Source organism: Mus musculus, chromosome 3 (assembly GCF_000001635.26).
Source record: "Mus musculus strain C57BL/6J chromosome 3, GRCm38.p6 C57BL/6J".
In the NCBI taxonomy this organism is placed as follows: Eukaryota; Metazoa; Chordata; class Mammalia; order Rodentia; family Muridae; genus Mus; species Mus musculus.
This window is the reverse complement of record NC_000069.6, coordinates 145,204,577-145,276,665: the sequence shown is the minus strand read 5'-3', so window position 1 is coordinate 145,276,665 and position 72,089 is coordinate 145,204,577.

Genomic DNA, 72,089 nt, shown 5'->3' with positions numbered 1-72,089 from the left:
AGGCATATACACATGCACAAACACACACCCAGAGATATAAAAATCCCACTGCTCCCCTCCATGAGTTTGTTCCCAGTCATCTAATTTCCTTCCTTCCATGAGGCTCCACCTTCTAAAGATGCCAGCCCTTCTTCAATACTGCCTTAGGCTGCTGACTACGCCTTCAGCATATTTAAGTCCAGGGCAATACACAGCCCTAAAAATTCTTGGACTTAATAGGGAAATCTACCACATAAACTTATTGGTGCTATGAAGTTGAGTGGAAGGTTGTTGGAGGAGCAGCCACATCCTACTGATACCTCTCCTCCTCTTCTTTGTTGAAGACAGTGTTCGTGCCTCCCCAGTCCTGGACTGTAGAGAAGCAAACATAGGATGGTATGGCTCGGTCCTCCAGCGGACTGGAGTCCATCACACATCTGACCAAGCACCCCCCACCACGGTACAGGAGTGCTGCCTATAGATCAGTACATAGGAGTTTAGGACACACACACTGTACAGGAGTGGTGCCTATAGATCAGTACATAGGAGTTTAGAACACACACACACAGTACAGGAGTGGTGCCTATAGATCAGCACAGAGGTGTTTAAAACACATACAATGTAGGAGACAAAAATGGCCCTGGCCTGAGAAGGAAACAACCAGAGTATTTTGCGTTTAGAACTAATTTCATGAAAGCAGAAAGGGGATTCTTCACATCTCTTCCAAATCTGACTGCTTCCTTCAATCTAATGTCTGTCTGTTCCTGTGAAATTTTGCAAAGTTCCGAGGAAAAATGAAATGTGTGAGCTTTTAAGTATTTTCTGGGAAATGCTTTCTTTTCATTGCACTTCTGGCTCACTCCTCAGAAATTCCTTTTTTTCTTAAATTGATTTTGGAGATGAATAGTCACCTGTTCTCTTCTTAGCATCCTATTCTGGTTGCCTACCCCCAACAAGTACTTATCTGAATCTCTTGTGAAATATTTAAAAATGCATTTTATTTTCCTAAAATATAACTTAGTATGTAAGGTAAAGTTAAACAAGTTTCCAAGTTAGAATATTGTTACAATAGATAATTACATGAATATTTTACAATCACATATATGTGTTACATACATGTGTGTACATGAGTGTTGCATGTCTGTATGTGTGTGATATGTGTGTATGATGTGTGTGCATATGTGAAGTATGCATGTTTGTTTGCACATGTGATGCATGTGTGTTACATGTCTGTATGTGTGTGTCTATGTGTGTGCAGTCATATAATGTGTATGTGTGTGATGTGTGTACATGTGTGAAGTGTGTATGGGTGTGTGCACATGTGATGTCTGTGTGTGTGCATGTGGTACATGTCTGTCTGTGTGTGTCTATGCATGTGCATGTGTATATCATGTATATGTGTAATGTGTACACATGTGTGAAGTGTGCATATTTGTGTGCACATGTGATGTGTGTGCATGTGTGAGTGTGTACAATGTATGTGTGTATGTTTGTATGTATAATGTGTGTGAATACATTCATATGTATTTTAAAAATAAACATCAATGTCTACCAAGTAAAAGAATTATGAGAAAATACATTAATGCTTGATTCCCAGACATTATTATCTATATTTGGGTGAACTGGGTTATTTTCCTTCCAAATCAAATATGAAATATTTAGCTCAAAATGATTAGGAGAAAATGATGTAATACAATGTTTATGAATTTCCTAGGAATCACTAGTGTTTACTTAAGAATGGCCAAATCATTGGAAATAGTGATTATAAAACACTAAGACTAATGCGTTGAAATGATCTTATCATATTCTTAACTAATCATAAACTTCTCCATTCTCTACTTCATTTAGATAAAAGTTGTCCTGGGGGCAAGGACCTTGGTTCTCACAACCTCTCCAAGGATTTCTCTTGCTAGGCAGTAACCAGAGGATCCCAACACATGAATGTTACTTGGGAGAAAAGTGCAGGGTAGCTTTATTAACTAATATTTGTCCCCAGAAATTTACTTCTTAATGAACTAGGATAATCAATGACTGCTAAAATACAAAATTCTAAAAAATTTTGTCAACAACAACAACAAAGCAAATGGCTGTGTGCTATCAGAATGGCATTCTAGAGGTTGGACAGGATTAATGGCTTGGCAAGAAGAGAAGGCAGTCTATAGACACATCTGCAAAATGTTCCACCTTAAGAGTTATATGTAATTATTCTGATGAATGAATATGCCTGTGAATCCATCATCCTATGCAAAGCTTGGAACACTCCTAGCCACTTGGAAGGTCACGCCTGTATGCGGTCATGCCAGACTCCTCATAGACACATTCTGTCACTGCACAGGAAGTTGCTGCTCTATCTCTCGCTCTGTATACGAAGTTCTATCTTTTGGGAATTTCCTGCTAATGGAACTGTTAAACATTGTTTGTCCGTCTGGGTTCTTCTCAGTCACTTGGTGTTTTAGAAATGTCTATTGTATAAACACACCACGGTTCATTTACTCATTCACCTGATGATGGCCACGGGCTGTTTGTAGATTGAAAATATTCCTAGTGTTAGAATTGTTTTCACTATCCTGGTTTCTGTTGTTGTTGTTGTTGTTGTTATTGTTGTTATTCCATATGAAGTTGAGAATTGCTCTTTCTATCTCTGTGAAGAATTGAGTAGGAATTTTGATGGGGAATGCATTGAATCTGTAGACTGCTTTTGGTAAGATGGCCATTTTCACTATGTTAATTCTACCGATCCATGAACATGGGAGATCTTTCGATCTTCTGAGGTCTTTGATTTCTTTCTTCAGGTACTTGAAGTTCTTGTCATACAGATCTTTCATTTGCTTGGTTAGAGTTACACCAAGATATTTTATATTATTTGTGACTATTGAAAAGGGTGTTGTTTCCCTAATTTCTTCCTTAGCCCATTTATCCTTTGTATAAATGAAGACTACTAATTTGTTTGAGTTAGTTTTATATCCAGCCACTTTGCTGAAGTTGTTTATCAGCTGTAGGAGATCTCTGGTAGAATTATCGGAGTCACTTATGTATAGTATGGTATCATCAGCAAATAGTAATACCTTGACTTCTTCCTTTCTAATTTGTATCCCTTTGACCTTTTGTTTTCTAATTTCTCTAGCTAGAACTTTGAGTACTATATTGAATAGGTAGGGAGAGAGTGGGCAGCCTTGACTAGTCCCCGATTTTAGTGAAATTGCTAAATGCAGCAGCTGTTATGGCTGATCTATCATTCTGCTATTTGTCTGCTAAAACTACTTAGATTTCTGTGTCCTTTCCTGTCCTTACTTGAATTAATAAAATGTGTTATAACATTGCTCTTATATCCTTTATGAAGTGCTTTATTTTACATTTTTTTTTACTTTTGTAGTACTGGTTATGAAATCAAGGACAAGTAGTCTACCACTAATTTGTATTTATCCTATATTCATTTATTTGTTCATTTCTAAGACAAGACCTTCCTATGTTGCTCAGACTGGACTTCAACTCATGACCTTACTACCTCTGCCTCCCAAACCACTGGGATTACAGAAATAGGGATGTATCCCCACACTCAGCTGGTTCCATGTTCTGAGTACCTAAACTGGCCTCAGACTCATGGCAATTCTCCGGTTTCAGCTTCTCACATGCTCACATCTTACAGATGTGAACAACTACCTCTGGCTTCTGAGTTCTTACTTATGGTTTATTACATTTTATTGTGGGGCTGCAGCATCAGCAACATGCATAGTTATGAAGCACCAAACTCCAGTGTTGCCCCTTCACTCCTTATATGTACCCTGTGGCAGTATCTCATGTCACATACGCAGTAAGGACAAGAGCAGAGCCCCACCATTTGTCTTCCCTGCCTTTTACTTTGATGGAGCTATCATGTTCAATTGATAGTGCTGTTTATTTTATTTCTCTCTGTTTAAATATTTTAGGTATTATTTATTTTATGTGTGTGAGTGTCTTGCCTGAATGGATGTATGTGTGATATGTGTTCCTGGCACCTGTGGAGGTCAGAAGAAGGCATTAGATTTCTTGAAACAGGAGTTAAAGGGGGTTTCAAACTGCTATGTGGGTGCCAAGAACTGAACCTGCGTCTTCTGCAAGAGCAATACATGTACTTAAACTACCTCTTCAGCCCTGTAACTTTTCTATTAAATATGAGTTTTATAGCTATTCCTACTATGGATTTAAATTCCATATATCATTTCCTATTAGCCTAAAGAATATCCTTAAATATTTCTTATTATATGTCTTCACTGTAAGAATTTGTAAAAGCTATTTCCAGAAGCTATCCCTACCCCCACACTTTTTTTAAGACTTCAAAGATATTTCCATTGTCTTCTGACCTCAACTGATTCTGAGGAAAACTGGTGTCAGTACTCTTCTGCACTTAGTGTGCCTTAGTACTGTTCTGCACTTAGTGTGTCTTTCCCCTCTACGTTCAGCTGTCTTCTTAGATGGTCTCTACATTATAATGGCCTTTTACCAGTGTTGTCCCTTTAAATTAACTCTTTTGATATTTTGAATATCAGTCAGTGTTTTTAGACAGATTCAGGGAACATCTCTTCATCATATCTTCAGATTTTTATGTAAGCAAATACATGCATATTATACATTTAATATTTTAACTTTATTACTTTTGTCTTTTTCCATTTTCTCATGAGAGAGAGAGGGAGGGAGGGAGAGGGAGAGAGAGAGAAAGAGAGATGTATGTGTGTGTGTATGTTTTAATTCATGTGTGCATGTTTGCATGTGTGTGGGTGCATGTGCACCTGTGTGTAAATGCATGTATAATCATTCTTGACTACTCTGCCACCTTATTCATTGAGACAGGGTCTCTCAATCAAACCCCAAGCTCACTGATATTGTGTATCTTGCTATTCAGCTTGCTCTGGTGATCCTGGCTCTACCTTGCCTGGCTGGCATACAGGCAGGGCACTATACCTACAGGGTATTACGAAGGTCCTGGGAATTCAAATGCTGTCATCACATTTGGGTGCAAGTGCCGTAGAAACCGAGTCACATCCCCAGAGCCTTTCTTTAGCTTTAAAAACTGATACTTGTTTATTAGACTATTAGATGTCCCTCCGGACCTAAGGCCCTCTTCCTCTTTCTAAAAAATGTAGTTTTTAGACTGGAACTTTTCCTTTTTTCTATTCTTCAGATTAGAAAGCGTCTCTTTGATGCTTTCCATCTGTTCTTCAGTCTAGATCATGATGTTTTTTCTTTAAGATAATCAATTCTTTGTAACCTACAGTTTTATGTTAAACACAAATTCAATTTGAATTTTTAGTTATAAATATTTTTGGTTCTAAAATTTCCATCTGCCTTCTTGTCACAACTGATTCCATACTCAGATGTCACATCTCTTGGTTCAGTGAGATTTTATTGTCCTTTAATTACCTGAATTCATTTCCTTAATTTATTCAATAGATTATAATTTCTATTCTCTTTTAGCATATAGTTTTTGTTAAAAGTATCATGAGAAATCAGGGTTGGTGCATATTAACATTGGTGTCCAATATTCAGTTTCTTTGCAGGACTATTACTACTATTTATATGCAAAGCCTTGTGAAGACACAAGATTCTGGGATCTTTCTTTGAAAAGTATTGATTTTTTTTGTTGTTGTTGTTCAGATTAGTCCAACAACCACTTTCTCAGTTTGTTTAGTGTACAGCCTGGATCTGTGAGTAGACCAGGATGCTTTCCAAATGTGTCTGTTGATTAGATTTATCCCAAGGGCAGAAAGATCCTCTTACCTTAAACTTTTGAGTGCTGACATATCAGGTTCCAGATCCCCTTTGTAATGAGGAGCTAAACAACAGATTCTCAGTCACACTGTGAAACTATTTCATGATTTACTATATCCTCACTACAGAAGATCGGATCTAGTTCTGTACCACACAGTGTTCTGAGTGAAATACTACTCCAAATTCCAGCCACCAATAGGACAGAGCTGGGAGAACATGAGCAATAATGATGGATGGATTTGGGTGTTCCCACGGGCTAAGGAATTAAAACAAAAATCTGCCAATGTACAAATCTGCAATATGATTCAATTATAAAATTCAGTTTTATCAGTCATAGAATAAAAGACGACTGACAAATAGATTTTTCACACTGTTTGGGCAGTCGTTCAGGAGTAATCCCTGGCAGATAGAAATCATATCGTGGGAATCTCTATAGACATGAAGAGCAGCTTCTTGCTTGCATTCAGCTTACAGAATTCCCACTAGGCAGCTGGCAGCGAAGGGCACTTGAGCCCGCAATCCACAATGATTCACACTGTCTGGGATTCCTGCTATAGAAGAAAATAGATGCCTAGTAACTCGTATTAATCTGGACTAATCAAGGTTACATGAGGACAAACAGAGACGTCCTGTGTCTTGGCTTTAGGGTTAGAGGAAAGTGAGATAATTCATGACACTGTTACCTGCACATGCGACCTTATCTGGGAAGAAAGCCTTTGCAGGTGTAATCAGGCTGGGGTGAAATGATACAAGAGGGGATAGGGCACCAGAGGCGGGGTGAGTCAGATTCAGAGATACAAGAAAAGATCGTCATGAAGATGGAGGCAGAGCTTAGAGAAGGGAATCTGTGAGGGACAAGGAACACTGAAAACCACCAGAATCGAGGATAAGACAAGGAGGGATTTTTCCCATGGCTGGCACAGAGAATATGGCCCTGCCAGAAACGTGCTTTCAGATGTTTCCTCGCCAGAATTACACGGGAATGTTCTTCTGCTGTTTCAAGTGACAGAGTTTAAGCATTCCGTTAAGGCATTGCTAGGACACTAACAAAACTTATGAAGAAGGGGGCTATTTTTTTCATCTTTTTTTTTTTTTTTGAGTTCATTGCAAAAGAAGCCTTTACAAATAACCTTAGTTGGATTTGTAGCATGGTTTTAAGCAGGATTGTGACACTTCAGTTCCCACTGAAGCTTTGTTGGAGGAGGGCAATGTTTCTAAAACGTGGAAGAATGAGAGGCGTTTCTCGAGTGGGGCTCTGTCTCAGCGACATGATGATGGGGAGGGGCATGAGTTACATTTGAACACAGTGGAACTTCTGGATAATCCTCTCCAGGAGACTACGTTTTTTGAACATTGTGCATGAAACTATTGCATGGAAGAGAATAATGCTTTTATGGGTCTCTGGGTGGGACTTAGAAGTGGGAAAACACCGGAAGTAAGGGATGAAGAGGCAGCCTAGTGGAATTGACCTTGCATTGTGCTTCCAAATGTCAAATTATGAAGTGTTAAATCCACTCTTATTTCATTGTTTTTGTTCACATTTCTGGAGTTAATTTTACTTGCATTTTACAGAAACACATCTCATTTGGAAGTAAAATCGAAATATAAACACAAGCTTTTACAACAGAAAGCACACAGTGTTCTTGGGGGATTCTATTTCTACTTAGGAGGGAAAGGCACAGGAGGTGTGCCTCAAAATTATGAACACACATTAAACCTATCAAGTAGCAGGGCATCTAGGATTGGGGCACTTAGAACAGGGGAGAAGAGAGAGCTTGTAAGTTATAGAGCTCAGATAATTGTATAGTACTTTTACAAATTCAGTTACAATAATTTTACCTTTTATTTCTCTCCCTTGGATAATAGGATAGGTCTAACCTGGCTTGTTTTTAAAAACATTTTGGAAGCTAATATATACAAAGTAGACAGTAATTGTATTAATAGAAGTTCAGCAAATGTCTTTTGGCACTCCAGGTTGAATTGTTAAAACACACTTAAGATCACCTGACTGCCTTTGTTTCCTGGAACTGGGGAAGGCTGGGTGAAGTGACTGCGGTGTGCTCAGATGTGAGCTCTGGTTCAGTAACGGGGACAATCCAGGACCTGCCTCAACCGTTGTGGAATTAGTTTATTTCTTGATGGGGAGATGTCCAATGGGCCAGACAGTGCTGTGAAGGGCCTATTTGGCTAGGATCATTTTCTGCCCCAACCCTGGAAAGTTTCTGTTGACTTTGCAGTTCTGCTGTGGTGCATAGGGGAAATCACTGCATTAAGAGAAAGAATTAGGGGTCTGAAGCAAATCTGTCCAATCTACCCAGTCCTTAATTCCTCCCACTGAAAAGCCAGCAGCTGGGGAGGAAGATAAATGGACATCCAAGACTCTTTGTGGCATACTTTAGCTGATGTATGTTCTAGAGTCAGGCAGCCAAGGTTTAAAACACATCTCCATGGCCTACAGGAGTTTTGTCCTTGACAGGTCATTTAACCCCTCTGAGATTTAGTGGCCCCAGTTGTGAAACAAGGAAAACATCAAGTTGAAAGAGTTTTAATAATTCGATGAGAAAAGGTACTAGACGCAGCTGATTCAGAGCAGATACTCAGTGAACTTCGGTTCTGTCTTATTAGATCAACAGTTCCCAGGCGTGAGTCAGACATCATCTACAGGCCTTGTTTAAACAGAAACAGAGGATGCCATACCAACTGTTACGCAATACCAAATGCTCAGCGCTGAGAGCACACGTATAAGCAACATTATGAAATGAGCAGTATTTCTGTATTTAGAAACACATGCACAAGGACAGGGTATACTAAAGAGTTTGGAGAGGGGGGAAAGGAAGGGGGAAATGACAGAATTGTATTATAATCTCAAAAAAAAATGACTAAAAATGAAAACAGAAACAAGGCCAGCAGGATGATGGCTCAGAAAGTAAAGGCACTTGCTGTTGATCCAGACAACCTGAATGGACTCCTGAGATCCATATGGTGCAAAGAGAAAGGAGAGCTCCTGCAAGCTGTTCTTGGATTGCACTGTCCATGTCTGTGGTGTAGGCTCTCACATAACAAAATATTAAAACACATATGCACACACACACACATACACACCAGAAACAGCGCCCTTGTATGTGGATTCTGTTGTGGGGTGGGAATGCCAGATAAGCATTGGTAGTAAGGTCCCTAGTGAGGCTACTAGTCTATCTAGGGGTCACACTTATTAAACTTCTGCTCTAGACCAGGATTTGGCAAAGCGCTTTGTTTGAGCCAAATGCAACCCACGCACATTTTAATAAAAAGCTTTATTGGAATACAATGTCTACAAAGATTTTTGCATGATAACCACATAGCCAAGTAGTTGTGGTGGATGCTACAGAGAAGGCTGGAATATTTAGTCTGTTTCTTCACAGGAAGTGAGCCTTGCTTCCCTGAGCTACCAGCTGGAACATCTCCCAAGAACTTTTGAGGACCTGAAAATTCATGTAAAATTTTTTTCCACCAAGAAGACTAAAGGCCTTCCATATCTGTTAGCAACTGCCATTATTATGGCCTAGAAAATACACTAAAGGTGCTCTGGTTTCAGAAAAAAAAAAGTTGTTTTTTTTTCCCTTTTCTGGCATGTGGAAACTTCTTCATTATTACCTGAGGTCACTATATGTATTCATTGCGTGTGATACCAAGGCAACCAAATACTCTGGTGTAAAAAATACCAGCCACAAATCCTGCTTTATCTTTGACGACTATTAAAAACAAGAAGAGTAAGAATAGCACTTTGATGAGTGTGACTCATTAGAACTAATGACAAAACGAATAGGACCTTCCTCATACCATACAGGCGCTTCTAAAGCAGGGGGCAGACCAAAGGTTCTTGAAACCAAAACCCAGCATATCTACTTGTTTGTTGTTTGTTCTGAGTTGGGGATCTCTAGAAAAGTCCCTGGATATAGGATCCTTTTTGTTTCCATGACATTCCAGCATGTTCCTGGGAGAATTTTGCCTTATTACATCTCTTGTTCTCAGATACCAAGTATGAAAAGATAAAAGGTCCCACCATGACATGCAGAACACACAGCTGCACGCTTTCCTGAGGAATCCACACACAGGGCTACTCTACTCTCAGTCACCATTCTCTCTGTGTGTTTGTGTTTGTTTCTGTGTTTGTTTTTGCTTCTGTATGTAATGGTGATCTAGATTCTGGTCTTAGTTTTCCTCTCTAGACAGGGAAATACCTGGCCCTCCCTTTCCTTCTCTGAAGTGGAGTGAAATAATAACATAGGTATATATGATAATACCTATAACAACATAGGCATAGCAAACATCAAGCAAGCCTACGTGTGAAAAGGCAGTGAAGTCTCCACAAACATTAGAACTTTGTTCTGCACTCACCACACTCAATATTCTTTGTGCTGTGAGACTCGGTGCCAAAATACAGTTCTCATCTCAAAGGAAAGAAGAGACAGCTTACTCTGGAGCCAAAGATGAGTGACCAGAGCTGGGGACACAGGATTGGGTCACCCTAAATTTCATGTTCCAACAGTGGTGCAAGTTTCAGGAGGCTTTCATGACAACACAATGAACATTTTTTCAGGTGCTTCTCAGCCATTCAGTATTCCTCAGGTGAGAATTCTTTGTTTAGCTCTGAGCCCTATTTTTAATGGGGTTATTTGATTTTCTAGAGTCTACCTTCTTGAGTTCTTTATATATATTGGATATTAGTTCCCTATCTGATTTAGGATAGGTAAAGATCCTTTCCCAATCTGTTGGTGGCCTTTTTGTCTTATTGACAGTGTCTTTTGCCTTACAGAAGCTTTGCAATTTTATGAGGTCCCATTTGTCTATTCTCGATCTTACAGCACAAGTCATTGCTGTTCTATTCAGGAATTTTCCCCTGTGCCTATATCTTCAAGGCTTTTTCCCACTTTTTCTTATATAAGTTTCATTGTCTCTGGTTTTATGTGGAGTTCCTTGATCCACTTAGATTTGACCTTAGTACAAGGAGATAAGGATGGATCAATTCGAATTCTTCTACATGATAACCGCCAGTTGTGCCAGCACCATTTGTTGAAAATGGTGTCTTTTTTCCACTGGATGATTTTAGCTCCCTTGTCAAAGATCAAGTGACCATAGGTGTGTGGTTTCATTTTGGGGTCTTCAATTCTATTCCATTGGTCTACTTGTCTGTTGCTATACCAGTACCATGCAGTTTTTATCACAATTTCTCTGTAGTACAGCTTTAGGTCGGGCATGGTGATTCCCCCAGAGGTTCTTTTATCCTTGAGAAGAGTTTTTGCTATCCTAGGTTTTTTGTTATTCCAGATGAATTTGCAGATTTCCCTTTCTAATTCGTTGAAGAATTGAGTTGGAATTTTGATGGGGATTGCATTGAATCTGTAGATTGCTTTTGGCAAGATAGCCATTTTTACGAAGAGCATCCTAAATCAAGGAAATTTTCAAATACTTGGGTAGAAACATCAGGTAGTTGGATGTTAACCAAGTAGCCAAATCTCCACCATGGGCCTCAGTCAGTTAAGTCAATACATTCCCAAAGATCTCAGCTGTTAGTCAGAGTGTGTTAGGTCAGACACAGAGGCGAACAAGACATGGCTATCAAGGAGGTTAAAGACAGCACTAGACAGATTGGAATCAGGGCCCAGACTTCAAACTCCCCACAATTACTGATGTTCTAACCAGTCTGTCAGCTTTGCAGATGGATAAGCACAAGGTGTGGTTCTTATCAAGGGCTTCCTTCAGTCACAGACTTCATTAGTGATTTGTCCTTAGCCCTTTCAAATAAAAAACAGAACAAAACAACAATAACAACAACAACAAAATCTCTGGGTTCTTGAAGCCAACAGTAGCGCTCGCTTAGTGGGAACAAATACCCTGGTAAGAGTTAAAAACAGCCTGGGCTAGGTTTAGGGAGAACTGAAGAAGCAGCCTGCCAGAGGTCTCGCTTAGGCAGGATCAATTCACTATTGCTCAGGAAAAGCCTGTGGTATTAATGAGGGAATCACACACTTGGGGTAAAATAATTACGGAATACTGGTTGAAGCAACGAAAATGACCTGGAGTAGTTACAGGTGAACGTGAGGTGAAGATGGAGGGGTAGTGAGGCTAAATTTGTGAATCTTCATCCCTGATTGTAAAAGGCAGATTCACATCCCTGATTGTAAAAGGCAGTACAGAATGGCATGGTTAAGAGGATCTAGGTGGGCAGTAGGAAGGAACTCATTTTGAGTCTACAGTATGACACTCTGGGCAGTGTGGTTTATTCCTGTAATCCCAGCATGTGGATAACAGAGGCTGCAGATGACAAGCTTGAGGCCAGGCCATGACATTGGCAAGACTCTGTCTTCTTTTACTGACTCGGTCATGGTAAGGCTTCAATAATGTCTGCAAGAAGCTTTGTAAAACTTATCGATTTAAAAATTAAAGATATGATTAAAACATGAAATTACTTGATTTTCTCGTAAATGGATATTTTGTTTGTTTGTTTGTTTCTTTCCTTCTTTCTTTCTTTCTTTCTTTCTTTCTTTAAGTCTTAAGGTTGAAATACTTTGGGTTCAATACTAGTTTTATTAAGGAATATTGTTCATGTGGTTTCATAGATAATGTCTTTAAAAGTTTTCTGTAGCTTTCAAAGCTTAAAGGCATGAAAAAGACAAATTAAGGATGAAACTCTCAAATATGCTTTGCCTGCTAGAGGAGGTGGTACTTAACCAGTTCATCTGGTTTCGAGTTTAAATTTCCATCTGAGCTCTAATTAATCAAGAACTTAAACTTCAGACAGCAAGGAAAATTTGACTAGGTTGGTCTGACCAAGATTTTTTTTTTTACACTCAGTTATTCCTAATTTACTCCAGAATCTCTGATCCCTGAAGGCTTTATAGTCGGCAATAACAATTATCAATGAAGACAATGAAGAAGTACGTTAACTGTTTAGATGTTCCAGAAACATCTAGAAATGTTTAGGAAATGTGAGCAAGGTTAGCAACAAACGGTTTGGAATTCAGCTAGCGGTCTTAGGCATCAACTGATGGCGCCGCAGCACATGGGTCCCAGAGGCAGCAGATGACAAGCTCAAGGCCAGGCCATTGTACGTAGGCAATATGCAATGCCAATTTACATTGGGGAGCTGGCATAGGGCTGTCACAGAACTGGGTGGAGGAAGGAAGAGCTGAGGGCAAAGGGAGCCACTGCAGAGAAGAACAAATACAAAACTCCAGATAGAAATACTGGAGATGCTTGTGAGGACAGGAAGGGGTATACATTTTTGTAAAAAGCAGGGAGATGTCAATAAATCAATAAACAGGAACGATAGACAGGTCATCCTTCCGGCACCAACAGCTGTGTCCTGCTGTTGATTTGTAAGTGTCATTTTTGATAGTATATCATGTATGTTTCTTTTCTCAAAAGAACTGGCCCGGCGGTTCTTGAAGAACTTGTCAAGAGCATCAGACAATTACACAATGATCTTAGGACAACGTGTAAACGTGTCTTGACACTTACAATGATGTCTTTGTTTTATGCCAAAACAGCTTAATTTTCTTTGGCCTCCTTGGTTCTGGCATTGGAAATCACAACCAGCTGTTTAACATCAATGCTTTTTTTGGTACATTCCACACAGTCCATCAGTTGTGGAGTGTAATTAGTCAAGACTCCAATATTGTAACAAGCAGAAGGGCAGACAAGATAGGCTTCCTCAAGACAAAATCATGTTGAATCTATGTACTAGCTGTGTGCCTTCCTCCTCCCTACTCATGTTTTTTCCCACTGCTCTTAGCATCCATGACTAATAGAACCATGTGCCTAATTTCAAGCTGGGCCCCTGTCCTCATCTCAACTTTACTAGTTCACCCAAATTCCATCTCCTTGAGTGAACATCACAGATGGCATTGTTATAATTAGTCCGTCGGTTGTACAGAATTAGTACAGCTAGTGGACACTGGGACACAGAATGTCGTCAGTAGTACGAACCTACCCTCCTCTCCTTCAGTCATTGATGTGATGGGTATTTATTGTTGAAGAAGCTGAAAAGTATATTCTTTTATGAATTTATGGTAGTAGACATCCTCAGGAAAAACTGACTCCACAATAACAACGTTTCAGAAAGCATTGTAGGGAAGCCACGAGGAAGAACTATTACCGTCTTTCTAAAATAAATGATGAGAATTAATGATGCAGGTAGAGGCTCCCATGGCTTCTCAGAGGGAAAAATCAAATAACCACCCTCTAGTTAGAACAGATAGCACCAGGGAAATAAAGAGAAATTGGGCAAGCTATTATCTGAGATCTCACTATAATAAATTGGTGGGTTTTACATTTTGCGGATAAAAGAACTGAAACTCCAAGAGATTTTTTTTCTCTAACAAAAGCTTTAAAAAATGTAGTTGCATATTGATATATATGTAGAGGTGTTCTAAGAAATACCTAACAAGCAGACTGGGGTTAGGGTCTCTGTTTGTAGCTTTTCTGTGGTAGAAACACAATGGTGCTAATTCCTGTTGTGGAAGTGTTTCCACTATAGCCGATTTAAACTTCCAATCTCCTTTGAGAGCTGGTACCAGCCTATCTCTTGTCCAGCTTACCTCAAACATAGTTCTGGCTACAGCGGTAATGTGGCCAGACTTGTTCACATTGTCCCGCCTTGCTCTGTGCTTCAGAGGTAAGGCAGCTGAACCTCAGTCTGCAGGCTTAACACCACTCCAGATTTTGAGTCTTCTTATCCCTAGACCCGGGGAGCATAGAATGGGGTACAGATGCTCTTTAGGGGTAGGTACTGCTAATGACTTACTAAGTCAGCCTTGAGTTCTTCAGACTTCCTTGTGCTCCTGTCCCCTGCTTTGCTTTTGGTTAATTGAGAAACTGCAGTCTCCTTCTGGCTGGCTTACTTCCAAGTGACCCTACTGCTGCTAGATGTGAGCTTCTGTAGATGGTACTTAAAATCCATCACAGTGCACATTTAGAAGTTTATGTTACTCTAATGTTTTTTAAGTTGTGGAGGTGATAATTGAGTCCCTGAGCTTGGTTGGAGAAGGCAGGGGGCGGGGATTCCTTGAGAAGTACCACAGCTGAATGGCCGGCCTCTAGATCTCCAGCCACCAGAGAAAAGGGTGATTGCTAATGGCTTTGAGCGCCTCCTTCCTGTTCTCCTGATTTATAAAAGACTGAACAAATGCATGAGTTTTCTTTTATGCTGAATCAAGGAAATAAAGATTAGATTTGTGTGCCCCCATCAAGAACAAAAGGCATTCCACCAGGATGTCACCAAAGATTTGCTGGGTTCTAGTTGTAGCTAAGGAAATTCTATTACAAATCCTAGTAATAAATTTGATTTTACACACACACACACACACACACACACACACACACACACACACACACACCACATATATATATTAACATATATGTCTTACATATAACTTGTTAAGTTTTATATATAATTTGACATGACTGAACAGCTTAATGATGGGCCTAAAAAGCATTGTAATGATAGAGAAATAAATAAAATTTAATGTATGCAGTAAATAGGCTATTATGCTAGAGCAGTGGCTCAGTGGATAGAGCACTTTCTGAGAAAGCATGAAGACCTATGTTCAGTTCCTAGCATCCTTCAAGCTGCTGTGGTAGGATAAGCCCAGAGCTGAGGGCAGGCAGACATAGGCACATCCTTTGCTGCTCAGAAGCAGTGAGCTCTAAGTTCAGTTAGAGGTCTTGTCTCTAAACAGAAGGTGGGGAACAAGAGAGGAGGTACCTAACACAAGCCTCCTCACATAGGCATGTGCACACAGACACACAACTGCTCATGCACACACACACACAAACAGAGAGAAACAGAGAGAGACAAACACACACACACACACACACAGAGAGAGAGAGAGAGAGAGAGAGAGAGAGAGAGAGAGAGGGCGAGAGAGAGAGAGAGAGAAAGAGATTACAAGCATCCTAACCCTAATGAGATTATTCTCTCTTATTCCCAAGTGGCCATTTGCTGCACGTACAAACTTTGCTGTTCCCAGAGAACTGTAATAATTTTACTATAGAAAACAAAAAAATTACTACTGTCCAGCCATCATTCCTTAGCATGTTAATATCACTGCAATGTATTTGGGGGTTGTACTGTATGACAATGTTTGATTTTAAAAGTAACATTTGAGTTGCTGACTTGAGATGAATTTTAAAAACTGAATTTTGGCATGGGATTAGGATAGAATTTCCAACAGTTTCTGAGATCACAAAAACATATACTTCTACCATTTTGTACTAAAATTTTCTGTGAAGCAGAATTCTCAACATTGAAAATTATAAAAAAAAAATCAAGATATTGATCAACCCTGAAGAAATATTGAAGATATTCTGCATGCTGTAGTTTCAAATTTTAATTCTTTGTGTAAAAAAAAGAATATCTATCTCATTAGTGTGCAAATCTGATTTCTTTATATTTAAGAAATGTTAAATTTTTATTTATCCTAAAAGTGTTTAAAATAAATTTATTTGTTGTTTATCATCAGAAAATGTTTGATTTGTATACCTGTGGGTCATATAAAATTTCTCAGGAAAATAGCGATTGCAGGTGGGGAATATTTAAGAGGCCTACTTCATTCCATTCTAACCAACTTCCTTACACCTTCAACCTCTCCATGCCCTTGAGCCAAGAGGACTTAGCTCCCTCTGGCTTTCTTGGTTTCTTGTGGACCATCCTCATTTAGTGAAAACATGTGGTTCTTGAAGCTCCTGTCACCCATTGTCCCAACCCCATTCCTCTTTGGCAATGTCATTCACAGCCTCCTGAAGACTCCCTCATCAATAAAGGCTCTAGCACACAACTATTCTCCTCTTTACCTCAGAAGCAGAGCCCAAATCTGCATCATTGCCTTACCTAGAGTCTCTGTTTCTATTTCCAAGTAGCTATGGATCACTGCAAAAGCAAAAGGCTCTGCTAAGTGGAGCTGCTATCAACGCATTCTTTGCAGACTTCGTTGCTTCCTCTACAGTATCTCATGCTTTCTTCCCAGTGACGGAAGAAGTGTTTCTAAGGAAACACAGCAACAGATTGGATGGAGCCAATGCCAACATCTAGGGATTGTCCATAGCTTTCCATTCTCTCTTTAATACACGTTCTAGGGCTACTGATTGGGAGTCCTTTAAGCACGTCTTGTCTAAGATAAACACAGTGATATCCTTTCTCAGTAGAGAGTCCATGAATGCTTTCCTGAGGTTTCTATGTAGCACCATTAGTCGACAGTGTTGGTATGAAGACACCTGCTGGTGACTGGCCTTGGTCTCAGGAGTCTTGCAGCCCCAGTATAGCCACTGGTAATCTTTATTGTGTGAAATGTGCTCCAAGCCTCTTGGTAGAATTATATCCTTAAATGTTTGTACCCACTCTTCCTGTATGTCTTTCACAGTCCTTACATCATCTCCCTCTTTGGCCTTCAAGCAGCACTGGAATCCAACTCCTACCACATGCTCTTATAACAGACCCTAGCTGTCACTCACCATCCTTGCCTATCTGCAGACCCACTCTGGAGCAAACCAGCAAAGATCTTTATCATCCACTGGGGTCCAACTACATAATGCCCAGGAGATTTCAATTGCAAATTTGGGAACAGGACTGTCTTCCAAGTCTATCATTCTTTCTCAGCTTTAGAGTGCCACGAGGAATATTCTTATATACTCTACCACCATAGTTTAACAAGTCCAACTCTCTATATTACATACCTTGTTAAATCATTCTGTAGGTTCAATGTTCTGATCAGACCCAGACTGTCAAGGACTGATCTATTCATGCAATGCAAGTGTCAGTCAACAGATAACCTGCCCGTATTTACTATGTCCACTTTACTTCCTGTCAGGCTTCCTCCCACTGCAACAGCTCCTCCATGTGCCATTCCACTCAATTCTCTTACCCAAGATCACCAAGCATCCTGGTTCCAGCTCCAACGGAGAGAACTTCTGTTGCCATTTAGTGTGATGTGTCTGCTTCAAGTTCATAATACTGCATTTCCCTTCCACTTCTTTGACAAGTCTTTCTTGTTTTCCTTTAAAACACCTTCTTCGCTATGTCCACTCTTCTGTGTTGATATTCTCCCAGGAGTCTACGAATGCTCATATTATCTCACACAATTTCTAGGATATCTTGTTCAATTTCCGTGGTTTTAAGAATCTACACAAAAGCACATCCTAGACCCATATATGTAGGTGTCTAAAAGTCAGAATATCCCTAAGTTTTATCTTTCTTACCTGTTGTCACTTCTGTCTCACAGACAGCTCACTCCAATGTGTCCAAATCAAGGTGTTCAAATAGTGATCTTCTCTGTCAAGTCCGTTTCTTCTGGTTTTGGCATCAGTGAAAAACAGCACTCACCACTTCATACAAGGTGGAGTCTTGAGATCTATCCAATATTTTCTTTCCCTTTCTCTTTTCTTCCAAAGACATTAGTTATGAAGCCCTATTGATTCCCCTCCTGAATAGTTCTTGAAACTTCCAAAGCATATCCATGACGAATGCCTTACTGAGAGGATGAAATCTGAAACAGAAAGTAAAAACTAAAGTATATCATGAGAGGGATTTTACATGGTGGCTACAGCTTGTCAAACAGCCCAAAAGGTGAAAACAGCATCAACTGAACCTGCACTCTGCTTTGTTCAAAATGGTGAATTTTATCACTCACAAAACATTAGCCAAACATTTGTTTTAGTGTTGCACGTAAGGCATTCTGTAGATGTGACTAACATCTGTTGACTTCACATTCAAGAATTTACCCTCAACTGGAGAAAGATGTGTCTGATAAATTGACAAAAATTTATCTTACAATTACTCTTAAGAATAAAAACAAGGTTATCAGAGGAAAAGAAATTCTGCCTCAAAACTACAATATTCATTCACACCTGAATTTCTAGTAAGAAAAACAATCAAAATGTCTAGTCATTGTATCTGTGTCTATGTATCTTCCTTCTTTTCTCTTTTCTGCCTGTCTGCTTGTATCATCTGTCTATCTATCTATCTATCTATCTATCTATCTATCTATCTATCTATCTATCTATCTATCATCTATCTATCTATCATCTATCAATCTATCATCTATCTATCTCTACATATAAGTATCTCTACATCTATCATTTATCACTTATTATTTCTGTCTATTTATCTCTCTGTCTAATCCACCCCTGTATCCACCAGTTCCACATAAGTGTATTCTTCCAACAAAGGTTTTCAATAACATCTGTCCTCAACATGTACATATAATTTGCTTGTAATTATTCCCTAAACAATAGAATATAGCAACTATTTTCTTAGAACTTAAATTACATTAAGTATGGTAAGTAACCTTGCTGTGACCTTTAAGTATGTGCAAGGACATGCTTTTGTTGTATGCAAATACTTTGGCACTTCATTTGAGACTTGAGAATTGTGGAACTAGGTAAGTATGTTCGAACAATCCTTTATGCACACCACGAGAATGTGTGCATTCGTTCATATGCACACTCATGTCTATGATTCCCTACAACAGGTCTGCTGTTGGTTTATGTGAATGATAGAAGAATATCATGTGTTTTTATATACTGTGGTAATAGCTTATATTTTATTATAGCCACTGAAAATAGAAATTTTTGAGATGTTTATGAGAGAAGAGAACACAAAATATGTTAAGGGAAACCCAGTTTGTTTAACAGACAATAAATGGGCTTGACAGCTATAGCAAATATTAGTAAATGATTTCTCCTTTGAGTAGAAAAATAATTAATTAAATTAGTTCACTACATCAATGGGACAAAGTAAGGGAGTAAATTTTCTCCTGTGCACTCTCTTGATTTAGGTGAGGAGAAGCTGCAGAAGGCAAGGGGGAATGAGAAGGACCCCCAGGCTGGTAAAGCTCACCAGATTTCCAGTCTTGGGAGCTGGAAGGAAAAAAAAAATGGTGTTGTCAAATCAGCCTCTGCGGTAGCCAGAGGCACCCACTTGCCTCATCCATGACTTTGAAAGTGTGTAAACACCCTTGGATCAGGTTTCCCTCGAGAAAGGATCGTGATGAGCTCATGAACGCCAGCCCCCACCCTGAAATGTTGCATCATACCTGTCCTACGGGCCACCCCAAGCACATGCTTTTCACTCAAGAAAAATCCAGTGGAGTCAGCAACCCCAGATACAGTGCTGTGAGTCACGCCAAGCCCACAGCTCCTGTACAAAGGTACGGGAGTCATTCCTATCTTCCTTACTCAGACAAATAATTCAAAGGCTTGGTTTTTTTATATCTTATTTTCTGGGAAGCAAGGAATGGGAAATCCCAGGAATTGTTTTTTAAAAGATCTTTGATAGAGTTAGGTTTGAATTAAATGAGATGACTAAGTGTTTCTGGCTAAAAACTGTTATATTGCAGATTTCTTTAACTTTGTAATAGTTCCTTGCACTTCAGCATGCATTAAAACAATTATCGGAGATAGTGCCTGAAAAATGACTCACCAAACTGCCAAATCAGAAAAGCCTTGATAACATTTCGATAATAAAGAGTCAAAACTTTGAGATATAATTTAAAGACATTAATACTCACATCAAAACACTTCTTCCAAATTCACTCTTCTTGTCTGAAATTTTCAAGTGAAATCCAATCTGACCTTTCCCTTAAAGATCAAAATCCACCAAGCAACCAAGTTTATAGGTCCCCTGAACATCTTTATGACTTATTCTTGCAGTATACGGTTATAAGACTCGGAGGCTAACAAAGGTCAGGGATGTTCCTGCTTCCTACTGTGTTCCATCTCTAAAGTTCCTAAAGTTCCATGTCTCAGCCTCATTTTAGCAGGGCCAGCACCATGCAACCATTTCAGTGTTAGAAACATTCTGGAAGGGCCTGGAGAGGTAGCAAAACAAGATGTCATGAGCCTCCCTGGTACTTGGGCAGTTTATTAAGAGTAAGAATGAAACCTGAATGCCAAGGAGAGTTTAAGAAATGATTTTTCCCAAAGCAGCAACTGCTTCGCCTAACCTGACATGCAGTTGCTTTGAAGGCTATGATGTCCCATGTGGCCAACAGGCTTATCCCTAGACACTGCTCCCAGGATCTAAGGCTATACCAGACAAATGCTTTCTGCCTGGTTTTACATTTGTGGGAATCAAATAACCATGTGAGAAACAACAAACACCAATGTAGACATAGATACACGGTAACTATCACAGATGGGCTCAGTGAGGATAACACATAGTGAAGTCCCTATAAATAGAGTGTGATCCATAATATATATTGAAAGTATTAAATGAGTTGGAGACTCATTTTGTGGAGTAGAGAAACTTAGTGGGATTCTTTTATTGTTTAGCAGCTGTTGGTCACATTAGGCTAAACAATAGAATCTAGCAATAGCTATTTGGGTTCTGCTCCAGTTGAAATGTTTGCCCTGTATTGAAAGTCCAGCCCTGCATTGGTTTTGCATTAGTTACACATTTACAGGGAATGTTTGGCAGTGGGTGTCAATTCTGGCCCCTCTAGGAATTTATAGAGAGCCACTCTTGCCATTGCTAAGCCTTAAACTGCTACAGATGGACCCACAACCAAGAGACATCCTTGCCCACTTTGCTCTTTGGAGACCCTCATCTCAGATGAGGAAGCAGCAGGGTGCAGAGTTGCTTCTTGGCAGCACCTTGCCTAGAACCGCTCTCTCTCCATGGTGGCTTCTCACAGGACTAGTCACCAGTACCATTTGGGAAAGGGTGGGTGATGGCTAAACTTCTCTCTGCTTGGCCTTCTTCCCAGGAGGATACTGGAAGTGGGAGTGTGATGGGTGAGAATGGGGAGGACTGGAATCTAACTGCCTGTCAGCTCCCCAAAGGTTGGGCTTTGCTCAAATGTCACCAAAGTGGGAACCAAATGCAAGGCCTGCAAACTACCACAGAGATAATGAGAGACTCAGAAACAAGATTCGTCAAAAGACTGGAGGAACTGGAATGATTTATCCTAAGGAAGGGAAGGCTCAGCAACACATACTGGGGGCAGTTATGACTCAGTGGGAAGACTCAATTCTGCTGATTGCTAAGTGCTCACACATGAATCCAGCCCTGTGCACACTCAGTTTCTTATCTTAACAGTAACCTTAAGGAGGGACGTTTTACCATGAGGAAAAAGAACTTCTCAAAATTCAGACATTTTGTCAAATTAAATGGGCAAGGCAGAGGGCAGTTGGAATTGCTTCTATGTTAATCTGACTTCCATGGACCCTCAGCAGCAGTGGCTGCTCTGTGAGCCCCTGCTTATGAAGCTTGTCTGAAGCGAAGATTGAGGTGTGTTGAGATGGGCTATCCACACATCTCAGCACCCTGGTTGCTTTGTATCTGATGACAACTACACACCGTTCAGTTTGCCCCAGCATCCTCTCCCTATCACATTCCATGGCATTGACAGCCTACAGAAGAACTCTCAGCTTAAACCTTAGAGTGACTTCAAGGCAAAATGTGAGTCCATATATCACGCCATCACACACACACACACACACACACACACACACACACACACACACACACACACACAGAGTTACTCCCTCAGAGCTTTTGGGTTGAGGTCATATATTCCAACAAAACAGTAAAATTGAGCAGGGATCTGACTTGGCCAATGTGTCCTGGAGAGTTGGACAATAAAATGAAATCAAATCAAATTTTTAAGAAGTCACAACTGCAAAGATGATCCAGGTATGAGCATTGCTGGTAACTTGGGATTGGTGCCCTGACCTAGGGCTGTAGGCGACACTGTAACAAAATGGTGCTCATTCATGCCTGACTTCTTTTAAAGGTTTTTAAAGGGTTTCTTTTATTTTTATTTTATGGATATGTGTATTCTGCCTGTATGTATGTAAGTCAATCATGTATATGCATGGGGAGGCCAAAAGATGACACCATCCCCTGAAACCAGAGTTATGGGTGTTGTGGGTCCCATGTAGGTGCTGGTATCTGAACCTGGGTCTTCTGCAGGAGCAGCAAGTGTTCTCCATCATTGAGCCACCTCACTATCTCCAGACCAACATTCTTAAAAGCAGAGAAGGTAGAGAAGATGGACCTTGGATCACATTGCTTGATTCCTACCTTACTTTTGAAGAATTTTCTACCAAACAATCTTAGTTCAGATAGTACTTGTGATGGTTTGTATATGCTCAGCCCAAGGAGTGGCACTATTAGAAAGTGTGGCCCTGTTGGAGTAGATGTGTCACTGTGGGTGTGGGCTTTAAGACCTTCATCTTAGCTGCCTGGAATCCAATATTCTGCTAGCAGCCTTCAGATGAAGATGTAGAACTCTCAGCTACTCTTGCACCATGCCTGCCTGGACACTGCCATGTCCCTGCCTTGGTGATAATGGACTGAATCTCTGAACCTGTAATCCAGTCCCAATTAAATGATGTCCTTTATAAGACTTGCATGGTCATGGTGTCTGTTCACAGCAGCAAAACTCTAAGACAGTTCTCAAACTAAGTTCCAAATTTTCTGACCACCACAAGACTGTCCCACCTGACTCCAGTGATGTTACAGTTTCCATTTGCGTGGGAAATACTGAGGGTCACTCCTACTTTCTCCAGGCTGAGGACTCAGGCTCCACTTCCAGTTGCCCTACCTTCCCACATTAACTCCCGTCTAGTTCCACACCATTGCACCTTGTTCCGTGGTGTTTCTTGCCTTGTGTGCTTATAGCCTTTTAATTTTGCTCATGTGTTTTTCTTGGCATGGATTTTTGTCTACTGCGCAACCTAGCCAACTCCAAATGATCCTTGACAAGCCAGCTTTCAGTAGTTCTGCATAAGAAAACACCCAGCCTTGTTTTCAGTGGGAATTAACATGTACCTGCAGCATAGCCTGTCAGGTACACATAACTGCACACACTCGTGTGCCAGAGCCACTGTCCCAGCTCCGTGCTTCACTCTTTTCTTTAATATCTGGTCTCGGGTGCATTTTTCCTTCCTTAGAAATACCTGTGATCCGGGAGACATCAGGATCGCACAGTCTGTGGAAACAGGGCTGCCTCTCTGGATTTGTTCTGGGTTCAAGACCATGCATGAATTTCTGTCTAGATTATTCCCTCTGGTCCTCGGGCTTAGAAAAGTGGCAGCTGTTGAGTACAGAAACTCTTTCCAGAAACAAACTCTGCATTTGTTCAAGCAGAGCCTGCATGAGGGGAACATTTAAATCCCTTGCCACATAACCGCATTGCCCTTCGGAAATATTTACTCCGTTGGCTTGAGCTGGAGGAACGTCTCTGGCAGCAAGGCACATTTAAGATCTTCCTACAGCTAGTGTATGCATATCCTCAAAGCTCCTCCGTGCTGCCCTTTCCAGTTATTGGTAGGAAGCCATCTGGACCGTCATCACGAAAAGAATTGAATTTATCGTCAACCACAGCCTCTGGGGTCCTGATTAATTCTTCTAACCATTGTGATGGGCAGCCAGCATGGGGAACGATGAAAGTCAACTGCAGAAGAGTAAGAAAGATGTGTGTAGAAAGCTTGAAAGCCCGGGAAGTGCCCGGGAAGGCAGATGCAGTAACAAAAACTGCTCAGGATCTCTGGCTGGAAAGTCCTGCCGTGTATGGAAGCGGAGGAGGGTAGCAAAAGGTATCAGGAGTCTGGAGACTAGGAAGGAGGTGAGATAAGAAATGGCAACCAAGAGCTAAGCAAACATCTGGAACGGCTTCCCTTGTATTTTCTCTGGTACAGCTCTTTTCTCCAATCTCTGCCCCTAAATTGCTGGTCGATAGTCAGAGAATGAGACTCATCATTTTGTAAGTCTGAATGGTTACTGTCACACAAGATGCCATCATGTTCTTTCTGAAACAGCCCAACTGTGAGTTAGAACTGCCCAGGGCCCAGCTGTAACTTGGTCTTCAAGTCCCAAAGGACATAAACTGTTGGCTCCAGATCACGCTGAAGCCCCAAGTCTTTTGCCAGGCATTTATACATTGTGCTGCCTTTGATATAAATAATGATGATGATAACAATAACAACAACAATAATAGTAATAATAACAATCATCATCATTGTTAGCATTCCTTCTAGGCTCCGCCCCACAGTTACCTGGCAACAGACAGGTATGCCTGACTCACTAAAAAAGGGGCTGTTTGCCCCCTCCTCTTTGTTTTACTCTCTTTCTCTATATCTTTGCTTTGCTATTATTTATTGGATATTTTATTTATTTACATTTTAACTGTTATCCCCTTTCCCGATTTCCACCCCAGAGACCCCCATCCCCCTCTTTCTGCTTCTATGAGGGTGTGCCCCCACCTCCCCACCCTTGCATTCTCCTACACTGGGGCATCAAGCCTTCACAGGGCCAAGTGCCTCTTCTCCCATTGATGCCCGACAAGGCCATCCTCTGCTACCTATACTGCTGGAGCCATGGGTCTCTCCATGTGTACTCCTTGGTTGGTGGTCTAGACCCTAGGAGCTCTGGTTGGTTGATATTGTTGTTCTTCCTATGTGGTTGCAAGCCCCTTCAGCTCCTTCAGTCCTTTCTCTAACACCTCCATTGGGGACGCTGTGATCAATTCAATGGTTGGCTGTGAGCATCCACCTCTCTGGAGAAAGCTATGTTAGGTTCCTGTCAGCATGCACTTCTTGGCATCCATAATAGTGTCTGCTTTGGTGACTGTATGTGGGATAGATCCCCAGGTGGGGCAGTCTCTGGATGGCCTTTCTTTCAGTTTCTGCTCCAAACTTTGTCTCTGCATTTGCTCTCGTGAGTATTTTGTTACCCCTTCTAAGAAGGACCAAAGCACCCACACTTTGGTCTTCCTTTCTCTTGAGCTTCATGTGGTCTGTGAATTGTATTTTGGGTATTCCAAACTTTTAAGCTAATATCCACCTATCAGTGACTATACACTATGTGTGTTCTTTTGTGATTGGGTTACCTCACTCAGGATGATATTTTCTAGTTAAATCCATTTGCCTAAGAATTTCATGAATTCATTGTTTTTAATAGCTGAGTAGTACTCCATTGTGTAAATGTACCACATTTTCTGTATCCATTCCTCTGTTGGAGGACATCTGGTTTCTTTCCAGCTTCTGGCTATTATAAATAAGGCTGCTATGAACACAGTGGAGCATGTGTCCTTGTTATATGTTGCAGCATCTTTTGGATATATGCTCACAATTTCCCAAACAAATGGTCTCAAGAAACAAGCTGGGGCTGCCATTCTAATATTGAATAAAATTGACTTTCAACCCAAAGTTATCAAAAAGGATAAGGAAGGACACTTCATACTCATCAAAGGAAAAATCTACCAAGATGAACTCTCAATTCTGAACATCTATGCTCCAAATGCAAGAGCAGCCACATTCATAAAAGAAACTTTAGTAAAGCTCAAAGTACACATTGCACCTCACACAATAACAGTGGGAGACTTCAACACACCACTCTCAGCAATGGACAGATCATGGAAACAGAAACTAAACAGAGACACAGTGAAACTAACAGAAGTTATGAACCAAATGGATTTAACAGATATCTATGGGACATTTCATCCTAAAACAAAAGACTATACCTTCTTCTCAACACCTCATGGTACCCTCTCCAAAACTGACCATATAATTGGTCACAAAACAGGCTCTCTTACTCTCTTACTCTCTCTGTCCCTTCCCTCTCTCCACATGTTCCTGGCTGGCCTCTCTCCTTTCCCTCTCTTCTCTCCATTTCTCCTCTCTCTCTCTCTCTCTCTCTCTCTCTCTCTCTCTCTCTCTCTCTCTCTCTCTCTCTCTCCCCTCTCTCTCTTCCTTTCTCTGTTTCTATTCTATTAACTCCCCTCCCATGCCCTGAATAAACTCTATTCCATACTATAGCCATCCTATGGCTGATACCTCAGAGGGAAGGGATATCTCAGCCTGGGCCCACAGGGGCATCCTCTTCCACCTCACAATACCTCACTCTACCAAACATATCCTGGTTCTTTCCTTCCTTTTTATAAAACACAACCATCATCATCATCATCGGCATCATCATACCCAAAGGGGTTTATATAATAATATTTTCTTCCCATGAATCACATTTAGGGATAATATTATTTCTCTCAACATATAGACATCATCTGTAGATCATAATTACCACTTTCCCCTCAGCAAACCACTTCACCAAGGATACACTATGCAAAAATGTTCAGCTGGTTGCTGCTGTGGGTTTTTATAATGGAGTTGAGAATGTTTGCTAGTATATTCACATGTATCTAATTTTGTGTTGTAGGTTCAAATCTTGGTCAGGCTGTCTTCTCCGTGACTTCGGTGTCTCACTTTACATAAAAACATTCACGGATGGCTTGTGAAGATTGAGTGTGTCAGACATTAATTATCATGAAAGATGACCTAGATTAGCCCTTTATAGATGTTCACGTTTTACTTCTCTGCATTAAGCACCAGGTTCTTGCCCACTTTCTTAAGTACACCCCCCCCCCGGTGTGCTTGGGACATGCTATTCATTCAGTGAAGAATAAGCCACAGAAGCCTGCAGTATGCCTAGAGTTGCTCCAGGTTAAAGGATGATGCCATAAAAGCTCTGTGCTCTAGAACATTCCTCCAGACCACTGTGCCCACTTGGGAGGCTCTCTGATGACTCGACACCAACAGCATCTGCTTCTAATGCAATAGATATCATGCTTACTCCATACATATACCTTGCTACCCAAAAGCTTTTGGATACTGTACTATACAAGGTATTGAAGGGAGCAGGTTTAAAAAAACTGAGCTTGTAAGGAGCTTAAGGAGAGAAGAATCCCATCACCCTGTCATGTGGACGTCTGTGAGCTTATGCTCTACAAGATACCAGAGCTACTAAGCACAGGTCTCTTTTCAAGCTATTGCCTAGATCCTTCTCATCAGTAGAATTATGTAGCCAATAGTACTAGATAGTGTTTGGATCCCTGCTCCTAGTGTCAGAGTAGCACTCACTCATGGCTTTCACTGTTGTAATATTACTCATGTTTATAATTTGCTGGTTCTTAGTATACCCATGAAACAAATGATAATTAGATTTAGCTACAACATCTCAAAGGAAACACACTCTGGATACCCTGCTATTAAAAAAGACAAAAGGGCAAGTTGCAGGAGTACAGTCTAAGAATAGAGTTATCTGAGGAGAATTCTGAGTGCTTGTGAGAAAAATCCAAGAAGTGAAGACAAGAGTCTTGTGACCTCATTATCTTCAAAGACACAAAATTGTTCTTTGAATGTGTTTTTTTTTTGTGCAAATAGAAGTAAGTTTGCTTCCGATTATTTATTACAATGGGCTATGTTATTTGTTTATATGCCTCTGCGGAGAAACATGGTTTTGCCATGTCTGGTTTGTCTGCCAATGCAACTTGCCCTCTGATTGTACACTGTCCTCATGAGACTCCTTTTAACTGTCATAATAAACTGTCTGATGCTCTGAATAAAGTTGGCTATTGCATATGACTTTAGTCCAGCTCATTTATCAGCTCCATTCTTGCCCCCCCCCCCATCATCCCATTGCCTCTAGAGGGATGACATAAGTCCAAGCTATTGGGCAGTTTGAAACTGTAATGAGGTCTGGAGAGCAAGAGTCTTTCATTTTCTTGCTTCCTTCCTGTCCTATAGACTCTAGCCTTCATCTGTTGGGTCAAGCCACCTTTCACAAATGCACACACTCCCTGAAGCAATGAAAGCAAGAAAAACCCTCTCACAGACATAGCATGAGAAATGCCTACATATGTCTTCCATTCCAGGAATTGAAACTTGGTCACGTGACTGTTCAGCTGACAGGGAAGCTGAGCAATATAGCCACATACACAACTAAAACTCAACAGGAAATTAGATAATACAGGTCAAGTGGTACCTGCTACAAATAGGGAGCTGGCTTGCGTGTGAAAATTGACCCTCCTGGATACAGTCACCTCCATAGATCAAGGGTTAGGATGACTCCACTACTAGATGTAATGTGTCTACGCTTCACTGATACAAATACCTTTCATAAACCCTGAATCTTCTGTGTTTGTTATGGCGTCTTACTTGCCTTTTGTGGGTAAATCATCAGCAAAATACGTTGAAAAGACCACTGTCAAATATTTTGGACAAATATAGTGTTGTATCTGTCTCAGCAGTTTATTTTAAGACAAGTGTGCTAGAGTTCAACTGGCACCTACTGAATGTATGTGTATTGAAGGATAACCTCTAAGCACATCTTTGGTGCGGCTGGGCACTGTTCGTTAGGACTTACTGCCTCCGTCTGAAAATGTCTTTTTCCACCTTATGGCCAAATGCATGACAGATACAACTTGGAAGAGAAAAGATCTGTTGTTGTTCACGGCTTCAGAGAAGTGAGCCCATAGTCACCTGGCTTTCTGCATTTGGGCAGAATCATGGCATTGTCAGGGTCATGGCAGACAGAAGCACAAGATGAGACAGGCAGGATGGACTCACCTCCCTACCCCTGCCCCAGTGACCTACATCCTAGAGCAATCGAAGGCTTAAAGCTCGGGGGTCCAGCCTGCTCACAGAACGAAGCACAATGGCAGATAGAAGACTACTGCTTGGCCAGGGCTGACAGAGCTGATAAAGACTCAGAGTAGTGGGGTCATGAGCCAATCCTGTTAGAGATAATTCAACATAATTTACCCCAGATGCATGTCTTGGAGAGAGTTAGAAATAAATAGGCGTGTAGAGGCTACCAGAATTGAGGCATACACCAATTTTCCACAAGGTTTTCCAGCAATAATTTATCTGATAGTTTTTGTGTCTCCAAGAGTTCATTCTCTGCAGAACTATGAAATAAGTCAAGTGTGCCAGCTTCGATTTCAGAGCCCTTTTCCGTTGAGTTAGCCCTCCTACTGTCTGCAGTGCAGAAGGGCTGGGCTGTTGTTCCTATCACAGGTGGAAAATCTAACTCCCTTGGAACAGGATTCCATTCCCTGAGTGTACCGCATCCTCTCTGTGAACCTAACAAATGTGATCTTTGTGATGTCAGAAAGTGTGATGAATTGCTATGCGTCTTTCTGGTTCTGTAAAGATCAACAGCAGCTCATGAAGATCCCGAAAAAATGACAGCTTAAGATGCAAAGAAAAGCAATGGTAGGAGCAGAAAATGAAGTCAGAAAGAAGGCAAATTTTAAAATGCTCCCTTCTACCTAGAAAGGCCTACAGGTTTTTCTAAAAGTTATTCATTAATCTGACTCAATGTTTGTTGTAAGCAGTAAATAAGAAAATTTACTCATTTGTCTAATTCATGGTTTTATGTCAAAATAAGTCATTTGCTTAGAAGTCTTTCTTAGACTTGAGACTAAAATGAATTTCTTGAATTGCCCTTATGATGACAATATAGTTTAGCATCTTTATAAAAAGTCCTCATAAAGTTAAGCTCATCTAGCTGTCATTATAGCTGGTCACATCACACCCAGAGGAGAGGTGAACAGCTAGTCTGTGACACATTTTCCAAAGACACTAGTCTATGTGTCAAAGAGGGCTATCAAAAAAAAAAAAAAACTGAATTCAGCGAATTTACAACATTTTCAGGCGTGTTCATTGGAGACTTGTTAAACCTTCTCTCAGACATGTCAGTAATGGAAACTTTTCTGGCCACAGACAGGTCTGCATCCTCTGCCTTAAAGCTGAGCTGACCCTCTGAGCTGAGGTTCAGTATCCTGGTCATTGCGAATCTCTCCCTACTTTTCACACAATAGATCCCCCTGAAAACCTCACAGAAAGGGCAGCTGTGCCCATGCCTTTCTTAAAGATCCCATTCTTATGAAGCCAGCACCAACCCTCATTCCTTTCTAAAAGTGGTATAGCTTCTACTCTTGCCAGATTGTGGTTCAAAGCTATAAATATTGGGCTCATTTTATAAAACCTGAGGCAGTTTCAAGGTTGAATCTGTCCTTTTGTGAAGTGCTAGGCAGAGTTCTCTGGAGGACCATAAAGTATACATATGATCTATAGGACTGGCTTCCATGACAGAGCACAATGCCCATAAGCAGCTGCACGATAGAGAGACAGAGAATCGGGTTGCCATCCCAGGAGCAGGATGGCTCAGGCAGTGGCCACCCAGTGCTGAACCCTGAGTTCCCAGGAGGGTTCCACTGGCAGGCAAGGAGCAGGAACCTGACACCTAGAGCAGAAGTGAAAGATGCACTTACTCAGTAAGGAAAGGGACATTCAGACAGTCACCAGCCCTTCAGAAGAGGCCACCCATACTTGGTGTGGGTCCTACCATAACTGTCCTATTTATCTCTTTTTTTTAAAGATAATTTTTTTAATTAGGTATTTTCTTCATTTACATTTCCAATGATATCCCAAAAGTCCCCCATACCCTACCCCCCCCCACTCCCCTACCTACCCACTCCCACTTCTTGGCTCTGGCGTTCCCCTGTACTGGGGCATATAAAGTTTGCAAGACCAATGGACCTCTCTTTCCAATGATGGCTGACTAGGCTATCTTCTGATACATATGCAGCTAGAGACAAGAGCTCCGAGGGGTACTGGTTAGTTCATATTGTTGTTCCACCTATAGGGTTGCAGATCCCTTTAGCTCCTTCGTTACTTTCTCTAGCTCCTCCATTGGGGGCCCTGTGATCCATCCAATAGCTGACTGTGAGCCTATTTATCTCTTAAAACACCCCCACAGACGCACAGATGAGTTTCACCAGTCCTAGGCAGCACTTGATCTGGTCAGGTTGACAACTGAGACCAACTGTCACATCGGCCCTGAATAGCAATTCTAATTAGCCACAGATAAATTAATAGTATTTGCTCTTGATTGGGTTAATTTTATTCCCAATGGACATATGAAACTCTGAAATGCTGTACTCAACAAATTAGTAAACCTATGTGAACTGACTCGGATTTCTGTGACTCAAACACAATGGGCAAAAATAATTTCACTGACTGGGAATTACAAGCGAAGATAGCTGCTTTCATCCAAATGGGATGGGTGGGAACCACACCTGATCTGTTCATCAGTTTACTCTATTATGGTACACATGAGTAAGTTTAATGCTACAAGGGTAGCTCTGAGACCAATCATCTTGCCAATATTCTGAATCTGAATAATCATGTACAGTTTTGAGATTTTTTCATTTAAAAATTTACATAATTCAATATTTTACCCAAAAAGCTAATTCTAGTAATTTCATATTACAGGTATGTATGCATATACAGTATATGTGTACAATGGATATGTGTCTGGTATATGCTTGTGTGTTCATGTGTTTGGGGAGTGGGAAGGACATACAGAGGGCAGAAGAGGATGCTGGGTATCCTGCTCTATTGGTTTCTGCATTATTCCCTTGAGACAAGCTCAGCACCTTGGCCCCAGCAGCATCAAGTCATAGTCATGTGTGGCCACAGGCAGCTAATACATGGATGCTCAGGATCCAAACACATGTCTCATGCCAGCACATCAAGAGCCTATATCCACTGTGCCATCTCCTCAAGCCCTACAAATACTTCTTTCAAATTCTTTAATTTTGATATTTATTTATATTACTAGACACCATTTTTCTACTATCTCTACTGATCAATTATCAAAAACATTTTGAAAACACTACCTTACTGTGTTTCTTGCATGAGCGATGGAGTAATCATAAGCTGTCAACTGGGTTGGATGGAGAAGTAATTAGGCTATAAATAAAGCAAATCCCCATTGAAGGCATTTCCTCAGAGGTTTCACTAAGGAGGGAAAATCTGCCCAGGTGGGCTGAAGTGGATGGGCACCTGAGAGCATGTCTAGTCTCCCACCATTTTGTGGTCACTGTAGCCTGATCTTTTTTTATTCCACCAAGCCCTCCACACCCTATGGGCTCAGAAATCATGAGCAAAATACATCTTTACTCTCTTGAGTTGATTTCTCGGGAATTTTTGCCTTAGTGGTAAGAAGGCTGATTAATAGAGACCTAACCTGATTCAGTCTAGACCCGATCACTCCAATGCTCAGTTCCACATAAGCAGGTGTATTGATGGGTTCATCTGCTGCTTTCATCAGAAAATTCTAGACTGAAAAAAAAAAGAAAAGGGATTTCTTTAAAGAGCTAGTGTACCTATTTATCCACTCTTCTCCTCCTCCTCCCTCCCCTTCATCTTTCCCCTCCTCCTTCCTTGCTCTCCTTCTTCCTCTTCCTCCTCCCCCTCCTCGTCTCCTTCTTTATTCTTAGTCTTAGCCTTCACTAGTGTTGATGCCAGGAAAACTCTCTTTTGGCATTGATCACATATTATTGATGAGATTGAGATGTGAATCAAGTTGGGAAAATGATTCAGAGATGGTTGCAGCTATAGTAGAGAAGAAAACAAGCGAGTACTGAGCTGGAGACTTCTTCCTCCTGCTGGCTATCTTTCAGAGTTGGATGTGCTGTGCTGGCTGCTGGAGGGGAAAGGTATCCTACCCAGCTGTGAACCCTTTGAATGACGAGACTAACCTTCTAGGCAACAGGATCCCATGTGTGTGCTGTGACGTGACTGTCATAGGGGTAACAAAGGTCCTCTGATTGGTATTAAGGTCTGCTCCATAGGAAGGAATCCACACATGACACTGTAAATCTGCTTTCCAACCTATGCCTGGAAAAGACGTAGTCCCCTTTGAGGAACTCTACAGTGGTTCAGCTAAATTGGCAAAGCATCAAACTCTTTCCCAAAAAATCTGCCTTTATACCTGAAAATGAAATATTCTATCCTTGGTGTTGCCTGTCTGTGCAGTGAATGGAGATGAATATATATCCCTGACTCCTCACAGTTATGAGAATAAGGTTTAGATGGATATTCTAAACTATATTCATGGTGGTTAAACTCACTAAAACAAAATCAATAGCTGTGACAAAGAGATTTATAGGGAAGACTGAGGAGCAAGGGAAGACAAAGGGAGTGGGGGATGGGAGAGGGTGGAGCATGGGACTGGTCAGTATGCATTATGCACATTGTGAAATTGTCAAAGGACATATTTAATTAAGTTCAAAACTAGAAGGATAAAAGATTTAGATTTACAGCCAAACAATGAAATACCAAACAGATATAAGAGCAAGACTGAGGGCCTAAATACTGAAAGATTGTTCTAGCAACACTATACTGTATGCTAGGTCATGTAATTAGGGCCACCATACCATGCCTCAGAGGGTCTGGTGGAATCCATCCACAAGCACCGGACCTTTTTCTTCACAGACCTCAAAAGCCCCTTGGAAGGAAGGATTCTCATCCTCCTGGAAAAGCTCTGACTCCTCCGAAGACAGAGCAGATGTTACATTTAAAACTTCAAAGAGACAACAAAAGTCATGGTCCGCAGCAAAACGGGAAGCTCAGGAACTCAGCTTCCCAGCTTCCCAGCCAGGATGCTGACCAAAGGGGTGAAATATTTCCAGATTAGGAATAGCTTCCCCCAAAATTTCAAGAAAAAGGCAGCTAACCTGTTCTAGAGTCTACATAAAAAAGCACCAATAAATACATTTTAGGAAAGTATCAGAGCTCAAAAAATATATATTACTCTTCAACTCTGAACGAATTCAAGGCCCTGGAAATATTTTTAGAAGTGCTAAGACCCTCCTGGGAACTACTACCTGCTGTAACATGCTCTATGTTTTCATACACCAAATGTTGAGAAGGAAAATAAAAACATATGTGGCCGGGATTTTCTTTTACTTAGAAAAGCAAGCCATATTTAGGGTTTCCTGTCCAGATGTAGCTGTGAAATGTGCCTTGTGTGTCTGCCCGTATCACATCCGCTCCTGGCGTGCTATTTTATGTCACCTGACAGATTCCATCTATGAAGGAGGGTCCCTGAAGCTCCTGAGCTGTGAGTTAACTCACACCACAAACTTACAAAGATGGATTTAAAGTGGTGATTTGTTTTCCCACCTAAGTAGTTTAACTTCACTTAGAATTGACCACATTTTTTTTTCACATTCTTGTTTGGATAAAAGAAAGAAATAATAGGATGTTTGGAACCCAAACTGAAATGCTATTTTTGTTCCTAAGTGTGTTTGGGTAAATTCAGAAAAAGTTTCTGTCTTCTGTGTCCCTTCAGAATTTTATGCATTTTGTCCCTACAGGGTGCCTGGTTTCTAAGCTATAAACGTTAACCTTGACAGGGCAGCCTAGCTCTGTTTTACTAGTTGTTTTTAGAGTTGACTTCTGCTTAGTAATATGTGACCTTTGGGCAAACTACCATCAAATTGTACTCTGGGTTCTGTGAAGTGGATTGGTATGTGTCTCATAGGGTGGCTGTTAAAAATTGAATGCGGTACAGCACAGAAAACATAGAAAGGGCTTAAACCATACTGAGAACATGCAACTATTCACAGCAAGCTGTTGGGAAACTAAGACACCACGTGCAGGAAAGGGTTTTAGTTTTTTGTTTTTGTGTTTTGAGTTAGATGAGACTTGACAACCTGAGCCAGCTCTCCTACTGATGATCACTAGGTGAGTTAGAAAGAATATACTTTGCAAATTGCACTGTGGAGCTAATAAAGTAGTTGGGGGGTTGGGGGGGGATTGGGGACCAAATTCTCAGAAGCAGCAGCATACGTGGAGAGCTCCACCTGGTTTGGGATCATTTTCCCTCTCGGCAGATTCTTCCAATTCTGGAAGAGGTTAAGAAACTGAACCGAGTTCTTGCCAGGTTCATGGGGATAGGGGAGACAACAGCCATAGGCGATGGCCAAATATGGAGGCTTCATTCAGATCAATGGAGGAGGTAATAACCCGTGTACACATACACTATGGTGGACAGAAATATGTTGAGAGGAGCACCACTAGTGGATCACTGTCAGCATGCAAACACCATGCATCATGCTTGCCACCCTTGAGACAGTAGGTATGATGAGAAGAGACAGACTGGGCTAGAGAACAATAACCATCCCTGGTTTTCTACCTTATTTGTGCGCAATCACTTTCAATGTAGGTTCCTTGTCATTCACTATAGTTCTTCCTTACATTAGCTGACCTGGGAGGCATAGTGAAGAACACAATTTCAGATTAAATCAAAGAATATGAGAAGGATGTTAGAATCAAGAGGGCTGCAACCATGAGCGGCTGCTGCTTAAGTAGCATCCACAGTGACTAGGGGAGGGGCTTATCTACCTAGCAGCTATTGGGAAGAGGGATTTCACTGCAGGTTCTCAAGTGGGGCTGAGCTTCATACCAATGACCACCCTCAGTTCTGAGGCCACCATGGTTCCTATGTACATAGACCACATACTTCTTTTGGGTTTTGTTTGTTTGTTTTGTTTTGTTTTGTTTTTAGATATTTTCTTTTTCTTTTTTTTCTTTTTTTTCTTTTTGCTTTAATTTTTTTTATTTTGTTTTTTTAATTAGGTATTTATTTCATTTACATTTCCAGTGCTATCCCAAAAGTCCCCCACCCGCTCCCCTACCCACTCTCCCACCCACCCACTCCCACTTCTTGGCCCTGGTGTTCCCCTATACTGAGGCAGATGAAGTTTGCAAGACCAATGGGCCTCTCTTTCCACTGATGGCCGACTAGGCCATCTTCTGATACATATGCAGCTAGACACACAAGCTCTGGGGGGGTACTGGGTAGTTCATATTGTTGTTCCACCTATAGGGTTGCAGATCCCTCTAGCTCCTTGGTTACTTTCTCTAGCTCCTCCATTGGGGGCCCTGTGATCCATCCAATAGCTGACTGTGAGCATCCACTTCTGTGTTTGCTAGGCCCCGGCATAGTCTCACAAGAGACAGCTATATCTGGGTCCTTTCAGCAAAATCTTGCTAGTGTATGCAATGGTGTTAGCATTTGGAAGCTGATTATGGGATGGATCCCCGGATATGGCAGTCTCTAAATGGTCCATCCTTTCGTCTCAGCTCCAAACTGTGTCTCTGTAACTCCTTCCATGGGTGTTTTGTTCCCAATTCTAAGAAGGGGCAAAGTGTCCACACTTTGGTCTTCGTTCTTGAGTTTCATGTGTTTAGCAAATTGTATCTTATATCTTGGGTATTCTAAGTTTCTGGGCTAATATCCACTTATCAGTGAGTACATATTGTGTGAGTTCTTTTGTGATTGGGTTACCTCACTCAGGATGATGCCCTTCAGGTCCATCCATTTGCCTAGGAATTTCATAAATTCATTCTTTTTAATAGCTGAATAGTACTCCATTTTCTGTATCCATTCCTCTGTTGAGGGGCATCTGGATTCTTTCCAGCTTCTGGCTATTATAAATAAGGGTGCTATGAACATAGTGGAGCATGTGTCCTTCTTACTGGTTGGGACATCTTCTGGATATATGCCCAGGAGAGGTATTGATGGATCCTCCGGTAGTACTATGTCCAATTTTCTGAGGAACAGCCAGACTGATTTCCAGAGTGGTTGTACAAGCTTGCAATCCCACCAACAATGGAGGAGTGTTCCTCTTTCTCCACATCCTCGCCAGCATCTGCTGTCACCTGAATTTTTGATCTTAGCCATTCTGACTGGTGTGAGGTGGAACCTCAGGGTTGTTTTGATTTGCATTTCCCTGATGATTAAGGATGTTGAACATTTTTTCAGGTGCTTCTCTGCCATACAGTCTTGTTCTTATCCTTATACTTTATACACAAGTGTCACTATCACCTGTCATCCAAGATGCTTCTCTTTAAAGCATGTGGGAAAAATAAAACACATCTGACACAGCGCAGAGATCAATGGATTTGAGGGATCCTAGCCCCAACAGATATAGCTGAGTACAACTCTTATATCTGTAACTCAGGAAATATCATGAAATAGGGGACAGATATATTGCTGGATCCAGAAATATTGTTGTAACCGGAAGTCTGTTGTAAGAATATCTCTCCTAGAAATGACTGCACAAACAGCACCTGAATGATGACAATATGCATGCTAACTAAGGGGCAGCAAATCTCACACAATCCCACCCTTAGACATAGAACTAAGGAATGTATATATATATATATATATATATATATATATATATATATACACAATAATAAATATATATATAAACAATAATAAGCAGAGAAAAAGAGATTCAGTTTGAGAGTGGGGGAGGTCATGGGAGGACTTGGTAGGAGAGCACATGGGAGGAGCTAAAGGGATCAAAAAGAAAGAAGAAAATGAAAGTGATGTAATTCTATTTTAATTTAAATATATATGTATGTGATCCATCACACCTATAGAGTTAAAAGCTTCTTATCATCTCTATAATTTGTATAAAAACTTCTGATAAAATATAATATCCATTCATTATAAATGCTTACAGACAGTAGAAGGGACCTTTCTTAATAAGTAAAAGTGTATGTAGACGAAAACTCACTGTGAACATCACCTTTAGGAATGGAAAGGCCAACAGAGTCAACTAGCCTGGACCCAACTAGCTCTCCAAGACTGGGCCACCAACCAAATAGCATAGCAAGGCTGAATAGAGGCCCCCCGGCAAGTAAGTAGCAAATATGTCTTCATGTGGGTCCCCCAACAACTGTAGCAGGGGGCTTACCCTAAAGCTGTTGCCTGTCTGTGGTATCATTCTCCAACTGGGCTACCTTGTCTGCCCTCAGTGGAAGAGGGGGTACCTAATTCTGCTGAGACTTGATGGGGCAGGGTAGGGGAATACCCAGGGGCCCCCCATCCTGTCAGAGAAGAAGGGGAGGGAGATGGGGGAGGGACTGTTGGGGGAGATCAGGAAGGGTGGCAGCAATTGGGATGTAAGACGAATAAATAAATTACTGAATGGGGAAAAAAGAAATGAAAAGCTAAAAGTGTGTCTGCTAAGACTGGCAAGGGCATGCACATACTGCTACTGCTACTGCTACTAAACAGTAATAGGAAATGTAAGATAAGGGTTGTACGGATGGAACATTTATTCAAATGGAAAACTGAAATCACTCTGACTTGTGGCCATCTCCCTTACTCCTCCACAGTGACATGAGACAGCATGGACGTCTGCACACTGTGATGCCCATGAGCTTTTAGGGATTTTATCTCAAACCTGCTGTTTCTGGTATAATCAGCCAGGCCTCCCAGCGGACACTGACGGTTCAGTTCCACAGCAGCTAAGCATCTCCTGCATCCCAGGCATTGCTTTAGCTGCTCTGAGAGTCTCATTCAGAGGCACAGACATTAAACTTCCTTCCATAGGAATTTCCTGGCGGCTCCATGGCCAAAGATGGCTTTGGTATTTTTGCCTCACTTTAAGTGGCTGTGTTTACTTAAGAATTGAACAGACTGGTACGGTGCCAGTTTCTATGCATATACATTTTGGCTTTCAGCTCTCTTACAGAAGGCTGGAAAAGGAGGGTCAACTGGAAATATCAGATCAAGAGGGCAAGAGCATGACTTTTGAACAGTCCGGTCAGCAAGTCAAACTGAAACCAACATAGTCCATGCACCAGTTTACATACAGAAAAGATGCATGCCTTATCACAAATAGCATATGCATAAAAAAACATAAGCAATGTGACCGCATAATAATATATGATTAAAGTTAATTGTACTGAGTGTTTTTTCACACACATAGAGTCCTGGTATGGGAAAATACATTTGTGAATTTCATCAAATAATGAATATGACAAGGACATGCATATGTATTTTATTTCCTGCTGGCAAATATTTTAGCTTAATTAAAATTGTATGATTTCAAGCAGCGACTAGGCCAGTTTCCTGACTTGATGTAAGTCGGGCATTTTTAACAAATAGCTATGAGATAAATTTACAAATACCCAGATAGGCTATAACACATGCTAGTGATAACACTAAAACTTTGGAACATGAAGCCTCAGGAGGCTCACAGTCCCTGACAGTGCGCACTAACTGGTAATGTGCCACCATGGGCCACTCCAGAAATGTCTTTTCCACTTCCTTTCCTGGTCTAACAATATCGAGTTATATAACATGTTTAAAATGAATGAATTTGTCTCTGTGATGACTTTCCCAGTCTTCAGTCTTAAAGAGGAAATGGAAAAGACTTGCGGCTCCTGCCTAGAGAAAGTCGATGTGAGAAACCCTCTCACATGTCTTATTTTAATGCAGTCCAAAGTAAACTTTGACCCACTGGTACTGTAGGCGGCTGCTGGTGGGGATGAGAGGATTCCTGGATCCAACCAGATCATAATTGTGGTGTATAAATGAATGTTTTCGTCGGGCTCTTTCAAAGCCATGGCACGCCCCCACCCACCCACTCCACCCTGCACAAGTCAAAAAACATCCCCACGTGACCATTCAAATTTCTTCCAAATTCTTTGGATGGCTTAATAAGGAAAATCAATGTGAAATAACTTATCCAGACAGTATTCATAAATAATTGTTTTTCAAAGGCTCATGGCATTTTAACATTGGAGTTATGCAACGGAAAAGCAATTTCAGAGGAAAATAAGTTTGGGGTTTTTTTTGCATCGAATACTGTCTCACTGTTTTTCTCCATTGGGATGCAGGCATGAGGCTCACTAAGCTACGGATTCCCTGGGTGCCTGTGAGATGTGTGAAGTGTCCATTGGGAGCTCTCTCTTGGGGCTCCATATGTAAGGCAGTGAGATACTGATATGCCTTGGGAACTCCTGAACTACACTGAGCTCAAACTCCTGGTCCACTTCCTAATGCTGCCATTAAATCACAGTATCCAGCTTTGCATCTGTACCTCCGCATCTACATCTATAGAAAGGAACCATTGCCTTCTGCAAGGGCAAGTGAGCAAGCCCTTGCATTGACTGTTGCAGATGGCAGTGTCTTTAAAGGATAACAAGCCAGATTCAGCAAAGCTGTTGTTCATTTTCTTCTGCTTCCCTTACTCCACCCTCCTCTTCTTGCCTAAATTCCTCAAAAGCAATAGCTTCTGGGGAAATGCCTTTCCAAAGTAAAAGGACCAGTGTGCAGGACCTTAGAGATAAACCCTCCGTTTTTCTTCTAGCACTGTTCAGCAGCTCCAGGGAACCTCCCTAAAGACCTTGGGTTGCTTAGGATTGATTTCTTGCTTGGTTTAATATAATTTCAATATATAGTGATAACACTCGTTATACCTCATGTTGACTATTTACTATGTATAAAATTAGTACCAACATCATTCTCCTTTGTCAAAGAAATTAAAGTTTAATAGATTTAGACTCCTATTTAAAGTGGATTATTTGCCCCTAGGTTCTATTAACTTACATACTCTTTCTTCCTTTATTTTTTTTCTATTTCTTTGAGGGTAGAGACACAATTTTTATCACTAGAAGGTTGGCATAAGTAGTGTTCTCCCTGATGTACATTCTTCAGCCCATATCAGAACATTATACATGAGTTTTAGATCATCACCATCAGATTCTTAAGTGTGAAAAATTGCAATGACAGAAACAGAGACAGAACTGTCATAGCCTGAGCTCTACTCTAACTGTCATGCCTTTCCTTGCTGACTTATTTTGGCTGCCTGCACTGTGTAGTCTACCTGAGCCTCAATTCTGTACTCATCTGTCCTGATGATGTTATATGGGGATTAGTAATTGTAAGTACTTTATAAATTCTAAAGGTTCACATAAGAACTAGATGGAATGCTCACTACCTGGAGGGTCTTAGATAGTGAGAGGCTTCAAGAAGTTTTGGCTCTGTCTTCAGAGAACCAGGGGTTCATTGTGGAGGACTTAACATGAGGACTCTGCCGATTTACAGGCTCAGGTCAGCCTAGCACACAGCATGAGCAGAGTGTATGAACAGGGATTTCCCTGGCTAAACTGGCATATTCTGACAGTTCTTGGGAAGGTGTGGGAGTGTACCTTGCTCACCCGCTGTGTATACACCTGGCATGGTGCCTGACATACAAAAGACACAAGGTAAGTAGTGGCCATGACAATCAAACTACGAGAAAACTGAAACCTGGCAATAGATCCCGAGGAAGAAATTAGTTTTCTCCCCAAACTCCTAAGTGGGGAGCTTGCTCATTCACTTCCAGAGAAATGTTAACCTTGGACGAGTCTGGAGCTTTTATGCTTGACCGTTCTGTTGCCCTTTTCTCTAATTTGGGTCAGCTCTATGCGGAGTCTGATATTTTAGCCTAAGCAAATATCAAAAAATAGGGAAAAAACCACCATTGCAACAGATCCTGATGAAAGTAACAGCAAGGCAGAAGAGAGAGTCTAGCACCATTAGCCATGGAAAGAAAGTGGAAACGGGGGTTGAGAGAAATCCTGGGAAACTGTCAAACCCACAGCATCTATGAGAGCCAGAATATTCCTTGGGAAAATAATGACAAGAGGCACCCGAGATGCCTTTTACAACTTTCTATACAAAAGGCGCTTGTGCTTTTGCTCCAAACACAGGGACGAAAATCTCAGGCCAGCAGACTCTGGAGGAGGCTGGCTGGGGAGTCATAGAAGGCTGTGGCAGAGGCAGAGGCAGAGGCAGAGGCAGAGGCAGAGGCAGAGGCAGAGGCAGAGGCAGAGGCAGAGGCAGAGGCAGAGGCAGAGGCAGAGGCAGAGGCAGAGGCAGAGGCAGAGGCAGAGGCAGAGGCAGAGGCAGAGGCAGAAGCAGAAGCAGAGGCAGAACTCCCTCTTTCTTAAAGTACAACGTGGATTTGGTGGAATGGCGGCTCCAACCAGGTTCCCAAGAACTCTCTACATGGAAAACGAAATGTTCCAGACAAGGCAGTACTGCAGCAGATCTCTGGATCTCCAGGAATGATACACAGATCAATGTCTATTCAGATCATTTCCCTTCTGAGCCTGGACTAGTCAGGGGGAAGAGAAGTAGGGGTGGAGGAAGGGTGTGGGAGAAGGACTGTCAGTGCATGATAAAGTATTTAAATCATATCTGAGTTAGACTCCAGAAAATCCTATCCAGGACAGAGAGTTTAATGGATTCCAAATGTCATTATGTACCTGAGCCAAGCACATGCCCAGTTCTCAATATCATCTCTGGGGAAAGGAGAAGCTGAAGCAGGAAGTAAGGGGGCAGAAGTCCCCCAAACATCTCTCTCCCTGGAGTACATTGACAGTCCTGGGCTGTCAGCCTGGTGATCATTGTCTGTGCAGCATCCACTTGTGCTTCCTGAATAAGTGGATCTGTATTCACATTTGCAATATGAATGCGTTGTAATGTGTGATGCTTAGTGTTCATTGTCAGCTCTTCAGAATCTAGAATCACATGGAAGGTGAGCATCTAGGCATGCCTCCGGTGGGTGTCTGAATACCTTAATTGAGGCAGTAAGACCTGCTCACTGGACTAGAATCCTGGACCTTGTTAAATAGGAATCAAAGAGAGGCTGAGCATCAACAAGGCATTCTCCCTTCTGTTTCCCCTTCATGTCTGTGATGGGACCAGCTGTGTCAAGCTCCTGCTGCTGTGGTGAACTGTGAGAAAAGATGACTTTTCCCCTTGTCACCCTTGTCACAGTGTTTCATCTAAAAAAAAATCCCTAAGTATATTCATTCAACACATTCAGTCAATTCACAAATATCTCCTAGAAGCTATGATGCTTCCTTTAGTGACCGAGGGTCTACACTTTCTATGTTTCCATCATCCTATGAGGTAGTTCCTGCGACCATCCATTAGATGGAGAAATGGGCTTAGTTCAAGGGGCTCAATGAAGACATTTGAATTCAGAACTATGAACTTCAAGGACAGTCTCCCAATGACAGATTATAGCACAAACATTTGTGTCTGGGAAACTTACATGTTTTGCAGATATGGAAAAAGATTCAAGAGTTGCTCAAAACTGGAAGCCAGGAACTCAATGGGTTTGAATTCATTGTTTTTGATACTAGATCCTCTGTGTTTTTTCTTACCATCCTGCTCTGTGTTCAGGGTTTACAAGTGAAAAAAAAAATGCTGGTTTCAGCTTCATTGATACTGCTGATACAATTGAATAGATCTATGCAAATTAAACGCAACTCTTTATTATACCTTCCTAACAGTTGACTACGACCCCTGAGGAAATCCTGATTAATTAAAGTCAGACATTTGTACATCATCTTCTTAAAGTTAAAGAAAGCATTCACTAATGATGAGGAATTCCTGGGACACTTTCCTAAGATATTAGTATTCAATTTATCCAAGCAGTCAAGAAGAAATATATGTGACCATTCTTCTTTCATCTCTTTAGAAACCTCAAAGCATAGTCAACTGGCTGGTATGTGAAAGGCAAGTGGTTCCTATCACTGGGAGACTTTCCCTTGGCATACAACTTAGAAATGCAGATAGAAAGCAGACACCTTCCCATGTCCACTGTTCGGCTCACTCATAACAGATGTGATTTTCGTGCCTAAGCCTGAGTGTTTAGAAGTGACCACAGATATAAGTCTAGATAAATTGTCAAAAACATGCCTTAAATTTTTATCAAAAGCTTCCTTTTGACAAGAAAAATCTATGCTATTATGACCAGGTGGAATGTGGGGTTTTGCACATATTTAAATAAAAATGAATCAGTGGGAGGAAGAAAACTAGACTGCCTCATAGAGGCTAGCCCATGTTTCATGAAGCCACATACCTGCTTCAGTAGGGTATTAGCACAGAACAAGGCTCCATCATCAAGTGACTTCTTGGCTCTGCTGTAGTCAGTGTGTCACCCACATGAGAATCATCCATAAGTGTATTCCCCAATATGATGAAGTCTACCAAAATACATAGAATGACTTCTATTTGGGGAATGAGGTTGTTGCAGGTATAATTGGCTGGGAAGAGATCTTACTGGAGTAGGACAGATCTCTAGTCCAACATACCTAATACCATCATAAGAAGATGGGATGTAACTACAGACACGTGGAGAGAATGCTAGAAGTTGACAAAGGCAGAGATGGAAATAGCAGCTGCCAGTCAAGGAGCACAAAAGAGGTTGGCACCTTAACAGAAGAGAGGAGGTGGTGAGGCAGGATCCCCTGCAGGTTCAGCGGGAGCATGATCTACCAACAGTGAGATCCTGAATCTGTCTCCAGGAAGGTGAGACTTGGAATTTCTCTAGTTTTAAGACACCTAGTTTGTGACATTTTGTTACAATCATAGTAGGAAACTAATACAAGTGGTTTTAGGTTCATCAGAAACAACAGATCCACCCCAGCCTGTCCTTCTTGTGGTTTCTATAGGCTGTAATTCTCATTTGGAATGCAAATGCCTAAGAGATGGATAAATGGATAGATGGATAAGAGGATAGACAGGTGGTGATAGATAGATAGATAGATAGATAGATAGATAGATAGATAGATACATACATACATACATACATACATACATACATATAATAGATTATAGTTAATAAAGATAATGGGGACACTGGAGAAATCACAGTTTTTCTATCTCATCAACATGATCCTAAGAAAGTGACACAGAGCTAGGTCATTCTTGAACTTTAACCTGGACTTTTGTGACTCCTTTCCTCAACCTTCCTCCCATAGGACCTCAGGAAAACTGTCCCAGATGAATTAGTCCCACTGTTGATGCTGTTAAATTCTGATAGATCAAGGCTCAAATTGTAAATCTATTGATTTATACATCCCATGGAGATCTTTACTTCTGTTTGTAATATTTAACCTTTGGGTTTTGAGTAATAAGCTCCACCAAGAGCCAGATATCCTTGCTCCAGCTCTTCAGATCATTTGGCGTGTGTGTGTTTACAGTCATACAGTTTACTGATGATTTCAGAAATCCAGTAAAACATCTGTACCGCAGGCCTCAGCTGGAGTAGCAGGCGCCACCAATATACTTCAGAGACTCTGTCTGTCAGTAACCCTGACCTTCTGAAGCAACTTGAAAACCCTTCTGATTGACAAGTAACAAGTACTCAAGAAAGGATATAAACTACATGTCCCCGATGCGGCGTGCATGTATCTAAAGAACATATGGCCCTTGTGTTTCTCGGGTCATTGTCAACCCACATTGCAGACCTATATCAAGAAAGCTGAATCTTGTCCTGGCTTCCTTTGATCTTCTTTAACCCTGGGTTCTAAGATCTATTTTGTTGTTTTTGGTTTTTTGTTGTTGTTGTTGTTGTTGTTTTCACCATTTCATCTGGCTCTAATTTGGACCACACTTTAGCTGAGCCAGCTGCTTCCTTGAATCTGCCATTTCTCTAACTCTAAATCTGCCGATCGTGTTCACTGGAATTTTCTGACTCTTCTTAACTAGTCATTTACTTGCAAGCTGCCTCAGATCATTTTCATGTGTTTAATGCTGACATGTCACACATGATTTATGGCACCATCAAACTCCATGCTTCACACACCGCTGACTCCAGCTTCCATGCACAGCGAGCTCAGTCAATCTCCCAGCTCCCAGTCAATATCGGGAGATTTGATGCCGAACTGTACATTTCTTTAGTTTAGGAAGGGTTTTATTAACCAGTCACACTCATCATCCAGTCTCTCTAGTTACTAGTTGAATTCTATTCATCTTTCATTTTTTCTAAAAGTGGGATGTTTCTTTGCAACTCTCTCTCTCCTTCCTCTCTCTCTCTTCTCTCTCCCTCTGCTTTGCACCCCCATTGTGTGTGTGTGTGCATGTGTGTTCACATATTTGTATAGGCTAGAGGACAACCTTGGGTGTCATCCCCCAGGTACCATGCACAACTTTTGAGACTCGGCTTCTCACTGACCCAGCACTCATTAAGTGGGCTGCCTGGCTTGTCAGTGAGCCCCGGGAATCCAATTGTGTTCACTTCCCCAGAGCTGGAATTCCAAACGGTGTGTCACCACACCTGAATTTTTTAACATGAATTCTGGGGGGTCAAGCTTATGTCTTTGTACTTGCAAAAAAAAATAATAACCACTGATCCATCTCTTAACCCCTCTTTTCAATGCCTTTAATACTAAAATCTACACTATAGACTATCAAATTTATCTACATTACAGATACTGTTACAGAGCACATGAATAAGGCATGAACAAACAAGAACAAACAAAAGGAATCCCACGGATTTTCAGGGGTCATAGTCCAAGGCAAATTCTTCTAAGTTGTTAAAATGGAGAGCAATGATAACAGCTGGCAGGAGGTTCTCCATCTTGGCTATTCTGCAGACCCAAATTGCCTGGGAGCCTTAGAATGTCCCTGTGCCAGGCGTCGTCCACTAGACAGTAGCTTGTTTGACTGAACTTTCCACTGGAAATAACTTTAAAAGTTCAATAAAGTACACACGACTGCTTGAAAGCAGTAGTTGGAAAAGTATTGGAAGGCAAGTAGATCTGGTGAGGCTGCAGGAGCTACCATCCCTGAGAGAGGTGAAGCACAGCTTTATAGCCACTCTGGCTTTTATTTTGGAGCAAAATCCCTGAGAGGTGAAAATTGCAGGAGAGGAAGCCTGGTGTAATTCACCCTTAAATTACTGGGTGTCTGCTAAATTGTGCATGTAAAGGTCCAGGCTCCCAGAGGCTGAAATGGAAGAAGCAGATGCAGCTCAAACTGCAAGACAGAGGCTCTGGCAATCTTGTTCCCAGGGAGATGGAGGATGGATTTCAAGCCCCACAGCATCCACCTGAGTGAAAAAAGAGCACACAGAGCTCTAAACAGGGAGACATGTGCCTTATACTTACCTGTTTAAAAAGCTTGATGACCCTGCCAGGTGAATGAAGAATCCAGTAGTGTGAATTAGAAGTCTGTGATGTGACTCAAACAAAAGATGCTAGCAGTACATCAGGTGAAGTATAGTACATACCCATATCTCATGGCACAAACTAAGATCTACATCAATCAAAGGCCAGGAAGTAGAGGGCATGGGTAGATCACTGGGAAATAAACCGAAAGAGGTTCTCTTTGTTTAACCAAGGTACACTCAGGGAGTTTTACCTTCTAGGAGACAGAAGACAAATTCTGGAGATACATTGCTAACCATCCTACACATTGATAATCATCAATTACCCACAAGAATTATCTTCACCACAATGTTGGTTTCATCAATGTTGAGAAATTCTGCTTTATCTGGAGAGGAAGAGAGGTGGGGAGGAACTGAGAGAAGGAGAGGAAGGGAAAACTATAACAAGAATATATTGTATGAGAAAAGAATCTATTTCAAGAAAAGAAAAGAAAGAAAGAAAGAAAGAAAGAAAGAAAGAAAGAAAGAAAGAAAGAAAGAAGGAAGGAAGGAAGGAAGGAAGGAAGGAAAGAAAGAAAGAAAGAAAGAAAGAAAGAAAGAAAGAAAGAAAGAAAGAAAGAAAGAAAGAAAGAAAGAAAGAAAGAGACTACAGGATTCACATATTGCCATGTTAATAATCTTTGCCTGGAGGAATGCTATAAAGACTTGAGATTGTATTGAGTATCAAATACAATTGCAAGAATTGAGCTATTTTTATAATAAAAAAGTTACTGATAAGCTTATAATTAACCTTAAAATATAGATTCATGAAAAATGACAGTAGAAATCAAGACAGAGCATCACAAAGGCTAAAACTGCCAAAATTGTAATTGTACTACAGGAATAATAAGTATAAAGACATCCCAAAAGATACAGAAGAAAGCATCTCTGCTTTAAACATCACAGATTTGCCCTCCCCCCTTCTTCTGTGTCTTTATGGAACTATTACTCAGGCGAGCAGACTCCACAGCTTTCACTCATCTTCATGTCTTTTGTATTATCTTTAAAAACTATTAATGAAGAATGGCTTTGGTAAGTCTGCAAGCCCAGCAGTGTGGACTTGGAGACATGAGCATGTGACCTCAAGGATGGCCTGGGTGACATAGTGAGACTCAGTCTCAGAATAACTAATGACCTTTATTTTTCGGACTGGTTTTAAAGAAAATTAGAGTGGAAAATAGAGAATTCTCAGTTGATTTTTTTACCTACCCATTGCAATCTCTCCTATCATTAGTCTCCTATATTGGTTGTAAACAAATTACAAACTGAAAGATCCATATCAATACATAGTGATTAACATCTCATTATTTACTTACATTGTCGTATAAATGATACTTGTTAATAAATAACAAATTTAAATTATTTGTTAATAAATACTCGTTAATAAATAGTGGATTTAAATTTATCAAGGATCATGCTAATTAAATTAAAAAGTAAATGAAATAAGTTCAATGTCTATTATGGTTTGGACACTTTACTGGTTAATTCACATATAAGTAAACTTACACATATGCGTATTACTGCTGTTGGTGTTACTGTATTTTTTTTTTCATTAACAGAATAAAATACCCAACAGAAACAGCTTAGGGGGAGGAAAGATGTATTTTATCTCACAGTGTCATGCTGTAGTGGATGACTGCTAGGCTTCTCTTTGTAGTAGAACCTTGCAGCAGTTTATTGCATTTCTACCAAACAGGAAAACAGAGCAGTCCAGCCACTAACTAAGCAGTCCAGTCACTAGTGTGACCCACTAACTAAGCACTGCATCTCCTAGGTACGTTTCTTGTCAAAAGGTCTACAGTTTCCCAAAAGAGGGACACCATCAGGAGACAAAGTGTGCAGACACATGAGTCTGTAAGGAACATTTCACCCACCACCAAACTGTCACATTTGTCTCCAGACCACCACAGGCCCCTGGCCATTCTATCATGCAAAATGTACTCAGCAGAACCTCAAAATCCTCAGCCTCAGGGTTTCAACATTATTCAAATCTAAAGTCTTTTCCAAGAGTCAAAACAACCCCATCACTGTGAGCCCCTGAAAAGTCAAGTCAAGTTCCACATAATGGAACTTGTTAATAAATAACTCTGCCACTCTGAGAATACATTCTCATTCCAAAAGGGAGGACCAGGAGGATGACAAGGAAATATTGGATCAAAGGAAGATTCAAAGACCAAAGGGTAAATGCCAAACTCTACAGTGCCATACTGTGCATTTGGAGCTCATGGTGGCATTGTTTGGACATGGGTATCCCTATCCTATGACAATTATAGTGCCTCCCTTAGGATGGTTCCCTGTGGTGCCAGCAGCTTTCCCCATCAGGACACCCCATTTCTTGCATCATTAGTTTATTGGGCTCCACTGCAGTTTGAATTTCACTGCACAGTCATGCACAGCCTATGCAAGTGTGCTAGGCCATGCAGGGAGTCTGACAGCACTGCCTGGTGTTAACATGTTTCCAGAACCTTGGTGTGAGCCTCCACAACCCTCTCATACTTACATCCTGCATGCCTACAAAACTGCAGCTTGTGAGCAGTGCCAAGTTCTGCAGACAGCTCAAGATGGAGCCTGGACTGAATCACAGATACAATGGTCTCTGTACCCTCACAGCTGAGCCTGAGTTGATGCTCCCTGGATGGTCCTGCTTCCACAGATTACTCTGAATGCTGTTTTCTTGGGAACTCTCTTTTCAGATACTCTCCCTTCAAACAGCTGCATTTTATACTCTGGAGCCTCTAGTGTGTAGGATCGAACCTACCAGGAATCACTCCTACTGTCCCAGTTCAGAACACAGGTTTCTCTATAGTAGAACCAGTATCTTCAGTCACTGTTGCCACTCGGTCTACAACTACTTTGTCCGCCATGTCTATAACTTTAATGGTATTTTCAGTTCTTCTCTCACCAAAGGACACATTTTCACACCTTTATGCTGTATTCCCTGCTTTGAATTCTGTCTTGAAACCTCACTAAACACAGTGAATAGCAACCATGCCACAGCTTGAATGCTATGTCTGGAAATTTCCTCTGCCAAACAATGTACTCTATTACCTTTGAATTTAGCTTTTTTTAAACTTCAACACGCATTGTCAGTAGGAAATGCTGATAGTCCAATCCTGTATATACTCTGTTTTCCTCTGAAACCTCATGAGTCCAGCTTTTAGTATCCACATTTCTATCAACAATGGTTTTCCACATCCCTCCACAAAACTGGCTTCAAAAACATATGTACAATGCAGTCTGGTTTATCGCAGTCACAGCCACAGTTTTCGATCCCAGTTTTCTCACTGGATAGGATATCTGACTGAAGTGACTTAGGGGAAGAGGGATGTGTTTTAGCATACGGTTTCACTGTAAGATGGGCATGGTACCTGGGCTTCTGTCCCTTCAGGTAACAGCTTGAGCCACATTTGGTGGATAAGAAAGCAGAGAGCCCAGGCCAGAACCAGGCAAGCTATAATCCACTATTAACCCCATCCCATGGCCTTACAACTGCCAGAGAGACTCAGTGTGCAAAAGGTGTCCCAACCTCCCCAAATGGTGCCACCATCTAAAGATCAAGTTTCCAGATCTATGAGCCTTTAAGGGATGCTTATCATTAAAATCATAGCAACTCTTATCCTGTCACCCATACCAATGACTAAGTGATAGTATCTCAACCTTAAACATGAGAAAATTTCATCTCAGAAATTTTGCATGATTTTCTCGGGTATATGGCTATTGAATGGAAAAGTTTGATCACAGTCCTGAGGTCTCATATACCAAATACCCCTGTCGTTCTCCCCCCCCCCCATTAGAAATGGTGTTTCTGAATTTTCCTGCTTCAGAGTAATTTCAGCTGTTTCTGAAGCAAGGTCACAAGGAGTGATCAGTCCCTGAGTTCTTTTCCATCCTTGGCTCTCAGCTCCACCATTGGGGTCCATGTGCTTCCTCTATAAGTCAACCCTGCTACCTTAAGCCAGAGAAACTCGCTCACACAGACCCATAAAAGCATGTTGCAGATCCTAGCAAATCTTCATACCTCTCCGCTCCCACTCCCACTCACTTCCCAATTGATCCTTGTCTAACGACTCCTTCTCACCATGCTCTCAGCTTGCCATTTTCTCTACCCCCCAGCGCCTCCTCAGCCTGTACTGTTGCTCTTACTGAGTTTTTCTGAGTGACTCTGTTGTCTGGGTTCCCATGCATGTTTCCCAGCTAAATTTGAATTTTCTACTTTTGTTCTTTTCCTCATCTAAGAAGGAAAGACCTTTTAGTTGTCTTTCAGCCATGAGTTGTATTCACCTGCCTTCAACAGGAATCTCAGGAGGATGACTTATCAGCAGTCATGAGCTGGAGTTTAGAAAGAGCCTTCACCAGGAGTGGAGAGTGCAAATGTTAGTATTCTGCCTGGGTATCTCAATGTCACACCTACCTCCTTTGCCTGTGCATGTGTTCATATCACCCTTCTAAGTTATACATCTCTAGGAAGAAAGAAGTATTTCAGCACTAACTATGGCTTCCTTTACTTATAGTTCCAAGTGTATCATGGGTCGTCTATATTTTCTATGGCATATGTTTATTTTGATTGCTTTTGGTTTTGTTATAAGTTGGATTCTTTGTAATGTTATGAGCATTTATATGCCTCTTCTTCATATATATGAGATTTCCTGATGGACCCAAAAGTGAAATTACTGAGTTTTAAGGCCAAGCATGCACACTTAGATTTTTCAAAATCTACTTTTAATAAGGGTTCTTAAGTGCTTTAACATCCCTTCCAGCCTACCGACCACCAGAAGTAGTGAAAATGAAAGGTTAACAAAGCAGAAGAAGATATGGACCTTTAGAAATATTTCCTTGGTGTAAATCCAATCTGTGTTGTCAGGATATCAGCAGTTCAGTTCACATGAGGCAGCAGCAGCAGCAGCAGCAGCTTGATCCACTCACAAACACCATTCATGAATCAGCAATGGCAAGTCGCTCCAGAAGAAACCACAAGGCTCTGCCAATCAGCCCAAATCCGTGGAAGCAAGAAGCTGCCAGAACACTACCAGAGGATTTTTGGTGCATTTCTCTGTATGAAGTCATGACAAATGGTGATCAAGAAAGAGTGGTAACATATACCAATACCAGACAGTGTCATCCGTGAAGACCAGCATCAGCAAAGCCCAATGCTGACCAGCAAAGAATAGCAAGGCATTCCACTACCATTCAGTATCATCTACTGTCTGTTGAGCTATATTTATATGCTTTCCAAACATTACTTATCCTCTCAAGCGTCTGATCTAGCAAAACAACACATGCCCTTTTTCTAGGCAGCTTCCAGAAAAATACCACATGTCTGTTCTTAGCAAAGCACCCTCCCACATGTCTGCTTCAGCAAAAAACATCCTCTCATAAGACAGTTCCCAGAAACACATCACAGGACACAACTGAGACTCCAAGAAAATCACAAATTTCCACTTCATGAGCATTTTCAATTGTATGAGTACTGCCATGATTTTATCTTTAGAGTTATATTGGTGTACATTGATCTGTCAATCAGTCCAAACTCAGAAACTTCAAATGTGAAAAAGGACTTTATTTAGAGTCTCAGGAACTACAGTTTGGGAGAATCAAGGTGAGTTGTTTCTGAATCTGTGTTCCAAACAATGTTGCATAGAAACAGGGATTCATGACTGTTAGACGACAAAAAAATGAACATGCCTAAACAGAATGCAATTCCCCTTAAAGCAAGAGCCTGATAACCTGAGATGCATCTAACATCCCAGGAACAATGAAATTGTCAGTCAATATCCAACTAGTGGTTGCTTGTGGTCAAGGAGTTTAGGTGGTAGCAGCTGAGATGGTGTTCCCTTGCATCCTAATGATCTAAGTGGCTATGAGCATAGTGCTTTCATAGGAGACCAGAGTTCTATTCCCAGCACCATCTTTGGAGCCTCCAACTACCTGTAACTCTAGCTTAAGCAACCCCTCTGACCGCCACAGGCACCTACATTCACATGCTCTCATGACCTTGACTCAAATAACTGTATTTTCCTAAACTAGTACAGTGCCTTTTTTTCAGTGTCTCCAGATTATGACAACTTGAGACAATACACAGAAAAGAGTCATGGAGAAAGACATTGGACAATGAACACAAACTAGAGGTTATTCAGATAAGAAAGTTCAGGATCGTGATCAGGTAGTTAGTAGGTCTCAAATATATTTGAAGGTTTCACTTGGTTTGTTCAGTGTGGATATCAAGGAGCTAATTTACATGAGATGAAATATAAGCTAGCACGTGGAATAAAAATACCTCTAGCTTATGATATTTATGGTCTGTAATAAAATATGGTTGTTTAGCAAAGGTTGAACTTTGCTCTTTTTTGCAAAATCAAGTATGTGAGTCTTTTCAAAAGTGAACTGCCTTGGCCAATGCCTTATATCACCTGCCACAAACATGCAGATTTTTCTGCAGAACAAACTTCCTCACACAACACAGTCATAAATCACAGAGCCAATGGTGTATTTCAAATGTACAGTGACAGCCTATAATAAAAAAGGCAGTGTCTTTCAGTTTAAGGGATTGCATGAAACAAAGAGTTAGAAGGAAGTTTCCTTATAGGAGATGGTCTTCACCCACACTTCCTTCCTATTGATCAATTGATTCTTCATTCAGGCATTCACCTACTCTGCCTGCACGCAGATGCCCTGTCAGCCTTCTCCGTAGACATTCCACAGTAACCCAGGATCTAGAGATGGACATTGGGAAAGCAACCCTCCTTCTGATTATTATACAGACATTGAAAGTGAATGTCTCCCTCTCCTTCTCACTGGCCACACACACACACACACACACACACACACGCTTCTGCACTGGAAAGGCTAAAACAAGCATGGTGGGCTCTATATTGTTTCAGTCCAACATAAAAGAGGTTGGAAATGGCCAGCAAGGGAAAACTGAGGTGATAACCTAGAGTTTGAGGAAATACAAAAATATGTGGTACCATAGTGGTGTGGATATTGGAAAGTCATAGGTTGTCCCTGGGCTGATGGGTGTCAGTCTTCAACTATGGCTAGATTATCATTTTCTTCTTAATGTCTCCACTGATGTTCATCTGTGGTCTTAGTTCCTAGAATATTCAGTTATTTCTATCAATAATAGCTAAACTAGTAATACTGAGTGTCTATTATGTGTCAGGTATCATGGTTTTTATCTTTGTTTGCCTTATTTAATCTTTGAAGCCATCCTGCAAAGTAGTCAGAGCTACAATCTACTCTGACAACTAGACAGCCGAGGCTAGACAGGATGCTGCCTGGGTAAATGAAGAATCAGCAACAGAGCCAGAGGTTGATTATTTATCAAGTGTTATTCCAGTGAAGTCAGTCAAACTGTTTAGTATTGATGGGACTACTGGTTCTGTAGCTGAGAAACAGACTTTGAATCTTAAATTAGATTTCAAATCTTATGGTTATTGAAACATGATAGTCTCGTGTGTGTAAGATTGCACAACCCACCCCATGCTACTGAGGTGGGACTAAGTAAAAGAAGGGCGTCTAGGAAGAATGTCAAGTTGAAATTCAAAAGTGCTTAAGTGAGAACTGTGCCCTTAAGGCGATCTTTTAGGAGAGGTGGCATTGGAGGGAAGTTCTAGAATAGTTTTGAGGATAAAAATGGGAAAGTGAAGTGAAGAGAGTAAAGAACAAATGCAAAAGTCGAACTATGTGAAAATAGAACAGAAACACCAAGTATCTATAAATACTGAGGATATTTTAACTTGAAAGCAGCAGTTGTCAATTCTGGACCCATATTACAATCCTATTTCTAGCTTAGCCATTAAGGGACCTATAAAAATTATAGGTAATAAGTTGGGTGGTGTGCTGAAGCCTATTTACAGAAAATAAATACATTATAGAGTCACATGACAATGACTTATTAGTGAATGTGAGTGAAAGAGTCACATGAAAACGACATATTAGTGAATGCGAGTAACATAAAGTCACATGAAAGTGACATATTAGTGAATGTGAGTGATAGGCCTGTGAAAGCTCTGATGCCAGAAAAGAAGATTGTGAGGGGTTGGAGAATTGAAAGTAACTGTTCAGAGTCACAAGCAGATGTGACATTATTCAGTCCAGGTGAAGGCTGGACACTGGTAGGCACCCAGGCACATCCGAGCATACACGGACCATTCATCATGATTAGCCTCTTTATATGACACAATCTACTTCATATTTATTCTTTATGTGGCTATTTTATCAGAAATCATTTTCTGTTCAGTGCTTCTTGTCTGGGTTTGGACAACAGAGTGTGGCTAACAAATGGGTGAAGACAGTCTCGAGAAAAGATGTCTCTGGGTTTTGCTCATAAGGAAGTTCATGATCCAGCTCAAGAAGGTTTCTTCAATGAAAGACTTTGACATTCTGTAATGTACATGGAAGGCCATTGTCAAAGACAGCATCAGAACTCACTGTTGAAAAGAAGATATACATCATGAACTAAAGAGAGACATAGAAATTCCGCCTGAATCTCAATAAGGTTGGCTTCTGGCAAGGAACATATAAATCATTTCCTGCCTCTCTGATGTCCTTCCATTGGAATCCAGACAGCAAAGCCTTCATCATAAACAAAACAGCCATCGAGAGCTTAACTCATGCAAAGCACAAAGCCGGGTACCTGGGATTCAAAGATGAATGAGATCTTTCTCATTTTATGAATTCACGGGTGATCCAAAGTTCATATTGTCCTAGACATCTCCTTCTAAGGTATCTTAATATGTCCACAGAAACTTTCAAAACAGAAATCAGGAGCCTGAAACCCTCACTGGGGGAAAAATGCATGATTATGGCAGAACATCTAGCGTTTATTTATTTATTTATTTATTTATTTATTTATTTAAAGAAGTATCTGCTCATCAGAAGGGAACATTTATCTTCAAAGCACTGGGGTTCACAAGTAAAGTGGGAATGTGTCTACGTTATTCAACAAAAGTAATCTTATCTGACTTTCCAATAATGGTAGCAATGACTTACTAATCTATGCACTGATATTTTCTGATTGTCTTGATATTTATCTGGAGACAACAGCTTCTTAATATGACATAATTTGAAGGACAAGATTTCAGTGTTGCACAGAAATCCATTCCCCAGTGGACTCTTCCACCAGACAGTATTAGAAGATATAAAACAATGATCAAGAGGTTTTGATTTCTAGTGGAAAAACAAAACAGGAAAACAAGTAACATTCTGGTTTTTTTCTTCGAAAGCTTTCAGAGGGTTGGAATTCATAACGTTAGCAATTTCAACATGAATATATTGAGAACATTGTAGTTATTTCAACCATCAGCTGAGCTATTTGATTTAAGAACATGCCTATTCTTTAAAAAGCAATCAGTCCTCTAATACTGTTTTATTTATTCCTTATAAATCCACAAATACTTTCTCTCTCTAGTGAACCCCAATCTTCTCTTGGTCCATTTAAGAAAGATAAACCTGGAGATTGCTCTGGGCTGAATGTGAAGTGTCCACCACAGGCTCATATGTTATAACATTTGGTCCCCACCAGGTGGTGCTGTCTTAGGAAAGTGTACAACCATAAGAGAGCCTTGCTAAGAGTAGTCATCAAAGACTGGCTCTCAGGTTTGATAATGTGGTCCAACTCCCTGTTCTGTTTCTCTGCTTTCTGTGTGTGGATGGAATGTGATCATCCAGCTACCCACTTTGATAGCCATGTCTTCTTTGCCTGCTGCATGATGAACCATATCTACTCTGGAGCTGTAAGCTAAAATGAACCTTATCTCTTCCAACCTGCTTTATGCCAGGGAAACATAACACTAACTAATATACCAACATTCTTGCATAGAAAGAACCATGTGGGCCAATTCACCATATTCTCTTATTTATGTAGTTCATTCATCAACACTAAAGGATAATAACAGGCTTGTATTGCCATATGTAAGATCAGATGTGACTGCAGATTGCCGAACTGTTTATAACAACAAACATGTGAATTTCCTGTGAGCCAATCCACTCACATATTGTCTGGATTGTGTTGATCACACGCCTTCATTCCTCCTGCCATGGAGCAGAGGACCTCACTGGCATGATGTTTGGTTTGTCAGGTAGAGTACCTTTGTTGCCCTAGAGGCATCTGATAACAGAAAAAAAAAAAAACACTGGAACCATTTTTATTGTTCTCTAACTAGGAAATTATAAAGCCCTCATTGAACTTGGGTCTTATATCTTGCAATAAAAAGATGCTCAGAACAAATATATGGGATAAACTTTTAATTCTTCTTGGTTGCCACCCAGGGAAGTTATAAATATATTAAATCATAAAGTGTTCCAATGTCTTTGAATCTTTCTTTTAGAAATTGGGACTCTATTTTTACACACACACACACACACACACACACACACACACAGAGAGAGAGAGAGAGAGAGGGAGAGAGAGAGGGGGGGGGAGGGAGGGATTACCTCATGGGGCTGTAGAGTCTGAGAAATCCTACAGTGCACAGTGAAGCTAGAGGCCTGGGGAGATGGCTGTGTATTGAGTCCTAGTTGTCAAGAACTCATGTGCCAGTGTTCAAGCTAAGAAGTAGACTGGTGTGCACTTTTACTACGCCTTCTTTCCTTCTCTTTGGGCCTTCAACTGACTGAATTATACTTTACTGCATTGGAAAACTGCAATTCTTTTGTTCTACAGGTTCATAAGACTAAAAATAAATCTAGAAGTGTTTTAAATTAAATTATAATGGAAACCCCAAATATAAAACTATGTATATCAGTGTAAAGCAGTAACAAGACAGAAGAAGTTAGAGTGTTCGGTACCTATTTTTTTTTAAGCAAGCAAATCCTCAAAATCACCCAGCTTCTACTTACATAAGCAAAGAAAGGGGCCAATTAAATTTAAGATAGAAGAAAAACAATAAAGATAAATTTAAAACAGGTACTAAATACCAACACATTCTAGCACAGCCTTACTGTGATGCAAAACAAGACAAAGACATTACAAAATATTACAGACCAACAGGTCTCGTGAACTACAAAAATATTAACAGGTCAAAGTACTAAATATACAAAGAGCTTCAATATTACATATAGAAAAGTCAACTCACTCTTCCATCAGGGGTATCTAAATGAAGAGTTTTGAGAAAAAAAATTTCCTGTCCCACTGTTTTTCAGATAAGGGAACCTAGGCTGATGAGTATAACAGACCCAACGAGGGGTAGCTCCCGGGAAGTCCACAAAGGCCTCTCCTCAGAAGTGTCTCTGAGCTGTTCAGTGAACAAACAGTTAAATCTGAATCCTCCCGTTACCAATTGGCCAAACTGGATGTGGAAGGAGGCCCAGGTCAGAGTTCATGAACTTATATTTCCAAATCAATTAGGTGGATCATGAGTTATGGTACAAGAGCAGGTAAATGTTCAAATACTGAGTGTAGTATACACATTCAAAATAGAGACTGTCTGTTTGGTAGACTCTTGATGAATAAAGGAGAGAGATTTACATTTTTCTTAAAATATGATTTGAAACACTCAAAGCCTCAAAGAACATTCCCACTGTTTAAGCTGGAGGGAGGTAGTCTCAATAGATAGATTGGGTTGTCATGGCGACTACTAGATCACAAAACCTACCCGCTCCCATTCAATTGGTGATAGTGTAAGATTCCACAATGACAAGAAACTTTCCACGTGACAAATAGTGTTTGGTGTTTGCCTCATGAGTGCTTGCTGTCTGCTTACTCAGTCTCTAATGAATCCATCCATCGGCAATCCACAGAGGTCAGCTATGGTAGTGAATCTGCCCAACTCAAATGTCTGTGTGTAAGTGTAAATAAAGAGAAAATGCATAGTAGTCCCCTGAAGTAGTCCAGGGAATGACAGGCACCATTTGCAAAACCATCACAGAGACTAGGAAGGAACCATCAGTGTGAACCTTTGGTTAATCCAATAACTTGCTTTTATTTTTTTCCCCCTGGGATAAAGTCCCTTTCTATTAAGAACATCCCTGAGGCTCCATGGGGCATCTTGTTTTACTTTCTGTCACACAGATGTTCTCTTGGTTAGCACTCAGGAAAGAAGCAGACAGATTCATTAAGAGACACGCAGACATACAAATTCCTCTTTGGAAAATTCACCACAAAATTTTCTTGAGGGCTTGCCTTTTGTGATGAGCTGCCCTGGACACTGCAACAATGTCTCTTTCATTTTGAAAGCTACTGAAGGGTTGCATCGAATGCCAGGCTTCTACAAGGCGGGGGCGGGGGCGCTAAGGAGCAGCAGGGAGGGTAAGCAAGCTGGCGCCTATCCCCTGCCCCTATGCTATGTTCCGTCCTCTCTGGCAGCCTCCTCGTTACTTGGGACTTGTCATTAATTCCTTCCATCTTGTACTCCGAGCAAACCCTACCTCCTGATTACATTCTGGGATTAGTTTTCTGGGCCGGAGCCTAGCTTCATTACACATGTGTAGCTACTATTGAAACTTAATACTGCCCAGTAGAATGTTGGACTTTCAAGTTGGCTTTCTGCTCCATAGGCTGATTAGGTGGAGTGGAAGACAACTACCCCTTCCCAAAGCCTGTGCTTTCTATTACAGCTTGAAGAACTCCTCTGGCTGCTTTAGGAGCTAAAGATGAAAAGCAAGGACTGTTGGGAAAGCCCATTGACTTTCCCAGTCATCAGCACATTCCCTCCACAGTTAGCAGACTTCTGCTTTACAGAGCCTTCAAGCTTTTTCTGGGTGTAGTCACATTCTGTGTGGTCCTAGTAAGGAGCCACACGCTAGACTGTGGGTTGCTGAGAGATGGAAGGGACTGCTGATTGTTAGAGAGTTCTCTCTCTCTCTCTCTGTGTGTCTCTGTCTGTGTTTCTCTCTGTCTCTGTCTCTCTCTGTCTCTCTCTGTCTCTCTGTCTCTGTCTCTCTGTCTCTCTGTCTCTGTCTGTCTCTCTCTCTCTCTCTCTCTCTCTCTCTCTCTCTCTCTCTCTCTCTGTTGTAATCTACATCACAAGGAGGTCCATTGCTCTGATTCAAGCTGATTGTGATATTCTAGGGCTATCTGGGCAGAGGTGGGGCTGATCTTCAAAATGGTACAAGCAGTGTCCATGTTGAAGCAGGAAGTATGAGCACTTTCTGGAGCACAGAAGCTGGAAGGGGCGAGAAAGGATCTGAGTGACAACCTAGGATTACCTGTAGTACATAGGACAGCTCATCAGCACCCTGGAAACCTACACTGTGACCTGTGGCACAGTACCTCTAAAATCCTCTTTTTAAAAATTTATTAATCATTTTATTCATTTACATTTCAAATGATATCCCCTTCCCTGTTTCCCCTCCATAAACCTCTCATCCCATCCCTCTTCCCCTTTGCCTCTATGAGGGTGCTCGCTCCTCCACCCACCCTCCCACTTCTGCCTCATCCCTCTAGCATCCCCCTGTGCTGGGTCATCAAGCCTCCCTCCATTGATACCAGATAAGGCCATCCTCTGCTACATATGCATCTGGAGCCACGAGTTGTCCCATATACTCTTTGGTTATTGGTTTAGTCCCTGGGAGCTCTGAGGGGTCCAGTTAGCTGATACTGTTGTTCTTTCTATGGGGTTGCAACCCCCTTCAGTTTCTCAGTCCTTCCCATAGCTCTTTCATTGGGGTTCTTTTAAAAGGTTCAAAAGTTGCTCTTTGGAACCTTTGGTTCAAGGCATACAGATATTTTATCACTGTGGGGAAATAGGTTTGAGGTGGGAAGATTATGACAAGTACTTTTGAATGTTGTGTAAACTGTGGACTGTATGAAGGCCAATAAAAGATTCTCCTTGAGGCCAACAAAGAGAGGAGAGTCTGGGCAGAGTGGTCAGAAAGCCTTTAACCACCGTCTCAAATTTACAAAGAGCCATTTTTCCCAGGAGGCAGTTTTAAGCCTGTGGTTTCAAATCTTCCCTTGGTTGTCTTGCTGGGTTCCCTGGGGGAACTGCTGGACATGTGAAGGGTTTTCTGGAGAAAAGTGAAATCCTTTACTCACAAGCTGCAGGCCAGACATGTTGTCACTCCACATTGACACAACCCTGGTGCTGCCAATCATGCAATAGTACTTTTAGAAGTAAGAGTCATCTCCTGTTCTCTTCAGCATCACACAGAAGCCCTGGATAGGACATCAGCTCTCAGCAGGCCCAGAGCACCAGCAGGACATAGGAAAGCACCAGTTTGTTTTAGACTTGTTTTACTTATTTGTAGGTGTGTCTGGTTATATGAATGTATGGCATAGACCTGCAGGTGTCTGTAGAGGCCAGAAGAGTGTGTTGGGATCTGAGGCTGCGATTACTGGCATTTGTGAGCCACCAAAGACAGTGCTGGTAAGCAAACACAGGTCTTCTGGGAGAATAGAAGTCATGCTGTGTTGTACATGCAAAACAGTACAATTGAAAAAGATGTCTGTCCTCTCAATATTTTTTAAAATGTTATACCTCAGATTCTCAAGTAAAATGGAATAAATCGTGTGGTAGTTAATTCAGTGGCAAACTCCAAAACAAACAGACAAACAAACAGACAAGCAAACCTGTAGGGGTCTCTCTGACCTTTACAAGCCTCAGACTGAGCAGTTACAGAGGAGGCGGGAAGCCAGCTCATTTGGCACAAGAAGACTCAGGAGCCGATGTCAGTTCAAACTTTGGGAGTCTGACCCTGAGTTGATCAAGTATTTTATTTAAGCACAGTACAATCTGGTGAAAACCATTCTTAACCCTACTCAATCCCATGTGTACAACAGAGTATCTTTGAGAAACAATGTAAGCTAAATACAAACCAGACACGATTATCTCAAAGCTCTTTGTAAAGTACGGTGGACACTTTACATTTTAGTGATGTCAACACTGAAGCTGCAATACGGTCCTGTTGGCCATTTTCCCTCTAGGTCTTGACAATGGATATAACATCGCTGGAAGACAAAGTAGCTCCTTCAGTGCCCTTTAAAGACAAGAGGTTTACATGAAGCAGTAAACATTTTATGCTATAGTAATTTTCTTGGTCTACATTTCTATTGTCAACATATCTAGTGTAGTAACTGATGGTGCCTAAGAGATGGCAGGTAAAAGAGAGAGACTTACAAATGATGACACCTTTCAAATCATCATCAAGAGATGCCTCTGGGTGGGGTGGTTGAGGGTGAGCCACCCTAGCCCTGAGAGTGTGAGCTTGGGAGAGCTAGGCCTGCCTTTCCTCTGCTGTGCAGTGGTGCAGATACACGAGAGATGCCATCATGCGCTCCTGTGTCCCTCTCCACCTATGGCAGGTCAGAGAGCTGGCCCCACCATCATGAGAGTGGGAGAGCTGGCCCTATCTCTCCTTCATGGGCTGCAACACACTGCACCTCGCCAGGATAGCACAGTAGAGCCAGCCCTGAGGACATGAGAGTGGAAGAGCTCTGCCATGCTTCTTGCTGGCTTCGGTATTGAATGAGCCAGCCTTGGGGGGGCGGGGGGGGGCTGAGCAAGAAAGCTCAACCTGGTGGTGTGGGTGCAGAAGGACCAGCAGACTGACCAGCACAGATGCCTCTCATGCCCAGATCCAGGGCTTTGGATTGGCCCACCCCAGCATCTACCCCATCAATGAACTACTGGAGTGCATGAGAAAAATTGTGTGTGTGTGTGTGTGTGTGTGTGTGTGTGTGTGCGTGTGTATGTGACTCCATTTTCAGTCAGCAAAACCATGCTACCTGTCAGTCTTCAAGCAGAAAGCCACAGAGCTTAAATATGACATTCAGCTTAAAGGAAAAGATTGACTGTGTCTCTTTCTTTCTTAGAATTTTGGAGGCCCTACCTTCCCAGAGACAAATATCTCAGGCTGCACAATCAGCTAATTTGAGTCATTGTTTTTTTGGCATTTGTGAGTAACTGTTTTTTTAAAAAAGCATACCAAGAGTGAGATTAGAACCAATGACCTAAGGACCTTTAGGAACTCACTGTGAATCACAGTCACTCCCACAAGGCAGATTAAAAGCAGAAAGCTGTCTTGGTTCATGAAAATGTACGATCTGTACCCTATGTGTACAGTTTTCACCACAGATGAAATGCTCATAGTATAGATGCTGCCGAAACAGATGCCAGAACAAGGTCCGAAACAGGCCTTTGCCTTCCATGTAAATTTTAGTAACTAATTAATGTGTGTTAAAGGCCAAAAGAGATGCTGACAAAGAATATTTTGAATATAGAGATTGGTTTAGAAAAAAACTGTTTTTATCTCAGTGCAGAGTCTTACATTGTTGAATATGGGGAGGGGCCATTTATTTAGATGTTTAACTTACCTCAGTAGCATTGTCCATGTACAACAATCATACTTATTCTCTCGTGTTTGCTCGGAGTCCATTCATCCCTTCACATCTGTGCTTCATCTAACTGTGGACCTTATTCTATAAACAATGTATCGTCACATTTACGTACTACTTATATTACATTAGGTATTCTTAGTAATCTACAGTTTGTTAGCGTATAAGAGGGATGAGTGTAGGCTGTGTGGAAACACTGGGCTGTTTGTATGACTGACTTTTGTACCCACAGGTTCTGGAGCTCACAGACATCATGGAAGCAATCTCCTTTGTACTTGATTACTTCTGACACCAATGCAAACAGAATTTTTTTTTTCAATTTTATTTCCATATTTTCAGCAATTAAGTAGAATTTATTTGTGTATATTGATTTCATATTCTATGAAACTTCTTGTGTTCTACTGAAAAGTCCCTAACTCCAATTAACTAAGATTCCACTTGGTGTTTCCCAGACATAGGGTCACATGTTCTGCAACATGGGGCATCTCTGGTTCTCTCCAATGTGGATGCCTAACTGTCCTCCCTTTCTTCGCATCCTGACATCTCTGTTAAGGTGGAGAATGTGCCTGGTGATAGCAGACATCTCTGCCCTTGTTTCTGTCCTCATAAACAAAACACTGTGCTTTCAACACTGGTATCAGCAGACGTCCTTGACTGGGACATCTTATCCTTGGTTTGTATAGAGGTTGTTTTTTTGTTTGTTTTTGTTTTTGTTTTTTGGTTTTGGTTTTTGTTTTACCAAAACGAAACCAAAGAGAATTCTTAAATATCGGGTTGGTCTGTGAAGATATAAAATTAGCTTCAGAACTGATCTGACCTTTTATGTCCATTGTGGTTTATGTCATTTAGGGCATCTATGTTTACAGTTGCTATACTTTATAAGTTAATTGTTCCCTTCATTAAGAGAGTGTTTTCTGGTGGTCAAGATGTTTTAATAGTATATCTATACTATAGATAGAAGTATATGGTGCTATAAATTTAGTAAGAATAGTCACTGGGTTACATAGTTACAGTGGGTGAATTTTATGGTATGTAAATTGCATCTTACTAACATGGCCTTTGAAAAGATTACAGGGTAAGCTGTTCTATACTTCTTACTACATTAAAGCTAAAAAATTCTTAGACCTGATACTATTTGTTGAACTTTAGTATCCGTTTCTGTTAGAGTCTTCTGAAAATGTTTTATTTAATTATCACAATAACCCTTAGAGGTAGGAATTACTTTCCACCTTAGATGTGTAGAAATGGTCACAGAAAAAAAATAAGCAGAAATTCGGTCACTCAGGGAGTATTATAGAGAGGAGGAATGTGAGCCCCTTGTCTGGTGGAGAGGCTTGCGATCTTAATGAAGCATAGCACCTCTTTGCAAACTTTTAAGTAAATTCATTCTGACTTTGCTTCCTGTATGAAATAGACGACCTAACATCCCACAAGTCTTGCCTTTAAGATTCTGCAGGCATGTTGAGTTTATTTCCCATTCTATGCTTTCTTCTTTATGTTATGCTTTTTCCCACTCATTCTATTAGTCTTCTTGTTTTCCTCTCCAGCTGCAGTTCAAAGACCACTTGTTTCAGGTAACTAGAGCAGTAATTGACATCTTGGATCAACAAAACAGAAGACTCCAGGCTCAGAAAGATTTCCTCCTTGGAATTTGTAAAAGCAAATTTTCCATATATTAAATATTGCATTGGATCTAATGTTAATTTGACCTGCTATTGAATATGGCAGCTTTTAAGTAAGTTATAAATTAGTCCTAGAGTGACTACTCTAGAAACCCATTCCTCTCTACTTGGTTTCATAGGAGGCATAGTTTATTCTACAGGTTAATTTTATAAAGTAAACCCTCTTCTGAAGTCAGACACTAAGAAGAACCAGACTTTGTAAATGAGCAATGACTTTTTTCAATAATAACAAAAACCAGCTTAAAGTTCAAAAGTCTACTAGGCAAGCCTGAAATGTGGGAACAATTTATAATTGAAGATCTCATGTTTCATTAAATAACATCTCTTTGAGGTATCATCAGACAAACTTGATAATTCTCTACTGCTGCCCTTCTCCAAGAAAAGATGCCAATTTGATGGTGTATTTTCAGCATGTGCCGGGGGGGATTTCTGTAGCTCCTTCTATATATTTAAGGAGAACTATATCCTCTTCCACCAAAGAAAACTGGTCTTTTGGGGGGACAGTTTAGCGCTGGGGAAATGCAGAAAATAATCCACAAGTAAATAGGAAGACTTCCTCTGCCTGGTCCTGAGCTGGTTGTAAGTTAGCCTCTTGAAGACTTACACTCTCTGGGACCTTCTAGCCAAATGTACACTCTTTATAAGACAATAAGAAGAAGATCCCTGGCCAGAGAGTACTGCTGTAAGGATTGTCAGCTGTCTGTCAGCAGTTACAAAGGCCGTTCTTTGGCTAAGCATCTATGAGGTGAATCAAGATCTGTTTAAACTTCAGTGGAAGTTACTTATGGGAAGGAACAGCTACCGGAAGGTGCCTTTGCTGGCACAGTTGTAAATGGTTGTATTCCTGTTCAGATGTAGAATGTGATGTGACTTCCACTCTGATTAATAATCCCTTCACTTCCACCATCTTCTTCCTTATATCTAATGCCCATCATGACTTCTGATCCCGCTCATTTGTCTAAGGCTTTATGTCAATTTCTCTCTTTCACAAGATGGTTAGTTCCCAAATCTACAAGCTCAGCTACTTTAACAAAGTAATAGTGTTATTAGGACCGAATCGGGGTCACAGGATGTGGTTCATGACCAAGAACACAGGTTGGCAAGTGGTAAGGGCCACACACCCTGCAGATTTGAGGTCAGCGGCCCACACCATTGCTTCTGAGGTAGAATGTCCCAAAATGAAATGGTGACAGATTGGCCTCCTGGCACGGTCTGGGGTATAAAGGTTGGAGTGGTGAGGACAGACCACCAGAGAAGAGTTATCTTAATATCCACACTGGGAGGTGGTTTTCCTATATTGCACACAAGAGAAAGCGGTTAGGCATGCCCCAGGAAATGAGTCTTGTTTGGGGCCTTGGGGTAGCTTACCAGCCTGAGCATTTAAAGGAACTGGGCCCTCTTTGTGTGAGATCCTGAAGAAATATTGTATACGCTGCAGCATAGCCTCTGTTTTCCAACATGACCTGTGATAATGTGACTGTTACTATCTACAGGTGTCCTTGACACATCAGAGTTTCAGGGGAGGAGCCAAGAGAGTTGCAGCAAAATATTAGTGTATCCATGATGGCGTTGGGTAAGGACTCTGGCCTCGCCCTTAAATAGTACAAGCTCTCTGAAGTTTTGTGAGGTTCACTATTATTTTATATGTAGTTATAGGCACAGCACGGGGCTGTCGTTATAGGAACAAGAAGGACTCCATTGTACCAGTAGCAGAGAAACCCCAACTCTCTACAGATGTTTTTAGCATTTTCCTTCCTCTTCCTTCCTGGTTCTTTTTCTTGGTTGGTATCCCACTGTGTGTGTCCTTGGAGACCAGGGTAGAACTGCCAATTGCCACTGGCTGAGGGGCCCCATGGTTTCCATTCAGAGGGCTTACAATTCCACATCTGAAATTTGGTTTGGATTGAATTTTGGACCACGATTCTCACAGATTCAAAAGGAAAAAGAGACGTTCCTCTTCAAAAAGGTTCTTTGTTTTAATGTTGCAAATAGAAAGAGGGAAATTATAAGCCAAATCCAAATTACTGTTATTATTGATGATTATTTATAAGCATAATTTTTCAAAGACCACTGTTCCAATGCACAAGTCATGACGACAAAATAAACAGAAACCGCTGCTCTGGAAGCCGTAAGGAACAGGGCATGAGCAGGAGGGAACTTGCGTCTTAAGGCATCTAAGTCAGAAGAGTTTTCCACAGCATCTAAGAGTGAGTCTGTCCTCCATCTACCTCCACAGGGCTTATCTGTTTAAGAAAAAAATATATATAACAAGCTAAAAAGGACTGTGTTCCTTACTATTTACAAACCACTGTAAATTTTCAGATATGTAAATTTAAATGAAATTGACTATCCTTTTTATACAGGGCTGGGGGGAACCTGAGGCCCGACAGAGTTCAGTAACTTAGCTTCTCACACAGCCGCCACGGATGGGATGGTGGAACTGAGTCACAAACCTAAGCTAACCTCATGCTCTCACAGGACTTCGTTAGGAGATTTTAAACAAATCTTATTGATTAGGAGTCTCGGCCTGGATGTGACACCGCCACGAGGAGTGAAGGGTTTGAAGTTGCAGAGACCTGGGTTTTGAGGAGTGAAGGGTTTGCAGTTGCAGAGTCCTGGGTTTGTGCAGGAGTTTCTCGCCTATCACAGTACCTGGGATGGACGCTGTGCTTCCCAGCTTCGCTGAGCAAAACACGAATGGGTAGAAATCCTTTTACCATGCTGTAGTTGCTGATACTGAGAGTGAGAATTTAGGAACTCAGAGGGTCTCTGTCTCTTGCTTCTCTGGGGCTGCTGTTGAAACTAGCAGAGTAAACCACAGATTCCAGTCTTTGTTCCGGAGTTAGAGCCAGATTCGGTTCACACACAACTTTCTGTCGTACCTTAAAACTTACACTTTTTACTGCTTAGTCCACATTCTGTTATGCCTCTTCTCTCTCAGCTCATCATCTCATATTGCCTCTAAATAAAATGTAACTCCTTGTGATATTATGATTCCTTCTAGAATATGGCTATTTAGCATCTAAATTGTATAGCACGTCACAAACTGAAAAGGCTTCATGGACACTCATGACATCATCATGATGTCAGATGACATACTGTATGAACAAATTCAGAGGCTGGGAGAATCAGAGAACCACAGCAGCCCTGTGTGTCAGGAAGCTCTAGATACACTCACTGTTTGGTCATTTGCATAATCCATTTTTGGCCAGGAGGAAATTTCAGCATGGTGTCCATCCCATAAACAGCCACCAAACCGAGACACTCTTGCATATGCCAGCAAGATTTTGCTTACAGGACCCTGATACAGCTCTCTCTTGTGAAGCTATGCCAGTGCCTGGAAAATACAGAAATGGATGCTCAGAGTCATCTATTGGATGGAACACAGGGGCCCCAATGAAGGAGCTAGAGGGGTCTGCAACCCTATAGGAGGAACAATAACATGAACTAAACAGTTACTCCCCCCCCGCCCCCCGAGAGCTTGTGTCTCTAGTTGCATATGTAGTAGAGGATGGCCTAGTTGGCCATCAATGGGAGGAGAGGCCCTTGGTCTTGCAAAGATTATATGCCCCAGTACAGGGGAATGCCAGACCCAGGAAGTGGGAGTGGGTGGGTTGGGGAGCAGGGCAGGGGGAGAGTATAGGGGATTTTCGGAGAGGAAACTAGGAAAGGGGATAGCATTTGAAATGTAAATGAAGAAAATATCTAATAATTTTTTTTTAAAAAAAGAAAGTTAAATTCCTCTTCATTTAAGTTGGCTTTCCACATCACAGTCTGTTAGAAACAAGGACAGGGCAGACAGAGGCATCCCTAGTTTACATCACCAAAGAACAGTCTTACTTCCTTCTTTCCTTCAATAGTGGGAATGTGCTGCATCCCTGAGTGCTTTCTCAGTTGTCCCCTTCCCAGACAACAGCAGAATCTTCAGGCTGAGAAGCCTGGGGATTGAGTGTAACCTGTAGTCATCATCCAAACACTGCTAGCGTGAAGAAACACCAGCCAATCAGTCTCAGGGGAAGGAGACGCCTGGGAAGAAGGGACTCTCACCACGAGCACTGAAGATAGGCTATTGTGGCTCTGGGCTCCAGTGAGGATGTGCAGAGTTGTAAGAGACAAGTGTAAAAGTGTCTCCACAGACTGTCTTGTTATTAGGTGGTAGATAGAGTCTATTCTCATGGCTCAAGAGCTCATTCTTAGCACCTATATAGCATTTGCTCTTTCCATTTTTTATGTACATATTGTTAATTCATCTTCTTGGAAGAACCAGGGCTGGGCTATTAATAGCTCCTTGTCCAGGCGCTGAGTCAAACTGGGTTATGTCCTGGCTTCCGTGTACTTGCAATGTGACTTCGGACAGACACTAACTTCCTGGAGCCCCAGTTTCCATGCTTACTGAAGAGAGACGAGCAGTACATAGCTTAAGTCTTTAAGATTAGATAAGATAGCATGCATAAAATATTTGTCTCATTGTCTCACACAGAATAAGTGCTTAATAAAAGACAGCTGTGAATGGTATAAGTATGATCATCTAAGAAGATGTCTCTCTGCTGACCTCCCAGAAGGATGCTGATGGACAAATGAAGGGAGACGTTGATGCCCGCATGGGAGCCCTGACAGCCTTGGATAGTTATGGCTCCCACTGACTTGAGTTAGCCTTCTGCCTATCTATGTAGGGATAGAGCCTGCAGCTTCTCTTCATCACATGACTCTTCTAACCATCTCAGTCATTGCATGCTTCGTGATGTCAGCTGCCAGCCGTACATGACAGACATGGCCATTGGAGCAACATGTTTCATGTTTCATGACGTCAGACAAGAAGAAAGCTTTCCTTAGAGATACTTTTTGGGGAGTAGATTCCCCCTTTCAAGTAAAATAACACTGGTTGGAATCATTGGGCTATGCCAGCCGCATCAGGGCATCATTAAAGAAAAGCTTCCACTAAGCAATGTTTATAATTTCAGAGTTGTTTAGAGTTGTTTAGAGTTTATGGTCTAATTTCTGCCATGTGTTCTATCATTAACAGTTTGAGGACCACCCTACTTTTTTTTTAATAAACTGAGCAACACAAACCCCCACTTATGGGATGCCATCTCCTAAAGGAGAGAGACAGTCTTTCATTGAACTGGGAGGTTTCCTTCTGACACCATTATTTACTGGCTATCATCTCCTTCAATTATCTAACTGGATGGAGACAGAGAAGAAAAACAAAATACTTACCAAGAGAAGAACTCAATCTTAGGCTCTTCTTGCCCAGAACTTGTATTATGAGTTGTGTGTTATAGGTAGTCTAGCTTGCTGGTAGGAACCTGCTTTTATGCATATTAAACCCTCAGAATAGGATCTAAATGGACAGTGTACAAAGAAGACATACAAATGGCTGGTGAGTCCATCAAACACTTAGGACCATGAGCCAGCCAGGAACTTAAAGCTAAGCCAGAATAAGATGCCATTGTCATTCCAGATAGAATAACTATTATCAAAATCACAAAAGTTCATGTGGCAAAGATTAGGAGAAAGCCCACCATTGATAGGAATTGATAGTAATATCACACCATTGATATGAACATTATAATGTGGCCATTATGAAGAACAATATAGAGAAAATGAGTTAATGTGAATGAGACACCTATTTAATTCATAGCAGTCAAGAGAAGGACTTGACCAAGCTGTCCATCAGTGGGAGAACTGGATAAAGAAAATGTGAAGTATGTGGTGGAACATAAAATATGAATCATTCATAAAATCTAAGCTCATTCATAAAATATAAACTCATTCATAAAAATGAATCTCTCTAAATTGTGTCAATGTTGATGAAACTGTAACTCTGTTACCTGATGTAAAAGATAAATATGTGTTCCTCTACATTTGTAGAAACTGAAATATCAACCTCATAAAGGGAGTCCACTGTGATCAATAAATTCCGAGAAAAGCAGTTGGGTGAGGAGGGGAGGAAGGGAGGAAGCAAATATTTTCCAAAGGGCACTGAAAAGAGAGGGTTTCTTCTGGTGCTCCACAGCACAGGAAGGTAACCAGAGTCTCCAACAATCTAGGAACAAAACAACCAGAAGGACCCAGAGTTTCCCACACATAAATTAGCTGTGTTTGAGGAAATAAAAATGCTAATTTCTCACATCATACACATATTGAATTACTATACTGACCCTTCATAAACATGCACACATGTGTCAATAAAATGACAGTTCAAACAGAACTGAACCAGGAACATCTCTGCAGCTGAGCCAGCTGAACCAAGCACCGTACATGGTTTAAGATAACCTCAGGACCAGCAGGGCAGTGTTCTTCATGAGGAGTGGCAGGAAGGCCATGGTCAGAAAGAGCTGAGCTCTGATCCCTATCCACAGACTTTCCAGAACACCATCACTGGACACAGTACTCAACCATTCTCAGTAGTCTGGCTATGTGGACAATGGGCTAACAAGGGCAAGTGCTCAAGGAAAAATAAAATGAGTAGTGCTCCTTTAAAAGTGAATTCACCCACATAAAACACATTCCAAACCCTAACTCCTGCCTTGGTTTCCTTGAGTAAGAGTTGAAATGCTCCTTCTGTGCTGATAACATGGAAATGGGATTAGGTGAGGTGACATGATACAAAAGGTGAAATCTTGATCATCCTGTCCCTGGCTGATTTCCATATTCGCCTGCATACTGAAGTCAGGTATCAGCCTCAGCTGAGACGCCTCTGTGCTGCCTCTCAGGCCTTCTCAGGCCATAGAGGAAACACAGCAGTGAGGAACTTGGCTTTGGGGATCCCATGGCATCACTAGAGTTGGGAGTATGAGGAAAAATCACAGACGTCTAACTGTGGCATCCATGCCTCCACTGACTCATCCACACCTCCCTTCCTTTACTCCCACAAACATCCTTACCCTAGGTTCCCCAACCTCTGGTCACATTGGGAACCCACAGGGATCACTCTTGCCCGTGTGCTGTCAGCACCATTATTTATTGCTGGGAGTTCACTAAAAGCTTCCCTGCCCTGACTTC